Genomic DNA, 60948 nt, shown 5'->3' with positions numbered 1-60948 from the left:
TGTTTTATTACATTAAACAGAAATCTCTGGCTAAACCTTCAGTTTATTGTAGAGTATCAGATACTCAGCTGAAAAGATTATTTACAGCTCGCCCAAGTTGTGTCCCTACATTTGACATTAGAATGGAGAATGTAAGCAGCACGATTGACCTGGACACAAGCAACATCTCACAGGCCGAGGTCGATAATATATCACCTTGGTCAACTCCTGTGATAAATGTTGACATTAGCTTAAAGCAGTTTCCTAAAGCCGTGGTCACACTATGCGACTTCCAGCCGCGCGGCAACTGCAACCGCGACGGCTGTTCCCGTTAACTAGTAATCCCCCTCGAAAACCGGCGCGACTGCAACCACAACTAGAAACAAGAAAGTTTGTTCTACTGGCGACGGTTGCAAACGCGCATCCAATCAGCAAACGCCTTTGAGCCACGTCATGCGGTGGCAACATTGAAAATAGTTCATCATGGCGGATAACAAGAATATGGATGACACGTGTATAGAATCCAGGTTGATCGAACTCATCCAGTCTCACGAATGCCTGTGGGACTTTAATTCTTCATTTTATCGAAGAAAAGATAAAAAAGCGCAGGCATGGCGTGAGATTAGTGAAAGTCTCGGCGTTGATCGTAAGTACCATTTTTAGATTTCTGGATATAGAATGTTGATTGTTTTTAGTTTGGTAACGACAATATTGATTTAAATATAGCTAAAGTACTAAGTAAAAAATTCCACCATCTCCGAACGTCGTTTCTGAGGATTAAAAAAAAAGTAGATGACAGCAGGCGAAGTGGATGTGGAGAACACGAAATATATAAACCAACGTGGGAACATTGGTCGTCTATGAGTTTTCTTTTAAATTCATACAAGAAAACGATGTCACCGCTGTCGTCATACGATGTAATTATATAAGTTATATATATTTTATATATTAAAGTAGGTAAAAATTAATTAAATATAGCCTATTTCTATTTATAGTTAAATCAAACACAATCCACTTCTGGCTGCATACCTGATGAGGCAGAAGAAGCAAATATAGATGTGCATGATGATAATGAAATGTTAAATGAAAGTATTTCATTGTCACCATGTACATTTGATGCACAGCCACCTAAGAAGAAAAAAAAGATGGCAGAAAAGGAGAAAGAAAATTTTTACAAATGTGCAATGAATGTAAGTTATTTAAAAATGTATAATTTATTTATTTATAGTTTACAGCTCAGAGTGAACAACTAAACAACTCAAAATTATTGAGTAAGTGTTCACTTTAGTAACTGATACTATAAATATTACACAAATACAAAGATTATTATTAAATAATATGACTGAAAACCTGATCTGCCTTTTCATTTAAGATTGTCTATTAAATATTTTTTCAGGCTCTCTGTAATGAACCAAAGAAGGATGTGTTCGATGAATTTGGCAATCTTGTAGCTGCCAAACTAAGAACACTTCCCCAGAAAAATGCCTTAGATTTACAGATGAAAATATTTTCACTTATTGTAGAAGAAGAAAAAAATATTATGAATAATAATTAATTAATAAATATCTTTCACTTATTGTATCAAAGTTGTATTTCTTAACTCAAAATAGTGTATCATTTATAATGACATAATCATAATAATTCCAAACTTTTTAAATATTTTTACATTTCACATTTATTATAAATAATTTTATAAACAAATTTCATCTCATTGCCATTCTACTTGGCCTACAGTATTAAAATATGTCTTGAATTCATCACGGATTGCTTTTGCCACTGTTGTTGATGGATTTAAATTACGACTGCTTTCCAAGGGTGTAAACTGTTGATGTTGCTCTCCAAAGTTGTCACTGGTAGCAACTGTGAGATAAGATTTTATTTTTCTTTCCCGTAACATGTTGTGAAGAACACAACATGTTAGGATGATTTTTGCAGCCTTATCCGGGGATAATAAAATCACTGTAGAGAAGACTCGCCAAACAGAAGTGAGGATGCCAAATGCATTTTCGACAACTCTCCTTGCTCTTGATAATCTAACAATAATTTCAATTTGAATTAAATTAAACAGTTTTCATTAGTTATACACTAATAATAATAATAAACTGTCTTAAATAATTAATATTAAATAGCTCTTTTACCTATAATTAAAGATGGATTTCTCAGCTGTCAACTGTTTCATTGGGTAAGGCCTCATTACTCGTGAAGACATACCAATTCCTTCATCCGTAACAAATACATATGGAATTGGCTGTCCTCCACTTTGAAGAGGACTATCTGGTGGAAAGTTTAACTTTCCATCATCAATGGCTTTCTTCAGATTTGATGCATTCCAAATCGAAGAATCACTTTGTCTCCCATTAGTGCCTGCATCCACATATGTAAATGAAAGATCTGCTCGCACTATTGCCATCATAACCACACTATAAAATCCTTATTTGGAAAAAATAGAGTTTTAGCAAACAGAATAACTGAGTACAACCTTAAATAATTGACTAATAACAAAAATACTACCTTTGTAATTATAATAAGCAGATCCAGATTGCTTAGGACATATGATTTGTACATGTTTTCCATCTATTGCACCAAGGCAATGAGGAAATTGCCACATTTCATCAAATTCCCTAGCAATATCTTCCCATTCACATACTGTAGATGGTACCTTAGAAAAATAAACAATTTTAAATTGATGTAGCCAATATAATAATAAAGTTAAAAATCAAAATAATATGAATTTCTTTAAGAGCATTTGAAATAAATTTTTTCTGCACAATTTTTTTTCAAATTAACATTATTGAGATATACCTTGTGTTGTATATTTGTCAAACATATCTTGATAGTAACATTAAATGTATTAAAACTGAATTAATACAAAAGTTAAATGCTATATTTGATATAAATCAAATCTGAATTTATGAAAGTTATTGTTAGATTTATTTGATTACATTTAATAATATACAATTGAATAAAATAAATGCTTACATAAAAGAAAAAAATATATCAATTAAAAATGAATTAAATCATTCAAGCTTTCTTCTGAACAACACTTACCCTCAAATATTCACTTTTATAAGATTGATAAATGGCATCCAAAACTTCTGGGATAATGACTGATATTGTATTATGGGCCACTCTAAATTGGTATGCCAAACTACGAAACGTTTCTCCTAAATTATATATGAACCATTTTAATCGTAAGATTGCATAAAATATAAATTAAATACAAAATATATTCTTACCGGTAGCTAAATAACGAAGTGTCAACGAAAGACGTTCTCCGGGTGAAATAGAACCTCGAAGATGTGTATCTTCTTTAGCTATTACGGGGGTTATCTTCCTTAAAATACTTTGGAAAGTATTTGTATCCATACGGATATATCCCCTATAACCTTCGGCATCCGAAAGCCTTAATTCGTTCATCAGCTGGTGGAAGCACGATTGTTCAGCCCGTTTATTTTCATTTCGCCAAGTTTTAACCCAGCATGAGCGTTTTTTCTTATTTTTTTCTTCGTGTATTCTCGCGAGCTGTAACAAAATTATCGCCTTTTTTCTCTTATTCATTTCAGAAAAGGAACTGCTTGCCATTTTAATAATAAAAGTGGCTAAAATTCCGTAAATATTCTGAAGTAGAAAGTAAAATGTCGGTAAACTCACGAAAGTAGACAAAAACAAGCTACTGTAATTTTATTGGTTTATTATAGGGTCACGTGTTTCGAGTTGCAACTGCAACGAACAATGTGTGACCACGAGAAGACGCGCGCGACTCGCGCTTGTTGCGGTTGCGGTCGCCTGCGCGGCTGGAAGTCGCATAGTGTGACCACGGCTTAAGGAATCCACCCCGGACTACATCTATAGGCAGCACTTTGCAGAAATTTAACACCACGACAGGAATTTAATTCCTATTTATACTGATGGATCGAAATCGGTTGACTACGTTGGTTCAGCCTTTGTCTGCCAGAATGAGATCGTGGCAGAACAAATTGCACCGAATTCTTCGATCTTTACTGCAGAGTTGCAGGCTATTTACCTAGCCTTAAAATATGTAATTAGGAAAGGTCATCGTCGCTGTGTTATTTACACTGACTCAGTTAGTGCACTTCAGGCTTTGATCTCACATGAACCTAGTTCTCACTCTATAGTGATTAAAATTCGCAAACTGTTTTGCCATCTTTTTGCGAGTAATATTCTTGTAAAATTTCGTTGGGTCCCAGGCCATGTAGGTATAAGAGGGAATGAAGAAGCTGATGCAGCTGCAAAGTCAGCAAGTCCTTCTCAGCATACAATGTTTATTGAAGGAGGTGACTTGAAGCTGGTCGTTAAAAAACGACTAGCAGAGAGATGGCAAAATGTGTGGAACGAACAAGTCCACAATAAACTTTACGAGATCAAACCTATAATAGAAAATTGGACACACAACAAACGGTATGATAGGAGATCTGAAGTCATTCTTACTCGCCTGAGGATTGGACATACTCGGCTTACTCATCAATACCTTTTGAAGGGTGATGACCAGCCAGTATGCCAGTATTGCATTTGTACTTTAAGTGTTAAACACATACTTTGCAACTGTGTTGCTTTTGACCAGAGTCGCAGACAGCATTTCGGAAATGCAAATTTGAGAGAGATTTTGGGCCAGAGGCCAAATCTTGATAAGATACTGAACTTTTTGAAAGTTATAAATATCAATAAAGAGATTTGAGTTAACCAATTTATTTATTTATTTATTTATTATATACTTATATTTGTTTCGTTCTGTTTATTTGTACTTGTTTGTTTTTGTGTTATATTAATATTTTTTGATATATATATTTAGCTTTGTTTTATTTTACTATTTGGCATGGCGCAGCATAGCCTATATGGCTCTTGTGCCAAAAAACTCAAACCAACCAACCAACCAACCCTGTCGCCAAAGAGAGTCGGGGGGTCAGTTTTCTGCTTCCTCAACCGCGACCTTTTGTTCTTGGAAGTCACATGGTTGCTGACATTTGTAGGCATTTCTCCCAAATGTGGCGTGGTAGTAACATATATTGCAGCTAGGGGCTCGTTGACTGTTTGATCTCTTTCTTGATCTGGATTGAGTGTTTTTTTGTCTCGCATGTGGATATATTCGCTCATTAAGTGCAGCCACCTGCAGTGACAGTTCCGATATTTGCTTTTGCAGGGTTTCCAAGGGAGGAAGTGGCTCCCTACAGCGTGTGCTTCCCGATGCTACAGGGGCAAGCTGTGCTGTCGTTGGTCCAGGGCTGAGTTCCCAAATCTGGTCGGCCATAGCGGTTAATTTTGATAGTTCATCACTACTAACCGACAGGATGCTTCTCATGTTGATCGGTAGGCACTAAAGCCACAGTGTCTTCAAATTATTCTCGCTGATTTTTTCGTTGGCCAGATTGCGCGTTTCACAGAGTAGTAGTGAGGGTTTACGGTCGCCGAGTTCCATTTCTGTCAGTAGTTTCTTAAACCTGGTACTCACATGCGGAAACGGTTGCTGTTCCGTTGTCTTTTTGTGTCGCGTGTACTCACATGCGGAAATTACCCTGCAATTGAAACACGCCATCTGCCAGCCGTAAATATAAACAAGCTACTACAGTAGGTACGCATGTGCCAGTAGTCGAAAATGGCGTCTACCTGGATTGGTTTGTTATATCAATTAAAAACTTTTTAAGTTTGCCTTTGATCTTATCACAAATTAAAAAAACCTCAAAAACGAACAATTTAGATAGGAAAAATATTCTAAATCGTCGAAAGTTAGCTTTCGTCACCGAATTTCGATTATGCCATTTCCAAACTTTACGCAGTAAGTATGTCTATTTGGCATTAATATTTAAATCAGATAGTAATATAGCGTATAAATGAAATATATTAGCGTATTAGTGTACAAATAAAGCTTTTTAGCTCGGTGACCGCCATAGTTCAAATGCTATCGTCCCACGTGATCTTTATGGCGACATTGCTAAACGGCCTTCCTATCGGTCTAATTTTTGCCATTCCGCTTTCCACGACGGCAAAAGTTGAGAATTTTCAACTTCGTATTCCGTCGGGTTCGACGGCAAAAGTGATGTCATTTTGTTCCGTCGTCCGTTGCTGCATGTGAGTACCAGGCTTTAGTGCACTGGGTCTCACTGTCCGCGAAAGCGGAGATCAATCGTTCTTTGATAAGTTCGTATTTTCCTGACGAAGGCGGATTGAGTAAAATGTCCGAAACTTGCGTGAGAATTTCCGCGTCGATGTAACTAACGACAGTATCGAATTTCGTTTGATCCGACAATATTCCGTCGTTTCGAAATTGGGCCTCTATCTGAAGGAACCAAATATGGGAATCTGGCTTCCAAAATGGCGGCACCTTGACGGCAACACGCGCTAGGCACGTCAGACCTATGTTCGGGATTTGGCCTAACGGTTCTCTCCTCCATTTTCGTCTTCGAGTTTTTTTTTGAATCACGTTCGGGTCACCAGTTTAGCGGCGGGGCTAAAATCCGTCGGCGCGTTTCGGTAGAATTGGTTCGAGTTTGATCCTACCTTGGATGATGATCGCTTTGATCTCGACAGCGCGTCCTTTGCTCGTCTGTGAGGATTAATGGAGACACTGATCCTCGCGAAGTATCTTACTTTATTCGTCACGTTTGCTAGAAGAAACTGCCTTCTAAATATAAAATGTTTATTTCATTATTATCCTTTTTTTTAACTCTTTCCGCCCTGTGGGCACTAAGAGGGCCTCTTTTAGTAGGCCCATTATAGGTTCTGCCAGGCCCACAATGGGGCGACCGGGTGGTGAGGGATGGGGCCCGACATATCCGAACGGACCACCCCCGAAAAATTCCTGGGGCTTATTCGACCCGCTCGGATTCGATCCCGGGTTCCCCAGAGTGGTAAGCTGCCACCTTGACCGCTCGGCCATTATATACAGTAGTAACATTCACAATTAAGAGGTATTTACAGTAGGTTAGGTCGGCACGGAACAAAAAGAAAACGTCTCTTCTTGACAACATCCAAGAGCCAAGTTCGGTCAGCGCGCCAAAATCGCGGTGGTGCCCTCTGCCCTACAAAAGCAACCAGATTATTGATGCGAACCTTTAAAGGACGCAAAATTTCAAGCTACGCTTTATTCATACTTCACCAAAATATTAAATTAAATAGTGATATATGATATAGGTATCGATTCTTATCCCTTATCCCTCGCACATCACACTATTATATTATTTAACTCTTGTTTTGCTTTGTTCCTTACCTAAATGATTTGAACTTAACGTCATTTAAAATTTAGTTAAGATAATTATTTTAAAATGTTAACATTTTAAAACATTAAATTTCGGTATTTTATAATTGTTTTTTGTAAATGAATTATAGTAGAGAATTTTTAAATTAAAAATAAAATAAAAAAGGCTGTGTTTTTAGAAGGATTACATATTGCATATTATTAATAAATGTGGTGATTTCTTGTAACCGTGAACGAATCAAAAGGCGAGATAAGATTAACGAAAACGTTCATTAGCTTACATATATTCGACTTGGATTTTACACAGAAGACATCTGCTATCGTGAACAATTGACGAAATAAAAGTATACATTTATCAGATAATAAACAATTTACTTTTTGTATACCAGCAAAATTCGATTTTACGCCAAACTAGTTTTGCCTAGGCCAAACTAGTTTGGCATAAGCGTGTCAGGCCAAACCAGTTTAGAATTATTATTCAAGTATATTAATGGTAATTTAAATTCATCATAAAACACAAATAAGTTCATTTTTAATTTTAGTTTGATTTTAAAAGTTATTTGTATTGTTTCGTTTGAATTTTTGAAAGTATTTTCGAAAGTTAATTACCTTTAAAAGTGCATGGCTTAATAATAATAATAATAAAAATACAAACTGCTACGTATTGATTAGCTTATTTTTATTTTATAGTTTTGTACAAGTGTTGTCACTTCTAATCAATACCGTGTAGTGCTCCGTCACTATTTTGTATATGTACTGTACATATTTTTTTTCTTTATTTTTCTCGCGTGTATCGGGATCGGCCCTGCTTGGGAGCCATACATTGTCGCGTTTTTTTTTTTGTGTAAAATACATTGTCGCGTTATTTTTGTGTTAAACCTTCCGTTGTCGCGTACCTTCGTTTTTGGCAACCTCACGTGACTGGCCAAAAGCCCCGGATGGCGAAATGTTATAAAAAGGTGTGTCGAGCATGCGGGAGTACTTTTTGCTTCCTGGGACTTGGCCAAGGTAAGAGGAAACACGCCAGCGGACAGATATAGGAGTGAGAAGCTCGGGCATAGAAGGTAAGCGGGGAAGAACGGATAGTGGCTGGACTGAGGTCGTGAGAAAATCCGTGTGCATTCACAAAGCGAGCCTACCGATAGCGTAATCAAGGTAGCTGTGAGAATTACGATAAGGAGGACAACCTATTAGTGTGTGTAGTACGCCGATCTGCTGTGAGGTCTTTGTTCTGTACGAATGAGATTCAACGTATTTAGTCCGTCCAGCATGTACGCATCATTGTTACATATTGTATATATACAGTTAGAATAAGCGGGTTTTTATTTATTTTGAAATTAATATACTGGTGATTTTGAATGTTATACGTTTTTTTGTTTATATTTATAAAATTTAGTATTTCCTTCTTAGTATTCACGTGTTATTTCTTGTACGGCCCTTACTTTCCCTCACCAATTGTGAGACCGATCTTTACCGGTACCATACTCACTACAACCGTTTTTGCTTAATGTTACCCTAAGTATCGAAGATGGCGGCTCGTCTTCGATTCCAGCGATCAGAAGACGGAACAGTGGGGACGCACGTTCTAACCTCCCTTTTCGTCTTCGAGTTTTTTTTTTTGAATCATGTTCGGGTCACCAGTTTAGCGGCGGGGCTAAAATCCATCGGCGCGTTTCGGTAGAATTGGTTCGAGTTTGGTCCTACTTTGGACGATGATCGCTTCGATCTCGACGGTGCGTCCTTTGCTTTTTAGTGCACTGGGTCTCACTCTAGCTCTATCCTATTCTAATAATTTGTTTGCTAATAATTATGGCAATTTATTAGAATAGGTTACGTTAGGTTAGAACGTGCGTCCCCACTGTTCCCTGTCTTCTGATCGCTGGAATCGGAGACAAGCCGCCACCTTCGATACCTACGGTAACATTAACCTTGCTTTTTATAATTAAGTAGACTATGTTTGAATAAATATTGTTCATCTAATTGATTGCTTTTTAATTTTATTTTAACCATTACTATACTTGAATAATAATTCTAAATTAGTTTGGCCTGACCAGTGGCACAGCATAGTGGGGGCGGCAGGGGCGGCCCGCCCCGGGCGGCACTTTTAGGGGGCGGCAAAATTTCACAATAAATACACAATACCCAATACACCTGTAAAATACACAATAATGATGATTGTTCTTTGCCGAAAAGTTCTTTAGAATTACTGTATATTTTAGTCTTTTGAATTGAGATACCGAAATAAGGGGACGGCGAAATTTTTCTCCGCCCCAAGCGGCTGACACCTACGCTACGCCATTGGGCCTGACACGCTTACGCCAAACTAGTTTGGCCTAGGCAAAACTAGTTTGGCGTAAAATCGGGTTTTGCCGGTAACATATGTACAACTGACAAGATTATGTTTCAAATTATAAACAGGCAGTGTTTCGATGGTCGGACATAAAAAACAAATGAACGGATAGTGCCTAACTAAAGCGCGGTTTACAATAACGAATATGATTAACCTTAACATTTCTCTTAATCATATTACAGCGTAACTTTTCGATTATTATTCGATTCAAAGGCTTTGTTAGTATGTCAGCAAGCTGGTCGACGCTTTCAACGCTTTCAATATGTTGCAGTTCAACAGTCGTGCCAATATGCTGCTGAATAAATTTTCTCTGAATCTCAATATGCTTTTTACCCTTGGTTATCTTTCCTTGGTGAGCGTTTTTAAGCATGTGAATCGCCGATTGATTGTCGACAAGTAACAGGGTGGGTTCATCATTCTTTAATGATCTCGGTCCAATTCCTATTCTTCGCACCCAGCAGATATTGTTGATAGATGAAACTGCTGCACGGTACTCGGCTTAAGCGGTTAGTTCACCACGAGACGCTGCTTTCTTGAATACCATACAATTGGACCTCCTCTCATAATAAGAACCCCACTCATAGAATGTAGACAATTGGCGTGTCCTCCGTAATCCGCATCTGTATATGCCAGGGGTGGGCAAGCAAGAGTTCAGTGGGAGTCGAAATGTAGGTTTTGCAAAATGCATGGGAGCTGCAGTTCTGTATTGTCGTGGCAGATAGTATGGTAAGGCGCCCGATTTTATTATATAATATAAATATAATACAAAACAAATATTGAATTTTTTTAATAAACATATTTTCACAAAATTATAAAAATAAAATTGTAAAAATAATAATAAAAAACAGAAATTAACACTTTCAGCAAGAGCCGCATGTAACTCAAAAAGAGCCGCATTTGCCCATGTCTGGTATATGCTATCAATTTTGGATCTCGGTTAAAAAATATTCCAAAATGTGTAGTTCTTCTTAAATACTGAAAAATTCTTTTGATCATCGTCCAGTGACTTGTCATGGGTCGATTACTGAAACTACTCAGATAATTGATGGTGTAACATATCTCGCGTTGCGTCTCAACCGGCAGAATTTTCTGCCCAGTTAGCGTTAACGGTTTAGAAAAATAATTTATTGAGAATTATACATCTTAGACATATAAGAAAACAATCGTGAAAATTGCATGTCTTTATTTTGTATGGTAAAAAATACTTGGGATTTTATTTTTAAATAAATTTGTCATTTTCGATTTTTTAAGTAAACATACTGCATTGTTCATGTCAAGGTCACGTTAGTATAGAGGTAAATGTTCTTTTTTCTGTCTATTTCTTTAATTTTTTTCGCTAATTTTTGTGATATTACAAATTTATTTAGTTTATTACATATTTCCATTGTACTTTTCATGATTTTTAATGATAATTTATTTTTTTAACGTAAATGCAATGTATAAAAATCACTTTTGTTGATTTTTTTACTGTTTTGTTAGTTTTTGTACTAATTTAAGGTGTTCTATGTTTGTTATTGACAGCTTTCTGTTATTTTTCACATTTTTATTCAACTTTGTTAAAAAACAATAAGCGATTTACTGCATTAGGTACGGTTTTCGAATTGTCTCAGATACAACGCATATGCATTCTCTAGTGAACTCCTGTGTGTTATATAAATATTTGCCACCAGGACAGCACGTGACTAATTTGCACTCGGTGTCTATATACATGTACAAGTGTAAATAGCGATGTGGCGCACAATCACACGATAAGGCGTATGGGGGTGTTGCTATTTCGCTCCTGAACACATTTACAAAAATAAATAAATAAATTCCACATAGGAACTGAAAAAAGCTAAAAAAAAGCAAGTTTGCTTAAGAAAAAACTAAAAAAGAGACGAGCTATGAAAAAAAGCTAAAAAAGAGAAAAAGAGAGAGTCACTTTAAGCCCTGCAATAACAAGTAACTTCTCAACATCAATTCTACATTTGGTTAATCTTATATATTAATACATATTAAACAGATTTTGTCTAAAATTAATCATACAATAATAGTTATGGGGTAATGCTGCATACGACCAAAATCACCACTTAGCAATACTTTTATTAAAGTGGCAATAAAAATATATTACTGGCAGAATAAACCTAGCCTGTTTATTTCAACATTCGGCACGAAATTTAATCACGAAGCACTCTTCAGGAAAAACAGTAGAATGTCAAGCTCCTGTGCAATACGAGTCCCTTGCACCACACACCTAGTGATTTCGTGACATCATGTGTACGAAGGTAGGAAGTGATGTTGAGAACTGAAGGCAGTTTCATACCATCCAGTGTTTGCAGATTGAGGATTTTTTATCAACTGGCAGAAATTTGGGATGACTTTTTAATTTTTCAGTAGACTAAAACAAACATTTTTACGTGACAGAACACGTGGGATATTGTTTAAACATTATGATCAAATGTGCTATTTTGAATTTTTCAAAAATGATTCCTATCTTCTAAGTGAGAGCTTCATGTGCTACTTTTGCTTTTCATACTCCAAACTGATAAGGCTACCAGTACCTGCATTAATTATTACATAAAACTGGTGGTGATAAATAATTTGAAGTGGTGAAAGAAAATTTAAAACTGGCAAAATGATTTTTTTTTAACTCTTTCCGCCCTGTGGGCACTAAGAGGGCCTCTTTTAGTAGGCCCATTATGGGTTCGGCCAGGCCCACAATGAGGCGGCCGGGTGGTGAGGGACGGGGCCCGACATATCCGAACGGACCACCCCCCGAAAAATTCCTGGGGATTTTTCGACCCGCTCGGATTCGATCCCGGGTCCCCCAGAGCGGTAGGCTGCCACCTTGACCGCTCGGCCATCCGGCCGCATGGCAAAATGGTTGGCAATTTTTAAAAATTTTTCAAAACAACCCCTAAAACTATAAACTTTTGATTACTTCATTTAGAAAAGATTATCAACTTATTAATAGTCATTTTATAGTTCTAAACAATTTGATCATAAGATAATATGAAAATTTTATAACCTACACGCCATCAATGCTGTAAGATATCGGGTTAGATAAAGGCTATATTATTATTTTAATTATTTCATAATTTGGTAGTAGAATGAAGCGTTAGGTGCCATCTCTTATTAACTTTAATAATTATAATTTTTTAATTAAATAATTTTAAATAATTTAGAAATATTGGAAGAAAAATCGGAAGAAAAAAGTACCAAATTATTTCATAATTAAAATAATATTATAGCCTTTATCTAGCCCGATATCTTACGGCATTGATAGAGTGTATGTTAGAATGTATCGGGTATTAATGTTATTGTTTATTTAAAAATATTATAAATGTTATGTATATAATGTGAATAAATTTCAACAAACATATGCGAAGACCCGAAGATAACGAGATTCGATTTAAATTCTTTATTTTATTTGCCAACCGATTTTTGAAAGTTAGGGTTAAATCAAACACGGAAACAAAGAATGGAAAAACACCCGACAAATTTTCTCGTAAAAATTAATCATAAGCCTTCCTTCCCACGGTAATACTTCCTTGTAGAAGATGAGTTAACCGTTGAAAAATAATTATATCATGTAATTCACCATTGGTCAAAAAGGACTTCCACCCTTGACGTGCATCGTGAAATCTCGAACCCGAGATCCCGAAATAAAAGGAAAACGAACGATGACGCAAGATAGAAAAAAGTTTCGACAACTGTCAAGTGTGTGTGCCGTGGATTATCGTCTCCCGCCGTTGAAGCCGTCCATCCCATCCATCCGAATCCTTCGATTTGAACTTCAGTCATTTTGACTCTTGTATTCAAGCGAACTCTTGTTCTTCGGACTTTGTCAAAAATCTCAGGATTACTAAGGTATTTATCCTACTCACGATGTTTTGCAAACTCTCTCTCTCCAGTCGATCGAGACGCGATTTAATAATTCGATTCGATAATATAAATAATACTTCCAATTATGTTAATTGATGTATTTCATATCAACCCCAAAATAAACGGGTATTTTTATTTAACTATAGAAGAGTGTGTGTTTCTTCCTCCATTATCATCATCCGGCATCCCACGATTCCGAAAATAACGCGTATCTATCCGCGAGAAATTTGATAGATTGGTGTCAAGATCCTACGATCCTCATCCGTAAATAAACATTGACCGCTCGATCCCTAGTCATCCTTTCGACAAACGAGGTCGGACCTCAAGGTCTTGTGCCGTTAAGAGGTAGAGAAGGTAAGAATCATCTTCCATCTCCTACCCTCAGTTAACCTCACACATATATACAGCAGAATTCAATTATTCAAGGTAATACAGACTAAAAGTACCTCAGATAATCAAAAGTTCTGATAACACAGAATACTTGCTAATAACTAAATAAACTGGATTTGCATTCAATAATATGTACAGTATACTATTTTTTAAATTAGATTTATTTTTTGAGCTTAATAACTTTCAAATTATATAATAAAACATTTAAAATTTTATTTACAACTGTACTGATTAAAGCAAATGTAAATCTATGATTACAATTAAAATTTCTTTAATATTTTGATAAAATTCATATTGTTATTAGAAGTTACCAGAGCAAACTTTTTTAAACTTCTAAAGTTTTTAAAATACCTGGTCAAGATCTATGAAGCAAGGTGTACTATATTACTTTCTCTAGTCTTTGCTAACAAGTACTTTTTACATTTTACAGAATTTGGTTAATCAGAAGTGTACTGTATACATACATACGTTATATTATATACAGGATGGGCCAACGAAAACGAAACGGCAGAGTGTTCGTGTTCGTCCAAGCAAATCGCTCGGACAGGTCGATTTTATTCTCGAGGGGACATCTTATGCAATAAAGTTTTTGCGAATCTGAATATTAACTAAAACAAACATTTTTTTCGGAGTAAATGTTTGTTTAGTTAATACAAAATAAATGAGTTTTTAAAATTTTTTGTTGTCTGTTGTATTCAGAATCGCAAAAACTTTATTGCATAAGATGCCCCCTCGAGAATAAAATCGACCTGTCCGAACGATTTGCTTGGACGAACACGAACACTGCCGTTTCGTTTTCGTTGGCCCACCCTGTATACATAACTACAGTAACAATAAATCAGAAATAATTTACTTGGATAAACTGAGAGAGAAAAATGAAAAAATAAAGATTTCTGTCTTTTCTTTATGGTAGAAAATCAAAAATACAATCAATCAATAAAAACACAAATTGTTATTTTTAGAATAAATGTTAATCTTATATTTAATCAGTTTATCTAAGAAAAAATTGTTATTGCTATTACAGTTCTACATTTGTAGTCTGCAAATACTAATTTGCAAATTAGCATTTCCAAAATGTACTGTACATTTACCTGAAGTGAAATGTTCATTGCAAACACGTTTATTATCCGTCACAGAGGAATCGGTAAAGTTTTGCCTGTTAATTCTGGCAAGCCATTCCGTTCGCCTTTGCCGGGAAAAGTCTTCCGTTTGTTCTCTTGATGGTGAATTACCGTCGGAATTCGGAAAAACGACCAATTTTTATGTTTTCCGAGGTTGGAATCGCAACCAAATACTACGCAATGGACCGTAATAATTTAAACTTAAACTTTAAAAAATATGAGTTAGATGGTGATATCGAGGTCCACAACCAAACCAACAGCAGCCAATATGGCGCGCGCTTGTTGAGTCGAGTCGTGTGACGTCACGTGCACTCTATCTATACTAGAGAATGTTAGAAAAAATTCCACTTGTAACGACTTATAACCTTGTTTTAACGTCATATTTGAAGCACTCCCAAATTTACAAAATTAGCTTACAAATTTTATTTAACATAGAAGATACTACGTGTTCAGTCATAAAGTCAAAGTTCACTTCTTAAAATGACTGTGGATGGTACTCTCCCCACCTGACTTCGGTGGAGTGAGGTGCCTGTTTTGCCTGTTTGTAGAAGAGGGTCGCCATTTTGTATTTTATTTTGACTCGGTTCTCGGTCCCTGACTACCTACGCTAAGTCTGGATTTTTTTATGCGCAAATGATTTGGGCACCTAATACTCTGTGCCAAATATCAACTCTTGACAGGTACTCCTTCATACCTCTAAGCTGGTAACAAAAACGGCAGTATGATTTTATAGACAAGACATAGTCTTGTCAATAACGTTCCATCATTCTTGAAGTAAGATTTAACACTGTTTAAAATAAAATGGAGAAATTATATTTCTAAACGAAACAAACATGTGATTATAATAATATAAAATAATATTTAATATATTTTAGTACAACTCTACTGCAGTTTACTTCAATTGTCACAGTGTGATTCGTTTTTAAAAGAAGTGATGCTCAATAACGGATTGCATTCATATTCATCTACAGTGGCGTGCCGTGACATTTGATGACAGGGAAGCTGTGTTTCTGTAAGAAGCCGACTTCCAGGGGCAATCAGTTAATTGCGCGTCAGTGATGGTCTAGGGCAGTGGTTCTTAACCTTTTTATACTCGCCGCCCACCAAATATTTCATAATTTTTTGTGACCCCCATTTTTTAATAATAATTTATATTTGATAATTTGATAATTTATCTATAATAAATTGATTTTTTTATTATTGCTTTATTTTTTATATAATAAATGTAAATCATAACTTTATTATTTCATTATCTATTTAAATAACATTCAAACTTCACAATTAAACATGAAAACTCATTAATTTTTAACAGAAAATAAAATAAGAAACATGTCGATAAATCGATCCAATGTCGATGCTAAAACTAAACTAAAACGCCCACTTGTTGTAAGAATTTTGCATATCTTTTGCAAAAATATTTAAATTTTCAAAGCCTACTATTTTTCCTAATTATTTTTAAAATTCCAAGCATTAATAGTTTCTTAGAATTGCTTTGGAATAAAAGAAGTAAATACTGCGGTGTAAGTAGCATATTTACATTTATTTCTTCTGTACTAACAAAGTTGTATGTAGGAAGAAATACAAAATAAATAAATAAAACTAAATAGGAAAACTTTATCTTTCTTATTTCACTTTTCAATACGATATTCGGATTATACATCAATTTTCTTTTTATTATATTCTGAAGGAAATTTTGCATAATTTGGCGGCCCCGGCAAACTTCTTATGGACCCCCAGGGGCCGCGGCCCCCTGTTAAGAATCACTGGTCTAGGGTCCATTCGTATTCATTTGTTCGATAAGCCAGTAAAAACTGTAGACTTCTCTAAATGTATTTTTAATATCACAATTACATTCTGAATCGCTAGCCACGATATAAGGGCTAAAATTAAAAATAAATTATAAAAACTTACTCGGTGAAATAAAATGTGCGATGGATATACATACCTGGTACAATGTATTGTTCAATTGTATTAATATACTTTTAAAGAAAATTATAATTAAAATATAGCTTTGTAAAGAAACGTACATAAAAATAACATAAAATATTCTTTACTTTTTAAATCTTAAAACAATCCACTTAGTCAAATATCTTGATACGAGTAGCTAATGGATGGAACTAGTGACGGTTCAGGTAGGTGTGTAGTGAGTGTGTGCGTGCCAAATCCCGAGGGTGCCGATACCGGTCAATGTCAAATGCCTCTTTTGTCGCATCACTAGTATATCTCAAAGGACGCCACAGGGCTGTTGTAAATTTTAAACGTTTCTCACCGTAGCTGTAAAAATCTAACTATGTTAAACTTAATAGTCATTCGTTTTCTAACTAATTCGTTTTAATACCAGGTGTACACGGAAACTCAGTTTCCCACTGTACTGAGCGAGTGATTGGTTCTGTTAAGCTTTTGTTGAAGTAAAATTCTGGCTCTTTCAACAGGGTTTTATTTATGTCCCCATTCCCTAATCTCTTAATTATTTAGTCACTTCTTAAGTAGAAATAAGTCGAAACCAGTTACTTTGTACCCGAATATCTGTAGTCTTGGGAAAACAGTGGAAAGAAAATTTTTATGACAACGGATATATAAATCATAAATTTAAAGAAAATAAATTCTAGAGCTTTTTTTTTGTACCATTGTATGTGCTGTACGTCTCATTCATTAAATTTGGTTGTAAATGATGCTGCCAAAGTAACAGTTAATTTTTAACACTGTACTAGAATTGTACACGTTTTTTCTCCATCCCCTTACAGATGGGACATACTAAATCGTAATATCACCGGTTTAACATTGAAATCCGTAAGTAATATAAGATGGGAGAGCGGAATAAACGCAGAATAAATATATCAAATATTTTAATGGAGTTTTTTTAAACTGCTGTCAACTATACGGAACTATCATAAAAACGTGCCAGTAAACTCCTATCGGTTGGGTTGTTATAAATCTAGTCTAGGGTGGGCAACCCTTTTTATAACACGGGCCAGAATAAATTTTACGTTTTTTTCCGCGCCGTAGTAGTTAATTGACGCCTTCTTGTGACTCGTAATTTTTTTAGTCTGCAAATATGAAATAAATAAATAAAAAGTTAATTACTACATTTATTTCTCTTATCGTTTTCGAAAATTACAAAGAATTGGAAAAATAACTATTAATTAGTTATTTTTCCAATTTAATAATCTATTAAAGATCTCGCGGGCCGGATAGAAACTTTTCGCCAGCCGTAGCTGGCCCGCGGGTTGCCCGCCGTTGATCTAGTCTGCTCGTGATTCACATAATCGGGCGAGGGTGGCCGAATATCTAGCAGGCGGCTAACAGCCCACAACCGCTCTGGGATATAAAGTCGCGTACTCTTTACGCGTGTGTCGCTTCTACCAGCTAAACCGTGACGTTTGTGCTATGTAAAGCGCATGCGCCAATGCCTATAATCTGGCTGCTTGGAAGTTGACAGGCAGGCGGATAACAGCCCACAACCGCTCCAGGATATAAAGCTGTACTCTTTACAAGTGTGTCGCTTCTACCAGCTAAACCGGGTGAGGTTGGTGCACTGTAAACCGCATGTGCTAATGCCTATATAATCTGGCTGATTGGAGACTGACCCGGTTTCGACATTCCTTTCGCCACCGAATTATTCGAATATACAATAGCAATCTTATCGTTTTTTTTCACATGTAGTATAGAAATTTGTAAAAGATACATAATGCAGTTATAATAAAATATTAATTTTAATTAATTCAAAGTACGTTAAAATATGAAAATTTATATTTTATAAAATTCAAGGGAAGGTCATTGGAAGGTGGAATCGGCGCTTCCATCGCTTCCACCAATCGTTCCTTCAGTCTGTGCTATAATTGATAATATTGTGTTGTGTCGTTTGTCAAAATTGTATGTATGTTCTCGCAGACGTACTGCCAGGTTTCTTCTAGTCACACCCACATAATTTTTTTCGATTCCTAACTGTTGATTTTCAAATGGAATTTTATATATCCCAGCTTTACCTTCCTTTTTTACGCTGTCTTTATCGTTCCGTAGCAAGCTACAGATATTAGGTGCTCTTTTATAGATCATTCTCGATTTTTATAAAAAAAGAGCATTTGATACAACGTTGACAAACGATACAACACAATATTATCAATTATAGCACAGACTGAAGGAACGATTGCAAAATGGAAAGAGGCTAAAGTCATTTAAACTTTGCACTCTCCATTCATTGCGTTGGAGATGGAAAAGTGGAAATTTATAAAAGTAAAATGAAAAACCGTTGCCTAAATGCTATGGATGCTAATGCGCTTCCAACAGCGTAGAAATATATAATAGAAAAAAGAATGGCATTTAAAAACACTTAAATCATTTCTTTCTACTTAGCTTTGTTTTCTATATTTTATTTGTTTATTTATTTATTTAATATACACACTTCTTTCAATTTATTTTGAAGTTAAATTACTTTTTTGAATTTTAAATATGTAAAATATTCGAAAACGGAACGTTCCATTTTGAAACATTTATAATATTAAACCTGACGATGGCCTATATTAAATAGAATTAAAAGTGTTCACCCTAACAAACTACTTTATACCCATAGCAGCCGCCATTATGTAGTTCGCGCTAATACCGCTAGGTGTCAGATCTATCGTTGGCACAAGCGAATAAGCTGTTGCTGCATTATGGGCCTGAAAAAAACCTTAATGAACACAGAACAGGGTAATTTTCAGGAAAGTTTCAATGGCCTATATAATTTCGTTGATTTATGCAGGTGCGTGAATGCAGACAAGGTCATCAATAATAGATAAATATAAAACGTAATCTTTTATAAATGTTTATTCATAAGCTATATTTTGCTAAATATTGAAAGGAATTTGAATAAAGCGATTTTTACATTTTAAATAAAAATGTCTGAAATTTAAATTACAATTAACGACTTTTAAGAGAAATTTTGAAATATTAAACAAGAAAGTATTTTCTTGTAATTGTCTGAAAACAATATAGACGCATTTTCCTGGAAGTCGTGGCTTTCACAAAAACCTGTCCAGACATCATGCGATCAAAATTAATTCAATACGTTGTCAAGGACGAATTTTAATTTAATTTATACACCAGGAAAACGAGTTTGACACTACTCCTATATAACCATAAATCATAGTATTATCATTAGCACAATTTATATTTGAATTTATATTCCGAAAGAAAATTTCCGTACATTCGTACTTGCAGCTTTTATCTGTGTAAAAATACGTAAGCCTATTTCGAAACGATGTCTTACTTAAGCATAACTGCAATAAAAATAATTTAGCTCAAAGAGCATCTCTGTCCTGATCAAATAAAGTACAGTTTAAAAGGAAATGATCACTTCCTGGGCAGAAGTGCTGTCGCAGCGACAGGCATCAGTGTTCTTCAGACGGAAGCGGTTCAGATAGGCGTTGACGTTGCTATGCCCAGTGAGGAGCTGGGTGATGGCAAAAGACGGAGAGAAGTGCTTCCACTGCAGGCGACGAAAAATATTCGGAATGTAGTTAAAAGTCATCCTTCCGGTATCACCATTTTCCCACTCACGCAGCCATTCTTGAAGGGCCAACTGTCGGCTATATTGTTTGATTGTAGAGAAAAGAATTTTGTCATAACTAGAGGGAAGAGTGGAAGAGGCAGCCGATTTCGCCAGACAGTCTGCAGCCTTATTTCCAGCAACACCAGAGTGTCCACGGATCCAATGGAAGGAGATGTTATGCTTGTAGGTATTGAAGGAGAAATGCTTGTGAATCTTGAGGACGTTGTCGCCTCTTTGGCTAAGGCTGGAGATGGAGTGATTTGCAGTATAATGGAGTCCGAGTAAATGGCGATGAACTTGCTAGAGGGGAACCAGTCAGCATAAACATGATCTAGGGCCTTAGCAATGGCAAAGATCTCAGCTTGTGGTACAGAGCAATGGGGGCCCAACTTGTAGGCAGATCGATGGGTGTTGCCATTCCGATTGTTGTAAAAGACGAAAGCTGCTCCCACATTGGTGTTATTCTTGCTACCGTCTGTGTAGATGGAGAGATCACTATTGTCGTTTGAAGTCTGTGCGTTGTTATTGACAGTAGAGAAGTCCTGAAGCATGTTTTGATGAGTGTCTTTAAGTTTAATATCAAAAGTCAGAATATTTTCTTTTAGCTGAGTTGGTAGATCTGTAATAATGTTACCGGTTTATGTCGCTGCTAACAGGAGACTTGTTTGAGAATAGGTTATTGGCTTTCCAGATCCTGGAAGTCATTCTGGCCTTGATGTGAACTAGAAGAAGGCCAGCAATCACCAGAAGAGCGGCTGTTGGGGCAGTCCGATAGGCCCTGCAGATTCAGAGGGCTGCCACCCTTTGAGCTTTCAGGAGCTTCTTTTGAATTGGACCTTAGTCGTAGCTTCTGCCCAGATGGGAAACGCATAGAGAAGAATAGGCTCGATGGCCCCTAAATAAATATTTTTGGCCGCATTGTATCCAATGCCCCACGTGTTCCTGGCAATGCTGATAAGAGCATTTGAGGTCTTTGTGGCCTTGGCAACTACCATGTCGACGTGGCTGGTCCATTGGAGCTTCTGATCGAACTTGACGCCAAGGTAGGTAAGCTCCGTAACTCGGGAGATGCGAATACCATTTATCTCAATACGAGGTGTCCTCTGGAGTGGGGTGTTCTTCGAGGAAATAATCTAGGTGCACTTAGAATGATTTATAGAAAGATTAGCTTTAGTACTCCAACTAGAGATTTTAGTCAGCAGTTCATTGCATAGTTTAGGAAGCCTATCACAGTTTTTATCAGAGACCACAACCACAGTGTCATCAGCATATGCCTGGAGAAAATAATTGTTATCTGTGCTGTTGTTAATACTGGACAAGAGATCATTAAAAACGATTATCCAAAGGCCAGGCCCGGCAACAGAGCCCTGTGGGCAGCCCTTAGTCACCTGGTGGATGAAGTTGGTGCTGTTGGTAAAAATTCCGGTAGTAGGAAGTAAAACCCAGACTCTACTCCCGGTTATCCTCACAATTGTATTTGACAGTCTTAATGGTTATGCAATACATGTAGAAATAACAGTGTAAAGCACTTAAATTTTTTTAGTATCTTAGGAAACCGACTATAATTACGGTCGGTAAAACTTCCGTTAACCTAACGGGTACTTTACGCGGATTCGAGATTAGTTTGCCAGGCCTGGGCTTTTAAGCGTGCACCGAAAAATTAGTAATAACAACGATAAATATCAAGTCAAATCAAAAGTTCAAATATATTTAATTAGCAACTAGAACGTACTACGTACAAATATCAATAATTCCAAACAAAATTTATTAACGAAAATCAACAAGTCAACCCGACAATAAACTTAGCTTAACTTAATAGTAATTCCCCTTTGAAATTCGACAAATCAAATACTTAGCAACTATGAACAAAATCTCTTACTAATTAAACGTCTATCCGTCACCTCACTATACGAAGAAACTATTTCCTCAATCCTTTCGATATCGTCAAATCGTCAATCGAACTCCTCTTTAGCACCTTGGATCGTCCAATTATCAATCTGGACTTCTATCAGAAAATACTTCGCTTTCGAATTAACCTCGCTCTCACAGTCGCCTCGATTTGGAAATCACCTCTCCTTCTTCGGTTAACGTACGGGTTTTATACTGTGAGGTGACGTCACACTTGAGCTGGGTTACTCCTCTTATTTACATACTTAGTTGCTAACATTAACTTTGTTCTGGCAGCTTTAAGTTTCCGACAAAGCTTATAAACCGTTTACAAAATATTTATCATAATTTTCTGGGATGTTTAAGACGGTTTATCAAGTATTTCTCTACTAGTGATTGTGGGGACTCCCCCCCATTTTTTTTCTGCGGACTGTTACTTCCGCCGGGCAGCGCAAGTGCGCAAGATGTTTCCTATGGCGCTTATTTCTCCGTGAGTTGTTTTTTCTTCATTTTTCATTACTAACAAGAGAGTGGTGGGGAACCTTCGTCCTAAATAAACATAAACCCAAACAAAAAGATAATAAAACGGAAATAATAATAAAATAAAAATAAGGTTCGGACTCAGTCCTTACAATACAGTAGATTAAAATTTTCAAGTAGATTAAAGGCTTCAAGTTGGAGAATAAGAAACACAAGGCTTTGATAAAATTCTGTTTTATTTACAGTAAACAAAGATCAGTTATCTGTTTACGCACAACACGCATTTCGAGCATTATACTGCTCGCCAGTTGTTTTTAAATTACAAATCGATTTTAAGCTGTGTGCATCAATGATTACATTTTAATTTTGTCAAAGTCCGTTAACTCTGAGCGATATAAGTCGTTTCCTCTTAGTTACTTAACATTTCATTGTAATCAGAAAATTTCCTAAATACTTAGATTTTGTTTCGTTAGTTAAAAATAGGTGTTATTTTCATCCATGTCTAAGATACGGCTGTTTGAAAGTTGTCATACAGTTATGTAAAATTCAATAATGTTGGATACACGTGTAAGTAAGGTTTAAAATTATCCCGCGAATCTCAGTACACTTCATTACAATAGAAAATCGTTAATCCGAACCCCGGTAATCCGAACGATTTTCAGTCGGACTGTGTCGTGCCGAATCGAACGTTTTTGATACTAGATTTACTTCTAAAGTATAATTTTCATGTTTTTATATTCTTCAATATATTTATTTTGTTTGTACCAAATAAAGGAATAATTTTTAACGATACAATAGCATTGATTATTATTATAAAAATTTTCGTTAGACTTAAAATCGACGAAAATTCAACACGAAGGGACACGCAACGGAAGAAAATTTGAACATCGGACAGGTTAATATATTTATTCGTACATAATCGGTTATCCGAACAAATCACTAATCTGAACAACTCCAGTCCCCAATTGATTCGGATTAACGACTCTACTGTACTTGTGTCTGAAGACAAAACTTTGTTTTTCCAGTCACGCGGACGTGATCGCATATATATTGACAAAATTTGAATCTCTGGCGGTGTCTGTAGAATAGCATGTTGAACACGTTAAAAGCCACATAAATGTCAAAAAACTAACGTTGACTACATGTTAGGAATCAGCCGAGGCTTATACTATCTTCAGATGAACAGTAAGATTTCCATTGTAATCAGTGGCGTAGCTTGGGTGTCAGCCGCCCGGAGCGGAAGAAATTTTCACCGCCCCCTTATTTAGGTATCTCAATATAAAAGACTAAAATATACAGTAATTCTAAAGAACTTTTCAGCAAGAACAATCACCATTATTGTGTATTGTACAGGTTCAAATTTTTACAAGATATTATTATTATTTATTGTGAAATTTTCTGCTCCCTAAAAATGCCGCCCGGGCGGGCCGCCCCTGCCGCCCCCACTACGCTACGCCACTGATTGTAATCAAATTGTTATCGATTATAACTGATTTTCAGCGCTGAAAACAGGCATTACTGGTCATATGAGTTCTCAGCGCCGAAAGACACGTTTTTTCGCCACCTGTCCGTATTCTATCATTTTAATACAACGACTAACGCCCAGTACAGAAGTTGTCGCCAATTCACAAACGACTTAAGAAGAGTCGCTCTCAAGGACAAAAATTTAGAGATATGGCTGCGAACAAAATTAAATTGAAAAATTTTTCTTATTACTTTCATTGAATTTTCTGTTGTTATTATTAAGTATTTTTTCCTATTTTTTACGAGCAAAGTATTCGGTCTTTAGAAAACTCTAACAGGAAGTCATTTGATCTTGTCCTTGCAAACTAGACTTTTGCGTATTTTACATCCAAATTGCCAACCGTTTATCGATGTTTTTTCATACGAGTTTGTCATATTGAAATGTTCGAAAGTAGAATTGCGTCATTCATATTCTCCGTATAAAGACAGCAACTTACGGGAGAAAACACTTGCAACTGATAACAGGTAAATATTTTTGCTTAATTTCACATTCCGCAAAAATTTAAGTTAATTTCGTTTAAAAAATGAGATTTAATTTATTTTTTTAAGTTGGTCAATAATTTTCGATCTTCCCACAAATCACAATCAAATAATGAAGATTGACTGCGTACGAAGAACAATATCGGTCATTTTTCGAAAATTAGGAAGATTCATCGGTCTTCATCCGTACTACTTTATCCTCTTACCTGTTTTAATAACAGCAACGTTCTCAGCTTTCCTCTTAAACATAAACACTATCGAAAAGTTAACTAAATTGGCATTTGCAGATTCGGGAAGAGCGTTTAATATTAAGAAATTTATAGACAAAACATTTCCTTTCAATACATCCGAATTTTTTGATCTGTCGAGTTTTACAGCCGTTCCAAAATGCGTGTCCGTGATGTTTACAAAGAAAGATGGCGGAAACATGCTACAAAAAGATGCGCTGCTAGAAATTAGTCGGGCGGATGAATTAATTAAGAATATAACAATCAATGAGGCTGGAAGAAAAATTGGATATTCGGATCTCTGTGGACGTGTGGGCCAGAAATGCTTTGAAAATCTTGTCATCGAAATCTTACCGGAAATTGATAGTATAGTGCAGAGGAAGAAGAAATTGAGGTATCCTTACGATATAGATCCACTCACGTACTCTTATAAAATATATTCTCTCAACTTTGGGGGTGTCATCGAAGATGAGAACGGTATTGTTCAAACAGTAAATGTTATCAGATTATTGTATTTTACCGACGAAAGCGACGAGAATAAACTGAATTTCATAGAAAAATGGCGAACGGCAGTTTATAATCGTGTAAAAGAGTATCGTTTTGAACATCTTCTGTGTTTCGTTGATGAAAACTGGTTGATTGAAGAGCGAAATTTGCAATTGGTTGAAAATTTAACACCTATGATCGGAGCACTGGTTGGATTTATTTCTGTGTTTACTATTATAACGTATATGAGCAACAATTGGGCCAAAAGTAAGCCAGTTCTTGGTATGGCAAGTGTGGTATCGGCTGGACTGGCCGTGGTCACTTCTTTCGGTTTCATGTCTGTTCTAGGTACAGAAAATTCTATTTGGAACATCAGCATTCCTTTTTTAGTTCTGGGTAAGTTGTTATTCGTAATGTTATCTTATTTCGTTCATGCATTACGATTCGGTTTTGTGAAAATTCTGTCGTTGCAGTGACCGAAATAGACGACGCTTTCGTATTGTTGGCGTGTTGGAGAACATCGAACCCCAAGCATGGAGTACCGAAACGCATGGAAGAAACGTTCGCCGAAGCCGGAGTTTCCATAACAATAACATCGTTGACCAATCTGTTTTCCTACTGTATAGGAATGATGGCATTTATTCCTCTTGTGAGAATGTTCTGTTATTATTCTGCGACGTGCATAGTGTTTACCTTTTTATATCAGGTGACGTTCTTCGGTGGATGCATGGCGTTATCGGGATACAAAGAAGAGAAACAACAGCAATCACTTCGTCTTAATTTCGGTAAGTTCCTTCCTTTTATTTTTGCTTTGAATTTACCGTCACTTAGAAATTTGGTCTAAATATTACACATATGGCTAATATATAGGCCGAATTTCTTAATGTTTGATGAAATCTGAATTCTTTTTCTGAATACCCATCCGTACACGGTTGATTTTTAATTATTTATAAATTATCATATTTATGGAAATAAAGTTTTGTTTTTGACAGTCGATATGGTAAGTATGAAAATGGTTTCAAACCTTTAAAAACCTCCTGAGGTTCTTTATTTTTTATTGGTACAACGTAGCAATACTTAGTAAATACATCGACTCAGTTAGTAAATATTTTACTCTATTATAAATCTAGAAAATTGTTTTAATATAATTAAATCAGCCTGCCATAAATCATTAAAATAAAATCTTTTAGTTTTTCTTCGCAAATATTTAATTCTTTTAGATTTACGCAGCGTATATAAGTTTTTTAGGACATAAAAGGTTCAATGATATCATCAGATTAATTGACTTAGTAACTTGACTTTACTATCATTGGGTAAATTATTACTCTCCAGTAATTGTTCGATATTAGAACCAATTCTAATTTCAGGCTTTTTGATAATTCCGAAAAAACTAAAGCCATCTGTTTGGCCATTATATTTTTTTTGCTATTGACTTACCAATTAAATTACCTGCCATAGACAATAACGGACCTAACAGAAGCCGAAAAAGCGCACCACCCGATCAATTTACTAAAATTCTTCTTTTAGTATTTAAAGCAGGAGTGTCTAACTTGCAGCACAATAAACGTGTAAACAATACCGACAAATTTTATTATTATTTATTAATTTATTTATTTCAATGGCATGAACTCAAAAAGGAAGTTTCACAAAGCAATAATCTTTTATACATATTTTATTTTTGTGTAGAAATGAAATACAGTCAACCCTGTTTTTATGCAATGGATAGCGACCGCATTAAAAAAAACGCATTAAAAAAATCTCACGAAACTTCACGAATGGCTGTAAATAATAGTTTTCGCAACACAATTAAAAAAATAATTTTTTTATGCGGTCAACAGGGACCGCATAAAAAAAGTCTTACATAGAAAATAACTCAAAACCGTACAAAATAAAATTTATTGACAACAGATGTCAGCACTCGACTGCATCGTCTCGTCTATCGTCTGTTTTACATATTTTTGTCCAGGTGGTGTTTTGTTGACTTAAAAAGTAAATTATTTCATTTTTCGCATATTCATGCAATAATATTACTATAATAAGTGCATTTATGCTGTAATAAGTTTATTTAGCTATAATAAGTCGACGTGAGACATGACAAATGGCACGAGGCTAGTCGCCAACTATACCGCACAAATAAAAATCGAAGAAAAAAAACCGCATAAAAACAGGTTTGACTGTATAATATACTCGTACTTGTAACCCAAAACTCCGTGACTTCTTCGAATGTGGCCCGGAGAAACGAAAAGATTGGACACCCTGATATAAAGGAATACGTTTCCATATAATTTCCTAATAACATTTTTATATTTTCTTAATTTACGAACCGATAATTTATGGACGTCAACCGGTTTGTTTCCCCTTAACAAATTTCCATATATTTCACATATAACTTCGATTTGATCAGGAGAAGCCTTTTTCAGTATTGCTCTTCTCCGTGACCGCGAAGTCTTTGCCCAAAGCGCTAACATGTAATAATTTCTCTTCGTGTTCTTCGATTTATCGGTAAGTATATCCAAAACATGCCTTGTTTATCAGGAAAGCACAAATCTCTGACAGATAATTTCTTATCTGTTTTAGGAGGAAAATCCAATAACAAGTAACCAAATTCATTTTCTGACCCGTTTTTATATGCAACCGTGAAAAAATTAAATTTTCTTGCAAAAGCTTGACGACCCAAACAATTCACTCGACTCTCATCACGATTAATTGTAAAGAAAATCAAATAATGAGCACTTGAACGGTTTCGCAATCAGACAAGTACTTGTTATTTAAAATTCACAAATCAATCAACTTTAGGAAATTTACAAAATTTATATTATTTCTTTTCCGGACTTATCTCCCTGAATATTAATATATTTCTTCTATTCTTATCTGTATAAAATTCTTTCATGTCTTCTGCATATCGTTCGAACGAATTCTATAATCCGTTACTTGCATCGTTAATTCTTTCATTTCAACATTTATAAAACTATGGTTTTTTTCTTGTCCAAATTTATTCGACTTTAAAATAACGCAAGATAACTGGGAAATTATCGGGGATATCGAAAAAATAAATTATTTGTTTCGCAGTAATACAAGCATTCAGAGACTTGTACAAACAAAGAGAAACTGGATAACACTTATACTCGTCTTAATTAAACACGAAAGCCTACATCTCCACGATTATAGCATTTTGATCTCAGCTTCTAAATAAATTCTAACATTTTTTACCAACTTAAAGTAAGATAGTTTTTTACGCGATTGACAATTGAACATGGCTGCCTTGTTTAACCAACAGATAAAGTAAATAGAACACTTGTGGAGTATATTTGAAAAAAATACAGATCGACTTGGTTGCTATGTAGCTTTCTAGAACGAACAATAATTTTAGACCAAATTTTCAAACCTACGAATTTTAATTGTAGTAAATAAAAAAATACATGCAGAAAAATTACTAAATTACACGCAGGAAGGTTCTGAAGTACGCAATGTTGTGAACGAGGTGGTGGATACATGTCAAAAGACAGAGATTTTAGCTCGTAACTATATTTCTCGAGTTACCTTACTATGAAAAATTGTAAAGCATTTTTCTTGTACTCGTTCGCACCATTCGGATATCTTTTTATGCTGTAAAAAACCGACACGATATAAACGTTCTGTAACCTGACATTCGAGTCGTGGGAAAGGCACTCTTACGTTTTTCAGTTTAAATCGAATGTGAATTACTTTCAAATGGAGAAATATGTAACGAATACGACAGTAATTAAATTCTTTCAGAAATTGGATAACAAAAATTGCACATGGGTTTCTTTCTAAACATCTTCTTACTGCATAATAAAGATAAAACAATTTTTTTTCTATACATCTTTCTGACATGCTTCCAACAAATGTCCGAGATGCTCTCATTTCTATGCTTTCTTTGTTTTTATCATTTACTTACTTATAATTTAACATTTTATTATTTTTGCGGTAAATGTTATAATCTAAAAGTTTAATTAAAAACGTACGAAGTGAATTATCTCAATACAATTTAATTATTATGCCTTTGTGTCCTTTATGTTAATTTAAACTTCTGTCGTCTACTGGTACGTTATCAATTAGCAGGACATAATTTCTGCATCCATAAATCCAGTATAAGTGTTACAGATCAAATAATATTGTTTATTTAAATTACCTGTACACATACATTTTAACATTGTGTTTCCGACCTGGCTGTCTCTCATCAGCAGGCATTTAAAAGACATTTTCTACAATTAAGTTAAAAATAAATTTTTGTTACAATCATAAACATAAAATTCTTACAAATTCTGGGTTTTTAAACACACCCACAATTCCGAGCATATTTAAAGTCAATATTAACTGAATAATTCCATACGAATTCCTGTTTTTTAACCATAAATAATCAAATTAATAAGTTTATTTGGTTTAAAACTTACTTCATTGATTGTTCTCTTTTACTTAAACTACACCCCGACTTTTGTCTTTTTCTTTGTATGATGTTGGTTCATATGGAGATTATAGCCCTATATAGCTTTTTTCTCCGACGAGTGTCGTGATGATCGGTATGCGACCGAAGAGCCGGCCGTTTATCTCACGGCCTTAACGTATCGCGCGGGAAACCGTGACTTCTGGGAGGACTTTTATGGGGAACTGGCCTCCTATTCAGTCGTTATTGGCTAGGAGAAAACCCGGAAAACTCCTAGCAGCCAGCCTGTCCGAGTCGCGGCGCGAACCCACGACCGAACTTCCTGGTGTTTAGGGTCCGGAAACCACTCGCCCACTGGTGGGGCTACACCCCAATCCGTTCCTATCCATCCTTTTATTCGTCACTCTCTCTCTTTCCTCGATAATGCCTCTCCATGATTGGTGTATCTCCCTTCCGGTATTGTTATTTATTCTATCCGGTTGTTTAATTATATTGATGTGTTTATATAATTGTTTTTTATAATTTTCTTTTTTTCCTTTATTTTCACAGTGTTTAATTCAATTTCGCTACCTTCTGAGTTACAGTGTTCAGCCACTGCTGAATTTGCATATTTTCCCTTAATTGCTCGAATATGTTCACTTAATCTTATTTTTAATTTTCGTATTGTTTCTCCAATATATGTTTTCTTCGGGTTACAATTACAATTTAATGAATACAACACACCTACAAATTCTACCTAATTCTACTTCTTACTACATTTTCATTCTTTGAAATAACTCTGAAACATACCTTAATTTAACAAATTTTTTTCTCTTTATCCATTAATTTTAATTGTTTAGCATTTTCTAATTTTTCTATCCATTTATTCAGTAAGTGTTTTGGATAATTATTTAAAATACACATTTTAATTATTTCTTCTTTTTTCTGTTTCCTTTTCGCTTGTTCTTTGTCTTTTTTTATTTACACACATATTAATTATGTTCTATTTCATATTAACCGATGTGAGAAATTTATAATTAATTATTTTGGAAATTTGTATAGGTTTAACGTTGTTTTATAAATTACTCTATCATTTTTTCTTTCAATTGTTATTTCTAGATAGTTCATGCTGTTCTTTTTATCTCTTTCTAATTCAAATTTAAAATTCTCTTTTATCATGTTTTATTGTATTATTGTCGGGAAATTTTATGTTTATTTATGATTTTCTACAATTAATTTTAAAATATTTGTTACAATGTGTTTTAAATGCCTGCTGATGAGGGACAGACATGTAGGAAACACAATATTAAAATGTATATGTACAGGTGAATTAAATAAACAATATTATTTCTCATCTGCAAGACTTAATTTCTGCATCCATAAATGCAGTATTATAAGTCCTGTAAATTGATAAAGTACCGGTAGACAACATAAGTGTAAACATCTCAATACAAATTTGTATGTAATATATATATATAATTAACGTTTATTTTTAGAAAATATCGAAGAAGTTACCACTGATGAGAATTCTTCTGATGAGCCAACAATGGCATATTTCAGAGATAACTTAGGCAAAATTCTATCTTTAAATGTAATCAAGATTATAGTTATTATAATTTACTTTCTGAATTTATCACTTGGAATATGGGGAGCATTAACAATAAAGCATGGTTTAGACGTCACAACCTTATATCCCGAAGAATCGCCGATAACGAAGTCTATCAAAATATATTATAATAGTTTTAGCCGTTACTCCTTCCCTTACCAAGTAGTTATTAATACTACATTAGATTATTCGGACGTAAATGTACAACAATCCATAGACAAACTACTAAACAAATTCGAATGTCTCCCATATATTGCAGATTCCCGAGTTACTTTATCTTGGTTAAAGTATTACAAAGAATTCCAAAATCACCCATTAGCAAAATATTCGTTAGGTGGTTACAACATGTCTGTCAAAGAAGATTTCTTGGATGGACTTCGCAATGTTTTCCTTAAATTTAAAGCGGCACACCAATTCTCCAATCATATCGTCTTCAATCAGAATGGAACCGATATTTTGAGCAGCAGATTTCTTATTTTTGTCAATGATACGTTAAGTCCAGCAGCCGAAGCAGAGATTTTTAGCAGTTTGTGGAAAATTGCTGACGAATTTCACTTTCCTGTTCTGATTCACTCGGCATTGGCTCCTCTAAACGAACAAGGAATCATCATTAAACATACAGTTCGAGATTTATTTTGGATGACGTCTGTTTTAATAATGTTATTGTTTTTGCTGTTTATACCGAACATTGTTTCTGCCGCTCTTGTTGCAATATCGGTTGCATCCACCATTGTAGAAACTCTAGGTTATATGTCCCTGTGGGGTGTCAACGTGGACATTTTATCTATGATGAGTCTGATATTGTGTGTGGGTTTCTGCGTGAATTACCCGGCTCATATTTGTTATGCTTATGTTTGTTCTTCGTTGGAATCTCCAAGTGAAAAGATGAAGGATAGTCTCTATCGTATTGGCTACCCGATATGTCAAGGATCTTTGTCTTCCATTTTAGGGATTTTGTTCGTATATAGAAATATGTACGCGTTCATTACATTTGTGAAGATTGTGTTTCTTATTGCTTTAGAAACTGCATTTCATGCACTGATTTTCATTCCGGTTGTTCTTTCGCTGGTATTTTCTATTTTCTCTAAATTTAATGTTAAACAACAAGATCACGTGGAAAACAAAATTTTCTTGTGAAAAATGATATTCACTACTTTAATTTGTAATGAGAGTTATACCAACTTCAGTGATAAGAATATTATACGAAAGAGTTATACAAAATTTAAGCTTTATGGAATTTATAGGAATTATAAATATAAAACATTGTAACACCTGTTGCTACACATGCAGGTTTATGTGTTTGCAGAAAAGTTAAACGAATGTTTGCTAGATTTTTATTTATTTGTGACAGTTATTTCATATATACTAGATTTTAGGTCAATGTTTATTAATATAATTTGTTTCTGTCTACTGTCGCTTTTAAATATGTAAAACCTTACAGTGTAACCTCGCTTAACGAGCAACCCACACAACGAGCACGACAAATCGTGAAATTCTGCCTCGCTTAACGAGCAATGCTTCGCATAACGAGTGATGAGGAGAGAAAACTCCCGAATTGTGTGCATGCGGCATGCTCCATCAGTCTGTGTTTAGCGCTCGTCCCGCTAGCATCTTAGTGTCGCTTGCGATCACATATTTTTCCAAACTTGTGTTCACACATATTACTTATAACATTTAAATCTCAACTATCATAGCTTGTTATATAATAAACGCACCAAACGATATGCCAAATTCTTGGCTCATTAAATTTGATGACCGATTTCAAATTGAATTTTAGAAACGTCTGAATTAAAAATTAACTATTTATAATTATTAAATTTAATGCGAGATGGAAACAAAACTGCCTACGTCTAGTCAAATTAATTAATTTCAAATATTTAATTATAGCCTTTACATAACCCAAAAATTTGGCATATCGTTTGGGGTGTTTATCAAACATATCAGCTGTGCTTTTTTCTGCAAATCGAATTCTTATTCTAGGATGGTTCATTCCGCGCTAGAAAAAAAATGATGATGATTCCCGCTGCTTAACAGTGTATATTGTACAATTTTTTTGAGTAAACGTTATACATAAAACATTTGAGCATTTTTTCTGCGTGGAACGCATTGTCGTATTTTACATTAATTTCTATGAGAAAAATTGTTTTGCTTAACGAGTGTTTCTCATTACGAGTAAGACTCTGGAACGAATTATGCTCGTTAAACGAGGTTCCACTATATTTGTATAAGTGTGCATTTAGATAACTATTGTAGTATATTTACATAATTACAATGATTTGCACCGTATTTATTCGGAATTATCTATAGAAATAAAATTATTATTTTACAGCAGATAATAGGACTTAGCTTAAAGAACTCGGCTTTACTGTACTATTTTAGATGCGGTTTTTTTTGCGTTTTGCAAAGAATCGAACATATTTTCAGACCCATCTAAAAATTCTTTAATCTGTCTCGGAAGCGAGGAGACATAATTCTTGCATCTGATGAAAACGGGCACGGGGGAGAGGAACAGGATTAAGGATTAACACTTCCATCAACAATGGAAGTGTTAAGTAACAATGGAAGTGTCAACAATGGAAATATCAACAATGGAAGTGTTAAGAGAAAGCGACGTGCAAGACGCAGATGCAGTTTTTTCGTTTTTGCGGGAAATCGAACATATTTTTAGACCCATCTAAAAATTTTCTAATTAGTCTGGAAACAGGGGTTTCAATTCTTGCATTCTGTGAAAACGGATAAGGTTGCTATAACGGAATAATCTTAATATTCGCTAAAACGGTTAGGAGTTGAAAGTTGAAATTTGGTGCACAGTTAGGGTGCCAGATTTAAGTATCAAAGTGTTAAGTAACAATAGAGAACAAGAGAAAGTGACGTGAAAGATTTACGGGCGCTGGAAAAAAAAAGAAAAAGAAAGAGTAATATGTTAGAACATATTCGATTTTCAAATTTAAACAGATTAGTTCGGTTTTTCTCGACCTTTCTTCTTTGGAACATTCGATGAAAATCGAACGATATAATCAGAACACGTCGTGAAAATCGAACAATATTAGAACGTTCGATTTTCAAATTCGACCTTCTTTTAGAAAAACTTAGTTCGTTTATGAAATTATTCTTTTTCTTTTGTGACTATAACGTAATAATCTTAATCTTCGCTATCGTTACTTTTGCCCGAGCAATGCCAGGACCTACCTGCTAGTATTATAATAAGTATTATAATAATGTATAGGAAAGAATTTACGTAAATGTAAATATATACGTAAAGTAGCAGCACTGTCGATTCGATAGTTCCACAACAAAGAACTCTTAAAATAACAATTTAAAATTAAGATTAAAATAATTTATGATAATTGTAACATACTAATACTTTATATATAATAAAGAATTAATAGTATACTGTTAAACAGTACATTAATTACACTAAAAATTAAATTAAATTAGATAAAATTGCGATTGTTTTACAAGTCATTAAAAACAGAAAAATGTTTATGTGATATTACCAATAGTTTGAAAAATTTTAAATTGTATAATTTTTGGCAATAATTTGAGAAAAAGTAAAAATAAATTTTATTTCAATAAAAACAATTGTTTTTCAACACGAAATTTAAAAAGCCCAGAAGTTATTCAACAGCAGTATTTTATTTTTATTTTAAGAAATGTTATTTTAATTTATTTAAAAAAGTAAATTTTACAGTATGTTTTTAATTATAATAAATAAAATTGGTGCCTTCTGTCATGAGATTTTGTTAAAAACTATATGACAAGTGTCACAAAAAATTGTAAATTCTAGTAACAAATAACATCATTACATCTGAACTCTCTCCAGATATGACACTTGACAACCCTTTACTTCTTTACTTCTTGATTGTTATCCCTCGAACTTTAATATATTCAATGTCCTTATTCACACGTTACGGTGCCAAAATTTCGTTTCTTAATTCTATTTATTGATAGTTTTTCAAGTAACCTGTTGGAAAAGCTGGAAAATTTTGAATATATACAGTAAAAGCACCCATTTGTTGATATAAAAGGTAGAGCAATGATGGCCTTTGATATTGTGACAGCTGCAGTTTCGTTTTCATTCGAACATCAGAGTCAACATTATCTTGCCAAGATCTCGATGCGGAAAAGGTCGACATTGCTAAGGCTCATTAGATTTGCTTTCTATCGAAGTATGGTAATTACGCCTCTCTATTCGAGATTTGTGATGAAATTTCAATTTATTTCATTCGTTATTAGCATATACAACTTTTTATAAAACCCATCACTAAACTCAAAGTTACTTTTTAACCATTTTGTAATACAAGTAGTATGAATTCGATGCAAACTAAAGTATAAAATTTAATTCATATAAATTTTAATGTAAATTAATAATACAAACTGGGTTATAAAAATAAAAAGGATTACACTCTACTCTGAAGTGAAGTCAAAAATTGTTCCTTATCAGCATCAAAATAATTCGTTTGTACTGTGAAATAACTATTGTAGAGATTAAAAATCGTCTCCCTCCACCAATAAAATTTAATTTGTATAGAACTTAATGTAAAGTAATGATAAAATCGAATTATTTAAAAAGAAAATTATACTAGCGCTCTCTGTCATAGAGTTTGTACCCTGAACTAACTGTTTTAAACCTGTTGCTTTTTCTTTGTGTGTTGGTAGACAGGCACTGGATTCGAAAGCTGAGAATTATTCTTTTGTCACAAATAAACGGTTTCTTATAACCGTAGAGTCTGTCTCAGTGCCGATCGCCCACATACGACCCTTCGCGACCAGCTCGACACCTCTTGACATAGTCGGCCCCCAGTCGGAAACCTCACACTTTCTGGTCCACGTATGTGAATGTGGTAACATCGAATTCCACTTCTGACACCAGTGTGAGGTTTCCGACTGGGGCCGACTATGTCAAGAGGGTCGAGCGGTCGCGAAGGGTCGTATGTGGGCGATCGGCACTGAGACAGACTCTACGGTTACAAGAAACCGTTTATTTGACACGAAAGAAGCTTACAAGATTTCCGCGATCTTGGAAGTTCTAGGTCGGCAGCAGCCTCTGGGTCTTCCTCTCCTTTCGAATATAGTCTCATATTGAAGGAGTGTCCCTAGGTCGCGAATGGTCAGTTCCCTCGACGACTCCGCGACTCCAGGACGATGCGGTCGACTTCCGTTGATGGAAAGATGTCGATCCGAGGTCGGGAGACAGAGACGAAGATGGGCACCAGACACACACAGAACAATAGATCCGTCACTTGGAACTTTCGGGGAAGAAGCCCCGCGTCCTTGAATTCTCAGGTTTTATCTGTTTTCCTCCGATTCCACTTTCTGATTGGTCTCTCCTCGTCACATGGTGACAATTCGAAACCTTTCGAGGGGCGCGGGAGAGGTCAAAATCGAAGTTTAATTCGATTCTCATTCGGAGATAGACGATCTACGTTTCTCCATTGTTTCTATTGTTTAAAAGTTCGCGTCGTTTTCATTAAGAAAAACTATTTCTAACTTCTATTTTTTTTCTAAAAGAATAATTTTTTCCAAAAAAATAAATGATTTTAACGCGAATTTCAGTGAGGTTCAGACCTATCCAGAGCCTCACAATTATACGAAAGAGTTATACAAAATTTAAGCTTTATGGAATTTATAGGAATTATAAATATAAAACATTGTAACACCTGTTGCTACACATGCAGGTTTATGTGTTTGCAGAAAAGTTAAACGAATGTTTGCTAGATTTTTATTTATTTGTGACAGTTATTTCATATATACTAGATTTTAGGTCAATGTTTATTAATATAATTTGTTTCTGTCTACTGTCGCTTTTAAATATGTAAAACCTTACAGTGTAACCTCGCTTAACGAGCAACCCACACAACGAGCACGACAAATCGTGAAATTCTGCCTCGCTTAACGAGCAATGCTTCGCATAACGAGTGATGAGGAGAGAAAACTCCCGAATTGTGTGCATGCGGCATGCTCCATCAGTCTGTGTTTAGCGCTCGTCCCGCTAGCATCTTAGTGTCGCTTGCGATCACATATTTTTCCAAACTTGTGTTCACACATATTACTTATAACATTTAAATCTCAACTATCATAGCTTGTTATATAATAAACGCACCAAACGATATGCCAAATTCTTGGCTCATTAAATTTGATGACCGATTTCAAATTGAATTTTAGAAACGTCTGAATTAAAAATTAACTATTTATAATTATTAAATTTAATGCGAGATGGAAACAAAACTGCCTACGTCTAGTCAAATTAATTAATTTCAAATATTTAATTATAGCCTTTACATAACCCAAAAATTTGGCATATCGTTTGGGGTGTTTATCAAACATATCAGCTGTGCTTTTTTCTGCAAATCGAATTCTTATTCTAGGATGGTTCATTCCGCGCTAGAAAAAAAATGATGATGATTCCCGCTGCTTAACAGTGTATATTGTACAATTTTTTTGAGTAAACGTTATACATAAAACATTTGAGCATTTTTTCTGCGTGGAACGCATTGTCGTATTTTACATTAATTTCTATGAGAAAAATTGTTTTGCTTAACGAGTGTTTCTCATTACGAGTAAGACTCTGGAACGAATTATGCTCGTTAAACGAGGTTCCACTATATTTGTATAAGTGTGCATTTAGATAACTATTGTAGTATATTTACATAATTACAATGATTTGCACCGTATTTATTCGGAATTATCTATAGAAATAAAATTATTATTTTACAGCAGATAATAGGACTTAGCTTAAAGAACTCGGCTTTACTGTACTATTTTAGATGCGGTTTTTTTTGCGTTTTGCAAAGAATCGAACATATTTTCAGACCCATCTAAAAATTCTTTAATCTGTCTCGGAAGCGAGGAGACATAATTCTTGCATCCGATGAAAACGGGTATGATCGGCTATATAACTATAAAGGTTATCTTACATAAGAGTTTATCACACTGAATGACCAATGTAACACATTTTAAAAATTCTTTATTCCTCTACTGTACACAATCATTGTAAAATATTTAGAAGACAAAATTTATACATTAATAATGAAAAAGGTTTTATTTTAATCATATACATAAACCTTCCAAGGGAAATATGCAGTATTATGGAGGAAAATATTGATTGTTATTGGAAAATATGTTATTGTAGTCTGCAGATTATTATCGGCACAGTACAAAAACATTTTTTTAGGCTATATGAATTTTAAATAAACATTAAAATACATTTACTTCACTTCCAAGGATAAAGTTAAATTTTATTTATATACCAGATAAACGTGCCTGACGCCACCATTCTCTTATGTTCATGCAGAAAGTCTAGTATTATTAGTAATTTTTGAAGTTATTTGTATACGAATAAAACGAATAATTTCGTTGAAAATGGAATTCGTATAATAACGAATTTATCTCTTTGTAATTTTTATATCGAATGTTCATTTATTTTTATTTTCCATTAGAATTACATCTTTACCTGTAAACGTGTTTGCTTAAACACTAAAATCGTAATAACGTCACACTACTTTCAAAAATATTAGAATTTAAATTGACAACGAAATACAAAATAAATTGCTTTTCACTCAAGTATGTGTATCAGGAAATTTTAATGTTCAATTAATATTCACAATTAGTTACATCACGTCATTATGTTTCCATTGTACGTATTAGATTCTAGTCGATATGTAGAAGACAAAACATTTATTATATGTACAAGATTCGAAGTTAATCAAACAAAGATGCTTCAAATCACATAAGTATTCGAAATTCCTTTGAACAGTTGTATGGAATTCGATGTACCATAATGGCGATGGGTCAAATAAAGTTGGACTTTGTAGGCCTAGACACGTGAAAAAAAAACAGAAAATTCCTTGCAACCGATGACAAAATCCACAATTTCAGCTGTTGGTGATCTTACGCACTCTGTGTTTAGTGAGTTAATATATCTTTCATTACAGTTATACTTTAGTAAAACACAGTTCGAAAATAAGTCGAAATATAGTTAAAAAACGAAACGAAAAAACAAATTACGAATGAATAAAATAAATTCGTACTACAGTAATTTTTTCATTTACAAGAATTTTATAAAACAATTGTTCATTTTGATAATAATAATTTTAGATTATTGTACGATTATAAAATCGTACAAGAGTAGTGTCAGATTTATTTTCCTTGTTTATATGTAAAAGTAAAATTTATCCTTGAGAATAAAATAAATTTATTTTGATCACACAATGTCTCCACATAGCAGCTTTTATTCGAAAGCCACGATTTCCGGGAAAATAGGTATGCTGTCTGCAAGTAATTAATACAAACAATTTACTTCTTATTGCAAACTTCCTCTAGAGATTTTAGAACTGTAATTTATATTTTAGATTTATTTATTTAAATTGTAAAAATTGCTTCATTCAAATTACTTTCAGTGCTTATCAAAGTATAATTTATATTTGATAATTATGAAATAAAATTCGATAGTATTTATACGTTAAAATCTATCGAAAGATTACGTTTTATATTTATCTGTGATTTATGAGTTTGTTAGTATTCACGTCCCTGCATAAATCAACGAAATTCTGTAGGCGCATTCAACATTTCCAATAAATTTATCTTTTTTTGTGTGCACTAAGACAGTCTTTCATCAAGCCTATATTGGAGCGGCAGACAATTGTAAAATGGATCTATGCAACTCGACCTACTTCCTAAATACGTCTAGTATTTTCGATTCTGGTCATCCATAGCAGAGCTCAAATTCTGCCTGATTATTTTAGATTCTTTTATATTCATAACGGTAATTTATATAATATAAAACGTTATTTAAGTAAAATTATCTTGAATACCACGAATACTATATATATCATCTGCTCTGCTATGAGTGACCCAGAAAGAACAATTTTAGATCAGAAAATATGAGAAATTTTCAGGCAGGGAATCGCATTGAATAGGTCCGTTTTACAGTACTTGTATCATTATGGGCTTGACAAAACACCCTCATAGTGAACACAGAACAAAAGTTTCAATGCAACTATAGAATTTCATTGATTTATGCAGGGACGTGAATGCAGACAAACTCATGAATAATACATCAATACATAACGCAATCCTCGATTGCGCACACCACTTTTCTTAATTAATTAAAAACGAATCACACTGCGACAATTGACGGAAAGTAAAGCTCGTCGTTGGATCGAACAGACTCTCCTTGTGAGTTATATTGTACTAAAATATATTAAACGTTACTCTCTTTCGTACATTACATTCTTCATTTTCATGTCTGTGCTCGTTTAGAAATATGTTTTATTCATTTTATTTTAAGTAGAGATAATTTCTACGCGAATAACGATGGAACGTTATATATTGCAGCTCTATAGGTTAGTGCTCCTTCATCGTTTATGTATATAAAGAAGAAGAATTTAAGTAAATGACTAAGTATGTTAATCCTTTTGCGACCGGGGTACCAATCTATCGTATGCCTAAATGTTAAGCAAAAAGGCCAGGGTACCCTGATAAAAATCGATTTTTATAAAATTTATCAACAACAGATGTTAGCACTTGACGACAGCGTCTTGTTCATTGTCTGTTTCACATATTTTTGTTCAGGTGGTGTTTTGTTGACTTAAAAAATAAATTATTTTATTTTTCGCATATTCATGAAATAATATTGCTATAATAAGTTCATTTATGCTATAATAAATTTATTTAGCTATAATAAGTCAACGTGAGACATGACAAAAAGCATGAGACTAGTTGCTGACTATACCGCACAAATAAAAAATCGCATTAAAAAACTCGCACAAAAAAGACCGCATAAAAACAGGTTTGACTGTACAGTACTTGAAATATTTTAAAATTATTTGGAATACATAAAAATATTTGAAGTACGAGTATACTAAACATCCAGAAGCCTGATACATAGATACTCAATCAAATGATCGCATTAAGCTATCAGGCTATAAATCTGCTATTATTAATGATTAAATACTAAATAATTTGGTATTTAATCATTAATAATAGATTTTTAGCCCAATTGTTTAAGACGACCATTTGGTTGAGTATTCAAAGTACTTAAAAATGTTTGAAATTCCTAAAAATATATTTGCTATCCACAAAAGTAGCAAATATGTTAATTTTGAAATTTTGTAACAATTAGAACAATTCAAAAAATTTGATTATCTGAAGACTTTTCATGAAAACTTTTATCTTTTTCTTTATTATTTAACAACTTCAAAAATTAAAAGTGTAGGTTTATTGCATTTTTATATTTCACATGTTAATAGCATAAAGATAAATAAAGAGCTTGTAAAATTGGATATAGCTCAAAAAATACAAGGACAAAGAAACAATCTCCACGTATAAGTTCTTTTACTAAGTGCTTTTTTATTCAAATCAATAATAAAGTTATTTATTTTATACATATTGTTTATTGCTAGGTTACCTAGCCTAGCTTTGTAATTTAGGTCTTGGTTTGTATGAATTACTTCAATGATTTGATATTTTTCACAATTCTAATGCAGCACAGTCAGAATGAATAAAAAGTTCTAAGTAATGGAAAGTTCCTGGATTTACACCAATAACAATATTCTTTAGAAAAATCTGAGAATTCATCTCTCATGTTTTGTTTGCTAAATTATAATAAAAATACCATAAATGTTAAATATCTACTATAACTTCATTACAGTGATAAAAATGATTATAAATGTTAACACTTTAAAATTATGGTGTTATAACTTCAAAATCAGTATGTTTTAGATTCAGAAGTAATACTTTTTATTATATTTGGTCTTTTATTTATCAATTTTGTCCAGATAAAAATACGACATATAACATAGTTAATATATTTTTCTGATCAATGCTATGAAAGAATACTTCATTAAAGATTTTATGTGATTATTAACTTGTACTCTGAATAAGCTTACATATATTTACAGCTAATTATTGTAATTATTCTAGGCATAAAATAGCCTCTTGGAACATAGGTTTTATATTTATGAACTTCCAATTATATTTTCATTGCTTCAGATACAATTTTTAAAAAAGAGATCCAATTTTACTTAAGAATTAATTCAGGAGCTTGGTTTCCTTCATACTTAAGACAATATTTAAGATGAAAACAAGATACTTCTTTTTTGATTAGTTTTACATTTACTGTGAGTAGAATTTATTAAAATATTTGGATGCATAATTCTATTCTTACAGATATAACAGGATGAGATCTAAATACATAAAAATGAAAAAGACAATCTGTATATAACATTACATTAATCAAATAAATTTTAGTTTTTTGTATAAATTGTATAAATAAAGAAGTATCCAATGGAAATTTTTAAATAATATCAATCTAATATTTCGCTTAATGTAACTCTAAATTTGATTCTGTTAAAAAATATCTTAATTAATAAAATATCTATATGTTCCACAAAAATAATATTTTCAGTTGGAACTTTCTTCATAAAAATACACAGCGCCATCTTTCGTTTAAAATAAATAATTTATAAATATCCATAGTCATTTTTATTTTATATATGTGCCGCCATCTATCGCATATATTTTGAATTATTTAAACTTATATCGAAAAATCGTAAATAAAGTATAATTATTATTATAGAGCCAATTCTATCTTTAAAGTATTTATATTAAAAACAACATATGCATCGAAAATAATATAAATAAAAAGTTTTTGATATACTTTAATACAAACATATCATAAATTATTCCCTTGTTAAAAAATGAATCATTTGAAACATTTATAAAAGAATATAAAAGCTTTATAAACGAAATAAGACAGTACCCCAGTCACGTGACACCACACTTCCGCTACGTCACCCTAGTCTGACGTCACCGTTTACATATCCGGTTTAAAAGGACAAAGGAAAATCCAAACAAATGAATATAACTTTAAAACTAAAACTTAATAATACTCTAAAATGAGAACATATTAATTAAAATATATATTGATATATAAATGCATATATATATAAATGGCATATATATATAATGCATATATATATAAATGCAATCTCTATATATATAAAATTCTCGTGTCACAATTTTTGTTACCGTACTCCTCCGAAACGGCTTTACCGATTTTTACCAAATTTTATATGCATACTCAGTAAGTCTGAGAATCGGCTACTATCTATTTTTCATACCCCTACACCATTTCCCCCTTTCAAAAATATATTTATATATGGATTACGGCTTTTATGTCCAACAGATGGCGCTAACTTTCGACGAACTAAGTTTGCTTTTCTGTGAGAATGGACTGAAGCAGATCATTTTCTATCTATCTATATAAATAAAATATAACGTTCGTTTGTTCCTACCGATTCCTTTGAAATTTTGACACAACGTTGCATTCGAATACGCACGTGTTTTTATATAATATATATGTCGAAATTCCCCCAGTGGAAGGAGATGGACGGGATTAAGGCTTACCGTGAAGAACTCGGCTTCTATTATACTATTTTACATGCGGTTTTTTGTGTTTTTAATTGCGTTTTAATAGGTTACGTCAACAGAATATACACTAAAAAGGGATTTTTCGATATTCCCCAGCGGGAAAAGTGACGGGATTAAGGCTTACTGTGAAGAACTCGGCTTTTATTATACTATTTTAGATGCGTTTTTGATTGCGTTTTAATAGGGTACGTCAAGAGAATGTACACTAAGAAGGGATTTTTCGAAATTCCCCCCACGGGAGAAGTGTTATACATTTATAATATATACATTTTGAGCCACAACAACGCGTGGCCGGGTCAGCTAGTATATATATATATAAATGAATCTAATAAGAGTAAATCTTTTAAAAAAGTTGTAATATTCCTAAAATTCATCGATTTTTATATTATTAATATCTACCGATTTATTAAACAAACTAATTGTATATTCTAACAAACCGAATGTATATGAAAGAACATACCTACATGTAGAATATACGAACATGTTAAAAACGTACTTAAAATGGCAGCACTATCGATTCGATAGTTGGATAAAAAAGAACTGTTGGAATATTTACTAAAATTAAAATTAACATAATTTACGATAAATGTAATAACTAATACTTTAATGTAATATAGAATTAATAGTATACTATCAAATAGTACATTAACCAAACTAAAAATTTAAATACATTAGATAAAATTGCAATTACTTTACAGATCATTAACATAAACAAGAATATACGAGTTTTTTGTAGAAATAATACAAAATATAAGTAAATAAATAATACATCTAATAAAAGTACACATACTTCCATATCAGAATTATCTGTTTTCATATTTTTAATACAAACAGTTGATTTTATACGAATGTTTAAAATAATACAAGGAAATTTTTCCCAATGACCTTGGAATTGGCCAAAACCTACCGCCTTCTCGTGTTTCGGCACTCCGCGAGAGCAAGAGGGTTTTAACCAAGGGCGTCGCCAGCCAATGGGCCGGGGGGGCAAGATGACATAAATTGATAGAGGATATAAATTGTATGTAGGTAAAATAAAAACGATTCATAAATTTTAAGAAGCTTGAGAAGATTATTTTAATTAAAACATAATCTTCTTGGGTTTTTCGCGCGGGAATTATAAATCGAGCAATAAATGACTTAGCATTTAAATAATTTTTTTCGCATGTCTAGGGAGGGGCAACTGCCCCTCTGCCCCCCTCTGGTGACGCCCTTGGTTTTAACGTCATATTTGAAGCACTCCCAAATTTAGAAAATTAGCTTACAAATTTTATTTAACATAGAAGATACTACGTGTTCAGTCATAAAGTCAGAGTTCACTTCTTAAAATGACTGTGGATGGTACTCTCCCCACCTGACTCCGTGGAGTGAGGTGCCTGTTTTGCCTGTTTGTATAAGAGGGTCGCCATTTTGTATTTTATTTTGACTCGGTTCTTGGTCCCGTCACTACCTACGCTACGAGTCTGGATTTTTTATGCGCAAATGATTTGGGCACCTAATACTCTGTGCCAAATATCAACTCTTGACACGTACTTCTTCATACCTCTAAGCTGGTAACAAAAACGGCAGTATGATTTTATAGACAAGACATAGTCTTGTCAATAACGTTCCATCATTCTTGAAGTAAGATTTAACACTGTTTAAAATAAAATGGAGAAAATATATTTCTAAACGAAACAAAACATGCGATTATAATAATATAAGGTAATATTTAATATATTTTAGTACAACCCTACTGCAGTTTACTTCAATTGTCACAGTGTGACTCGTTTTTAAAAGAAGTGATGCTCAATAACGGATTGCATTTATATTCATCTATTTTTCATGGTCTTGTCCGCAAACACGCACCTGCATAATCAATGAAATCCTATAGACGCGTTAAAACTTTTTTCAAAAATTCTCTGTTCTGTGTGCATTAAGAGGGTCTTTCATCAAACCAATAATTATGCGACAAATCTATTACAGACCCATAGTATTTATGGTATTCCTGATATTTTACATAATTCTACATAGGTAGCGTTCTAAATTATGTAAATTATTGTTATAATTATTTTTCAAAAGGTAAAATTATTGGCAAATTTTTCGCTCTGCTATGGGTAATTCGAGATAGAATCCCATTGTTCGATACCAAAAATTTATAGGAAGTGCACCGTATTGGATAAGTACGTTTTACAATAAACTGTTGCTCATTATGGGCCTGATAAAAAAAACCCCCTTAATAAACACAGAACAGGGTAATTTTCAGGAAAGTTTCAATGCGTTTATACAATTTCGTTGATTTATGCAGGTGCGTGAATGCAGACAAGGTCATCAATAATAGATAAATATAAAACGTAATCTTTTATAAATGTTTATTCATAAGCTATATTTTGCTAAATATTGAAAGGAATTTGAATAAAGCGATTTTTACATTTTAAATAAAAATGTCTGAAATTTAAATTACAATTAACGACTTTTAAGAGAAATTTTGAAATATTAAACAAGAAAGTATTTTCTTGTAATTGTCTGAAAACAATATAGACGCATTTTCCTGGAAGTCGTGGCTTTCACAAAAACCTGTCCAGACATCATGCGATCAAAATTAATTCAATACGTTGTCAAGGACGAATTTTAATTTAATTTATACACCAGGAAAACGAGTTTGACACTACTCCTATATAACCATAAATCATAGTATTATCATTAGCACAATTTATATTTGAATTTATATTCCGAAAGAAAATTTCCGTACATTCGTACTTGCAACTTTTATCTGTGTAAAAATACGTAAACCTATTTCGAAACGATGTCTTACTTAAGCATAGCTGCAATAAAAATAATTTAGCTCAAAGAGCATCTCTGTCCTGATCAAATAAAGTACAGTTTAAAAGGAAATGATCACTTCCTGGGCAGAAGTGCTGTTGCAGCGACAGGCATCAGTGTTCTTCAGACGGAAGCGGTTCAGATAGGCGTTGACGTTGCTATGCCCAGTGAGGAGCTGAGTGATGGCAAAAGACGGAGAGAAGTGCTTCCACTGCAGGCGACGAAAAATATTCGGAATGTAGTTAAAAGTCATCCTTCCGGTATCACCATTTTCCCACTCACGCAGCCATTCTTGAAGGGCCAACTGTCGGCTATATTGTTTGATTGTAGAGAAAAGAATTTTGTCATAACTAGAGGGAAGAGTGGAAGAGGCAGCCGATTTCGCCAGACAGTCTGCAGCCTTATTTCCAGCAACACCAGAGTGTCCACGGATCCAATGGAAGGAGATGTTATGCTTGTAGGTATTGAAGGAGAAATGCTTGTGAATCTTGAGGACGTTGTCGCCTCTTTGGCTAAGGCTGGAGATGGAGTGATTTGCAGTATAATGGAGTCCGAGTAAATGGCGATGAACTTGCTAGAGGGGAACCAGTCAGCATAAACATGATCTAGGGCCTTAGCAATGGCAAAGATCTCAGCTTGTGGTACAGAGCAATGGGGGCCCAACTTGTAGGCAGATCGATGAGTGTTGCCATTCCGATTGTTGTAAAAGACGAAAGCTGCTCCCACATTGGTGTTATTCTTGCTACCGTCTGTGTAGATGGAGAGATCATTATTGTCGTTTGAAGTCTGTGCATTGTTATTGACATTAGGAAAGTCCTGAAGCATGTTTTGATAAGTGTCCTTATGTTCAATACCAAAAGTCAGAATATCTTCTTTTAGCTGAGTTGGTAGATCTGTAATAATGTTACCGTTTATGTCGCTGCTAACAGGGGACTTGTTTGAGAATAGGTTATTGGCTTTCCAGATCCTGGAAGTCATTCTGGCCTTGATGTGAACTAGAAGAAGGCCAGCAATCACCAGAAGAGCGGCTGTTGGGGCAGTCCGATAGGCCCTGCAGATTCAGAGGGCTGCCACCCTTTGAGCTTTCAGGAGCTTCTTTTGAATTGGACCTTAGTCGTAGCTTCTGCCCAGATGGGAAACGCATAGAGAAGAATAGGCTCGATGGCCCCTAAATAAATATTTTTGGCCGCATTGTATCCAATGCCCCACGTGTTTCTGGCAATGCTGATAAGAGCATTTGAGGTCTTTGTGGCCTTGGCAACTACCACGTCGACGTGGCTGGTCCATTGGAGCTTCTGATCGAACTTGACGCCAAGGTAGGTAAGCTCCGTAACTCGGGAGATGCGAATACCATTGATCTCAATACGAGGTGTCCTCTGGAGTGGGGTGTTCTTCGAGGAAATAATCTAGGTGCACTTAGAATGATTTATAGAAAGATTAGCTTTAGTACTCAAACTAGAGATTTTAGTCAGCAGTTCATTGCATAGTTTAGGAAGCCTATCACAGTTTTTATCAGAGACCACAACCACAGTGTCATCAGCATATGCCTGGAGAAAATAATTGTTATCTGTGCTGTTGTTAATACTGGACAAGAGATCATTAAAAACGATTATCCAAAGGCCAGGCCCGGCAACAGAGCCCTGTGGGCAGCCCTTAGTCACCTGGTGGATGAAGTTGGTGCTGTTGGTAAAAATTCCGGTAGTAGGAAGTAAAACCCAGACTCTACTCCCGGTTATCCTCACAATTGTATTTGACAGTCTTAATGGTTATGCAATACATGTAGAAATAACAGTAAATTAAAATTTTCAAGTAGATTAAAGGCTTCAAGTTGGAGAATAAGAAACACAAGGCTTTGATAAAATTCTGTTTTATTTACAATAAACAAGGCTCAGTTATCTGTTTACCCACAACACGCATTTCGAGCATTATATTGCTCGCCAGTCGTTTTTAAATTACAAAATGATTTTAAGTAACAATTTAAGCTGTGTGCATCAATGATTACATTTTAATTTTGTCAAAGTCCGTTAACTCTGAGCGATATAAGTGGTTTCCTCTTAGTTACTAAACATTTCATTGTAATCAGAAAATTTCTTAAATAATTAGATTTGTTTCGTTAGTTAAAAATAGGTGTTATTTTCATCCATGTCTAAGATACGGCTGCTTGAAAGTTGTCTATGTAAAATTCAATGATGTTGGATACACGTGTAAGTAAGGTTTAAAATTATCCCCCGGATCTCAGTACACTTCATTACAGTAGAGAGTCGTTAATCCGAACCACGGTAATCCGAATCGCCGGTTATTCGAACGATTTTCAGTCGGACTGTGTCGTGCCGAATCGAACGTTTTTGATACTAGATTTACTTCTAAAGTATAATTTTCATGTTTTTATATTCTTCAATATATTTATTTTGTTTGTACCAAATAAAGGAATAATTTTTAACGATACAATAGCATTGATTATTATTATAAAAATTTTCGTTAGACTTAAAATCGACGAAAATTCAACACGAAGGGACACGCAACGGAAGAAAATTTGAACATCGGACAGGTTAATATATTTATTCGTACATAATCGGTTATCCGAACAAATCACTAATCTGAACAACTCCAGTCCCCAATTGATTCGGATTAACGACTCTACTGTACTTGTGTCTGAAGACAAAACTTTGTTTTTCCAGTCACGCGGACGTGATCGCATATATATTGACAAAATTTGAATCTCTGGCGGTGGCTGTAGAATAGCATGTTGAACACGTTAAAAGCCACATAAATGTCAAAAAACTAACGTTGACTACATGTTAGGAATCAGCCGAGGCTTATACTATCTTCAGATGAACAGTAAGATTTCCATTGTAATCAGTGGCGTAGCTTGGGTGTCAGCCGCCCGGAGCGGAAGAAATTTTCACCGCCCCCTTATTTAGGTATCTCAATATAAAAGACTAAAATATACAGTAATTCTAAAGAACTTTTCAGCAAGAACAATCACCATTATTGTGTATTGTACAGGTTCAAATTTTTACAAGATATTATTATTATTTATTGTGAAATTTTCTGCTCCCTAAAAATGCCGCCCGGGCGGGCCGCCCCTGCCGCCCCCACTACGCTACGCCACTGATTGTAATCAAATTGTTATCGATTATAACTGATTTTCAGCGCTGAAAACAGGCATTACTGGTCATATGAGTTCTCAGCGCCGAAAGACACGTTTTTTCGCCACCTGTCCGTATTCTATCATTTTAATACAACGACTAACGCCCAGTACAGAAGTTGTCGCCAATTCACAAACGACTTAAGAAGAGTCGCTCTCAAGGACAAAAATTTAGAGATATGGCTGCGAACAAAATTAAATTGAAAAATTTTTCTTATTACTTTCATTGAATTTTCTGTTGTTATTATTAAGTATTTTTTCCTATTTTTTACCAGCAAAGTATTCGGTCTTTAGAAAACTCTAACAGGAAGTCATTTGATCTTGTCCTTGCAAACTAGACTTTTGCGTATTTTACATCCAAATTGCCAACCGTTTATCGATGTTTTTTCATACGAGTTTGTCATATTGAAATGTTCGAAAGTAGAATTGCGTCATTCATATTCTCCGTATAAAGACAGCAACTTACGGGAGAAAACACTTGCAACTGATAACAGGTAAATATTTTTGCTTAATTTCACATTCCGCAAAAATTTAAGTTAATTTCGTTTAAAAAATGAGATTTAATTTATTTTTTTAAGTTGGTCAATAATTTTCGATCTTCCCACAAATCACAATCAAATAATGAAGATTGACTGCGTACGAAGAACAATATCGGTCATTTTTCGAAAATTAGGAAGATTCATCGGTCTTCATCCGTACTACTTTATCCTCTTACCTGTTTTAATAACAGCAACGTTCTCAGCTTTCCTCTTAAACATAAACACTATCGAAAAGTTAACTAAATTGGCATTTGCAGATTCGGGAAGAGCGTTTAATATTAAGAAATTTATAGACAAAACATTTCCTTTCAATACATCCGAATTTTTTGATCTGTCGAGTTTTACAGCCGTTCCAAAATGCGTGTCCGTGATGTTTACAAAGAAAGATGGCGGAAACATGCTACAAAAAGATGCGCTGCTAGAAATTAGTCGGGCGGATGAATTAATTAAGAATATAACAATCAATGAGGCTGGAAGAAAAATTGGATATTCGGATCTCTGTGGACGTGTGGGCCAGAAATGCTTTGAAAATCTTGTCATCGAAATCTTACCGGAAATTGATAGTATAGTGCAGAGGAAGAAGAAATTGAGGTATCCTTACGATATAGATCCACTCACGTACTCTTATAAAATATATTCTCTCAACTTTGGGGGTGTCATCGAAGATGAGAACGGTATTGTTCAAACAGTAAATGTTATCAGATTATTGTATTTTACCGACGAAAGCGACGAGAATAAACTGAATTTCATAGAAAAATGGCGAACGGCAGTTTATAATCGTGTAAAAGAGTATCGTTTTGAACATCTTCTGTGTTTCGTTGATGAAAACTGGTTGATTGAAGAGCGAAATTTGCAATTGGTTGAAAATTTAACACCTATGATCGGAGCACTGGTTGGATTTATTTCTGTGTTTACTATTATAACGTATATGAGCAACAATTGGGCCAAAAGTAAGCCAGTTCTTGGTATGGCAAGTGTGGTATCGGCTGGACTGGCCGTGGTCACTTCTTTCGGTTTCATGTCTGTTCTAGGTACAGAAAATTCTATTTGGAACATCAGCATTCCTTTTTTAGTTCTGGGTAAGTTGTTATTCGTAATGTTATCTTATTTCGTTCATGCATTACGATTCGGTTTTGTGAAAATTCTGTCGTTGCAGTGACCGAAATAGACGACGCTTTCGTATTGTTGGCGTGTTGGAGAACATCGAACCCCAAGCATGGAGTACCGAAACGCATGGAAGAAACGTTCGCCGAAGCCGGAGTTTCCATAACAATAACATCGTTGACCAATCTGTTTTCCTACTGTATAGGAATGATGGCATTTATTCCTCTTGTGAGAATGTTCTGTTATTATTCTGCGACGTGCATAGTGTTTACCTTTTTATATCAGGTGACGTTCTTCGGTGGATGCATGGCGTTATCGGGATACAAAGAAGAGAAACAACAGCAATCACTTCGTCTTAATTTCGGTAAGTTCCTTCCTTTTATTTTTGCTTTGAATTTACCGTCACTTAGAAATTTGGTCTAAATATTACACATATGGCTAATATATAGGCCGAATTTCTTAATGTTTGATGAAATCTGAATTCTTTTTCTGAATACCCATCCGTACACGGTTGATTTTTAATTATTTATAAATTATCATATTTATGGAAATAAAGTTTTGTTTTTGACAGTCGATATGGTAAGTATGAAAATGGTTTCAAACCTTTAAAAACCTCCTGAGGTTCTTTATTTTTTATTGGTACAACGTAGCAATACTTAGTAAATACATCGACTCAGTTAGTAAATATTTTACTCTATTATAAATCTAGAAAATTGTTTTAATATAATTAAATCAGCCTGCCATAAATCATTAAAATAAAATCTTTTAGTTTTTCTTCGCAAATATTTAATTCTTTTAGATTTACGCAGCGTATATAAGTTTTTTAGGACATAAAAGGTTCAATGATATCATCAGATTAATTGACTTAGTAACTTGACTTTACTATCATTGGGTAAATTATTACTCTCCAGTAATTGTTCGATATTAGAACCAATTCTAATTTCAGGCTTTTTGATAATTCCGAAAAAACTAAAGCCATCTGTTTGGCCATTATATTTTTTTTGCTATTGACTTACCAATTAAATTACCTGCCATAGACAATAACGGACCTAACAGAAGCCGAAAAAGCGCACCACCCGATCAATTTACTAAAATTCTTCTTTTAGTATTTAAAGCAGGAGTGTCTAACTTGCAGCACAATAAACGTGTAAACAATACCGACAAATTTTATTATTATTTATTAATTTATTTATTTCAATGGCATGAACTCAAAAAGGAAGTTTCACAAAGCAATAATCTTTTATACATATTTTATTTTTGTGTAGAAATGAAATACAGTCAACCCTGTTTTTATGCAATGGATAGCGACCGCATTAAAAAAAACGCATTAAAAAAATCTCACGAAACTTCACGAATGGCTGTAAATAATAGTTTTCGCAACACAATTAAAAAAATAATTTTTTTATGCGGTCAACAGGGACCGCATAAAAAAAGTCTTACATAGAAAATAACTCAAAACCGTACAAAATAAAATTTATTGACAACAGATGTCAGCACTCGACTGCATCGTCTCGTCTATCGTCTGTTTTACATATTTTTGTCCAGGTGGTGTTTTGTTGACTTAAAAAGTAAATTATTTCATTTTTCGCATATTCATGCAATAATATTACTATAATAAGTGCATTTATGCTGTAATAAGTTTATTTAGCTATAATAAGTCGACGTGAGACATGACAAATGGCACGAGGCTAGTCGCCAACTATACCGCACAAATAAAAATCGAAGAAAAAAAACCGCATAAAAACAGGTTTGACTGTATAATATACTCGTACTTGTAACCCAAAACTCCGTGACTTCTTCGAATGTGGCCCGGAGAAACGAAAAGATTGGACACCCTGATATAAAGGAATACGTTTCCATATAATTTCCTAATAACATTTTTATATTTTCTTAATTTACGAACCGATAATTTATGGACGTCAACCGGTTTGTTTCCCCTTAACAAATTTCCATATATTTCACATATAACTTCGATTTGATCAGGAGAAGCCTTTTTCAGTATTGCTCTTCTCCGTGACCGCGAAGTCTTTGCCCAAAGCGCTAACATGTAATAATTTCTCTTCGTGTTCTTCGATTTATCGGTAAGTATATCCAAAACATGCCTTGTTTATCAGGAAAGCACAAATCTCTGACAGATAATTTCTTATCTGTTTTAGGAGGAAAATCCAATAACAAGTAACCAAATTCATTTTCTGACCCGTTTTTATATGCAACCGTGAAAAAATTAAATTTTCTTGCAAAAGCTTGACGACCCAAACAATTCACTCGACTCTCATCACGATTAATTGTAAAGAAAATCAAATAATGAGCACTTGAACGGTTTCGCAATCAGACAAGTACTTGTTATTTAAAATTCACAAATCAATCAACTTTAGGAAATTTACAAAATTTATATTATTTCTTTTCCGGACTTATCTCCCTGAATATTAATATATTTCTTCTATTCTTATCTGTATAAAATTCTTTCATGTCTTCTGCATATCGTTCGAACGAATTCTATAATCCGTTACTTGCATCGTTAATTCTTTCATTTCAACATTTATAAAACTATGGTTTTTTTCTTGTCCAAATTTATTCGACTTTAAAATAACGCAAGATAACTGGGAAATTATCGGGGATATCGAAAAAATAAATTATTTGTTTCGCAGTAATACAAGCATTCAGAGACTTGTACAAACAAAGAGAAACTGGATAACACTTATACTCGTCTTAATTAAACACGAAAGCCTACATCTCCACGATTATAGCATTTTGATCTCAGCTTCTAAATAAATTCTAACATTTTTTACCAACTTAAAGTAAGATAGTTTTTTACGCGATTGACAATTGAACATGGCTGCCTTGTTTAACCAACAGATAAAGTAAATAGAACACTTGTGGAGTATATTTGAAAAAAATACAGATCGACTTGGTTGCTATGTAGCTTTCTAGAACGAACAATAATTTTAGACCAAATTTTCAAACCTACGAATTTTAATTGTAGTAAATAAAAAAATACATGCAGAAAAATTACTAAATTACACGCAGGAAGGTTCTGAAGTACGCAATGTTGTGAACGAGGTGGTGGATACATGTCAAAAGACAGAGATTTTAGCTCGTAACTATATTTCTCGAGTTACCTTACTATGAAAAATTGTAAAGCATTTTTCTTGTACTCGTTCGCACCATTCGGATATCTTTTTATGCTGTAAAAAACCGACACGATATAAACGTTCTGTAACCTGACATTCGAGTCGTGGGAAAGGCACTCTTACGTTTTTCAGTTTAAATCGAATGTGAATTACTTTCAAATGGAGAAATATGTAACGAATACGACAGTAATTAAATTCTTTCAGAAATTGGATAACAAAAATTGCACATGGGTTTCTTTCTAAACATCTTCTTACTGCATAATAAAGATAAAACAATTTTTTTTCTATACATCTTTCTGACATGCTTCCAACAAATGTCCGAGATGCTCTCATTTCTATGCTTTCTTTGTTTTTATCATTTACTTACTTATAATTTAACATTTTATTATTTTTGCGGTAAATGTTATAATCTAAAAGTTTAATTAAAAACGTACGAAGTGAATTATCTCAATACAATTTAATTATTATGCCTTTGTGTCCTTTATGTTAATTTAAACTTCTGTCGTCTACTGGTACGTTATCAATTAGCAGGACATAATTTCTGCATCCATAAATCCAGTATAAGTGTTACAGATCAAATAATATTGTTTATTTAAATTACCTGTACACATACATTTTAACATTGTGTTTCCGACCTGGCTGTCTCTCATCAGCAGGCATTTAAAAGACATTTTCTACAATTAAGTTAAAAATAAATTTTTGTTACAATCATAAACATAAAATTCTTACAAATTCTGGGTTTTTAAACACACCCACAATTCCGAGCATATTTAAAGTCAATATTAACTGAATAATTCCATACGAATTCCTGTTTTTTAACCATAAATAATCAAATTAATAAGTTTATTTGGTTTAAAACTTACTTCATTGATTGTTCTCTTTTACTTAAACTACACCCCGACTTTTGTCTTTTTCTTTGTATGATGTTGGTTCATATGGAGATTATAGCCCTATATAGCTTTTTTCTCCGACGAGTGTCGTGATGATCGGTATGCGACCGAAGAGCCGGCCGTTTATCTCACGGCCTTAACGTATCGCGCGGGAAACCGTGACTTCTGGGAGGACTTTTATGGGGAACTGGCCTCCTATTCAGTCGTTATTGGCTAGGAGAAAACCCGGAAAACTCCTAGCAGCCAGCCTGTCCGAGTCGCGGCGCGAACCCACGACCGAACTTCCTGGTGTTTAGGGTCCGGAAACCACTCGCCCACTGGTGGGGCTACACCCCAATCCGTTCTTATCCATCCTTTTATTCGTCACTCTCTCTCTTTCCTCGATAATGCCTCTCCATGATTGGTGTATCTCCCTTCCGGTATTGTTATTTATTCTATCCGGTTGTTTAATTATATTGATGTGTTTATATAATTGTTTTTTATAATTTTCTTTTTTTCCTTTATTTTCACAGTGTTTAATTCAATTTCGCTACCTTCTGAGTTACAGTGTTCAGCCACTGCTGAATTTGCATATTTTCCCTTAATTGCTCGAATATGTTCACTTAATCTTATTTTTAATTTTCGTATTGTTTCTCCAATATATGTTTTCTTCGGGTTACAATTACAATTTAATGAATACAACACACCTACAAATTCTACCTAATTCTACTTCTTACTACATTTTCATTCTTTGAAATAACTCTGAAACATACCTTAATTTAACAAATTTTTTTCTCTTTATCCATTAATTTTAATTGTTTAGCATTTTCTAATTTTTCTATCCATTTATTCAGTAAGTGTTTTGGATAATTATTTAAAATACACATTTTAATTATTTCTTCTTTTTTCTGTTTCCTTTTCGCTTGTTCTTTGTCTTTTTTTATTTACACACATATTAATTATGTTCTATTTCATATTAACCGATGTGAGAAATTTATAATTAATTATTTTGGAAATTTGTATAGGTTTAACGTTGTTTTATAAATTACTCTATCATTTTTTCTTTCAATTGTTATTTCTAGATAGTTCATGCTGTTCTTTTTATCTCTTTCTAATTCAAATTTAAAATTCTCTTTTATCATGTTTTATTGTATTATTGTCGGGAAATTTTATGTTTATTTATGATTTTCTACAATTAATTTTAAAATATTTGTTACAATGTGTTTTAAATGCCTGCTGATGAGGGACAGACATGTAGGAAACACAATATTAAAATGTATATGTACAGGTGAATTAAATAAACAATATTATTTCTCATCTGTAAGACTTAATTTCTGCATCCATAAATGCAGTATTATAAGTCCTGTAAATTGATAAAGTACCGGTAGACAACATAAGTGTAAACATCTCAATACAAATTTGTATGTAATATATATATATAATTAACGTTTATTTTTAGAAAATATCGAAGAAGTTACCACTGATGAGAATTCTTCTGATGAGCCAACAATGGCATATTTCAGAGATAACTTAGGCAAAATTCTATCTTTAAATGTAATCAAGATTATAGTTATTATAATTTACTTTCTGAATTTATCACTTGGAATATGGGGAGCATTAACAATAAAGCATGGTTTAGACGTCACAACCTTATATCCCGAAGAATCGCCGATAACGAAGTCTATCAAAATATATTATAATAGTTTTAGCCGTTACTCCTTCCCTTACCAAGTAGTTATTAATACTACATTAGATTATTCGGACGTAAATGTACAACAATCCATAGACAAACTACTAAACAAATTCGAATGTCTCCCATATATTGCAGATTCCCGAGTTACTTTATCTTGGTTAAAGTATTACAAAGAATTCCAAAATCACCCATTAGCAAAATATTCGTTAGGTGGTTACAACATGTCTGTCAAAGAAGATTTCTTGGATGGACTTCGCAATGTTTTCCTTAAATTTAAAGCGGCACACCAATTCTCCAATCATATCGTCTTCAATCAGAATGGAACCGATATTTTGAGCAGCAGATTTCTTATTTTTGTCAATGATACGTTAAGTCCAGCAGCCGAAGCAGAGATTTTTAGCAGTTTGTGGAAAATTGCTGACGAATTTCACTTTCCTGTTCTGATTCACTCGGCATTGGCTCCTCTAAACGAACAAGGAATCATCATTAAACATACAGTTCGAGATTTATTTTGGATGACGTCTGTTTTAATAATGTTATTGTTTTTGCTGTTTATACCGAACATTGTTTCTGCCGCTCTTGTTGCAATATCGGTTGCATCCACCATTGTAGAAACTCTAGGTTATATGTCCCTGTGGGGTGTCAACGTGGACATTTTATCTATGATGAGTCTGATATTGTGTGTGGGTTTCTGCGTGAATTACCCGGCTCATATTTGTTATGCTTATGTTTGTTCTTCGTTGGAATCTCCAAGTGAAAAGATGAAGGATAGTCTCTATCGTATTGGCTACCCGATATGTCAAGGATCTTTGTCTTCCATTTTAGGGATTTTGTTCGTATATAGAAATATGTACGCGTTCATTACATTTGTGAAGATTGTGTTTCTTATTGCTTTAGAAACTGCATTTCATGCACTGATTTTCATTCCGGTTGTTCTTTCGCTGGTATTTTCTATTTTCTCTAAATTTAATGTTAAACAACAAGATCACGTGGAAAACAAAATTTTCTTGTGAAAAATGATATTCACTACTTTAATTTGTAATGAGAGTTATACCAACTTCAGTGATAAGAAAATTATGTGAGGCTTTGGAAAGGTCCGAACCTCACTGAAATTCGCGTTAAAATCATTTATTTTTTGGAAAAAATTATTCTTTTAGAAAAAAAATAGAAGTTAGAAATAGTTTTTCTTAATGAAAACGACGCGAACTTTTAAACAATAGAACAATGGAGAAACGTAGATCGTCTATCTCCGAATGAGAATCGAATTAAACTTCGATTTTGACCTCTTCCCGCGCCCCCGAAAGGTTTCGAATTGTCACCATGTGACGAGGAGAGACCAATCAGAAAGTGGAATCGGAGGAAAACAGATAAAACCTGAGAATTCAAGGACGCGGGGCTTCTTCTCCCGAAAGTTCCAAGTGACGGATCTATTGTTGTGTGTGTGTCTGGTGCCCATCTTCGTCTCCGTCTCCCGACCTCGGATCGACATCTTTCCATCAAAGGAAGTCGATCGCATCGTCCTGGAGTCGCGGAGTCGTCGAGGGAACTGCGATATAAATCTACATTAAGCGATATAAATCTACATTATTTCATCTCTAATTTCTCTCTTTTCTATTTTTCTTTTAATTATCATAAAGGCAGATAAGAGTTTAAGCTTGCATGTGTAGTACTTAACCCTCAATATACCAATATTTTTATAATGTAAGCGCGTTCCAACTCATGAAAGAGCTTTACTCTCAGCCATATGATTGATTAATTATACTGTCCTCAGGTCACTCTGATCTTATACTCGGTACGTTGTTGATTTTTTTTCAGACAGTGCTTTTTTTTCCGAATATAAGTAGTGTTCTTATTATAATTATAGTTTATTTGTGAAAATATTCACAACGAAAAACGACATTTTGACTTTTGTCATGTTATGAACCACACTGTTACAGTTAAAGTTTAAAAAATGCTTCAAAGAAGTAATAAAGAGCAAATAATTGTTTTTGGTTTGGGTTGGTCATTTAAAGATGAAATACCACCAAGTGTTGAAATGGTAACACACCTTGTGTTAGTGAATCAAAAAAATATAAAAAGAAAATTAAATCGTTCGTTTCGAGCAGTAGGCCCAACACTTTTCTCCATTTCTGTACAACTATAATATTTTGATTCCTTGGTGTAGAATAGGTACACGATATTTTTTTGGGGGGGGCAGGTAAATTCATAAAATTCGCTTATTTAAGTTATAAATCAACTGGCGGTGGAAGTGGCCAAATATCTCTAGCACACTTTATGTAAATTTTAACGAGAGGGAAATATTTTACGCTTTTTTACCCGAAAAGACTAAGTCGGGAAAAGGGGCGTAGGTTCTACCGGCAGGGTTCTTACAGGCCTCTAAAACTATTTCCGTAATTCGAAAAATAGACTCACCCCGCAACTTCTTATGTTCCAGGTACAAATATCTCAAAGACGAAGTACACCATACAACTTCGGGGTTCCGTTTCCGCTTACCCACTCCATAAGTCACTGATATGGACGGATGGGTTTACTAGAGTAGCCTTAGGATTAAATTCCTAAGACCACCGATCCTCAAAGACAGACGCTTACTATACGTAAAATCTCCGTTTTTTCGTAAACTAATAAACATAATACGTTGGATACCGGTAAATTTCCGTCTACTAAGCCATGCTGTGGTAAACGACTTAATCACTTAGAGATATACATACATTTAGGCTTATAACTGGTAAATTAAATGACGGAGGAACACGTACTTTTGACGAGTCAATGGTATTACGGACACACGAAATAGAAAGAGCCGATAATTTCGTTTCGTTTGGCTTCTTTTTCCGTAGAACCCACCCCCGTTTGGGCCCGGAAGACCGCACCTAATATTAGTACCGTATTTCATATAATAAAATCAAAGAACTAAATTTATTAAAAATACTTTAATTAATTAATGGAAATAGAAATGACAGAATTAATAAAGACGCGGTGGAAACCGTTCATAAGTTAATTATCTTGACGATTTCCAGACGAACAGAGTTTGTCGTCTTCCCGTAAAACAAGAGAGAAAAATTAAACTCGCGTCTCTCTGGAAATTATAATTTGTACGAAATATCTGCTCCTGCCGACCAGTGAGAGTCCTTGCATCAAAAAACGACGGGTCTCCTCGTCCTTTCACCAGTTTTACAGACGGACAAAGGGGAAGAGAATTTGACACGTCACCGTGGCCATCAGTCAAAGAGTTTCAATTTTCGGTTTTCAGAGACAAATAACTGTTCAGGGTAAACTGAGGAATGAGATCTCCATCGTCGCCTTCTTCTTCTTCTTCCGTTCGCGTCGTTGGATTCTCCTCTTTCGCCGAAAATATTTCCCTTTCGTTTCCTTCGCCGGTTATTTCGTTACTTTCCGAATCTGAATCGTCCGAGTCTAACTTAAACTGGCCGACGGGCAACACTTTACTAAAAATAAATAACCGGCGCATTAAATACTTATGTTTATTATTATTATTATCGTTATCGTTAAGCCTCACCCACCTTTTCGTCTCCACCGTACACCCTCTACCCAAACCTAAATTCATTTTTATCATTCCGTCTGCGATATTATTTCCTAACTTTTTCTCTCTCTTGTTCTTCTGAAAGAAAAAAAGAGCTTAATTTCAATTTAATCGAATCAGTTAAAATTATCTTTTATAATTACAAAATTAAATAAACAAATAACTGTACATCATACT

At 34.1% G+C, this 60948-nt stretch overlaps 5 protein-coding genes across 5 annotated transcripts in view; 3 read left to right on the top strand and 2 right to left on the bottom strand.

Annotated features, from left to right (window-relative positions):
* Positions 1-342: 342 nt before the first annotated feature.
* LOC136984462 (transcription factor Adf-1-like) lies at positions 343-1565 on the top strand. The gene is made up of 4 exons (XM_067281452.1): positions 343-625; positions 706-896; positions 975-1169; positions 1376-1565. The coding sequence occupies exons 1-4, from the start codon at positions 463-465 to the stop codon at positions 1532-1534; spliced, it is 708 nt and encodes a 235-aa protein (XP_067137553.1). The 5' UTR covers positions 343-462; the 3' UTR covers positions 1535-1565.
* Positions 1566-1628: 63 nt separating this feature from the next.
* LOC136984446 (uncharacterized) lies at positions 1629-3759 on the bottom strand. The gene is made up of 5 exons (XM_067281433.1): positions 3216-3759; positions 3028-3143; positions 2491-2638; positions 2118-2409; positions 1629-2012 (listed from the first exon to the last, which is right to left on the bottom strand). Exons 1-5 carry the CDS (start codon positions 3559-3561, stop codon positions 1688-1690), a joined length of 1227 nt encoding a protein of 408 aa, XP_067137534.1. The 5' UTR covers positions 3562-3759; the 3' UTR covers positions 1629-1687.
* Positions 3760-24896: 21137 nt separating this feature from the next.
* LOC136984447 (patched domain-containing protein 3-like) lies at positions 24897-32674 on the top strand. The gene is made up of 3 exons (XM_067281434.1): positions 24897-25924; positions 26002-26313; positions 31409-32674. Exons 1-3 carry the CDS (start codon positions 24928-24930, stop codon positions 32653-32655), a joined length of 2556 nt encoding a protein of 851 aa, XP_067137535.1. The 5' UTR covers positions 24897-24927; the 3' UTR covers positions 32656-32674.
* A 17813-nt stretch (positions 32675-50487) lies between these two features.
* LOC136984499 (patched domain-containing protein 3-like) lies at positions 50488-59028 on the top strand. The gene is made up of 3 exons (XM_067281499.1): positions 50488-51515; positions 51593-51904; positions 57000-59028. The coding sequence occupies exons 1-3, from the start codon at positions 50519-50521 to the stop codon at positions 58244-58246; spliced, it is 2556 nt and encodes an 851-aa protein (XP_067137600.1). The 5' UTR covers positions 50488-50518; the 3' UTR covers positions 58247-59028.
* Positions 59029-60141: 1113 nt separating this feature from the next.
* Positions 60142-60948, bottom strand: part of LOC136984486 (constitutive coactivator of PPAR-gamma-like protein 2) — a gene marked incomplete at its 5' end in the record, with an annotated part of 7376 nt that continues 6569 nt past the window's right edge. Inside the window, 2 exons of the mRNA XM_067281485.1 lie at positions 60142-60676; positions 60752-60849. Of these exons, the coding sequence (XP_067137586.1) occupies positions 60463-60676; positions 60752-60849 (312 nt within the window). The remainder of the gene's footprint in view (positions 60677-60751; positions 60850-60948) is intronic.

Source organism: Centruroides vittatus, unplaced genomic scaffold (genome assembly GCF_030686945.1).
Source record: "Centruroides vittatus isolate TY-2023 unplaced genomic scaffold, ASM3068694v2 contig_920, whole genome shotgun sequence".
Taxonomy (NCBI): Eukaryota; Metazoa; Arthropoda; class Arachnida; order Scorpiones; family Buthidae; genus Centruroides; species Centruroides vittatus.
Note: the sequence above shows the minus strand (reverse complement) of the source record. Positions and strands in the feature narration are given on the sequence as shown.

Coding starts and splice junctions, on each gene's coding strand:
- LOC136984462 (XM_067281452.1), top strand. CDS start 463: ATGGCGGATAACAAGAATATGGATGACACGTGTATAGAATCCAGGTTG. Junction 626..705: donor TGAAAGTCTCGGCGTTGATC/GTAAGTACCATT, acceptor ATTTAAATATAG/CTAAAGTACTAAGTAAAAAA. Junction 897..974: donor CACCGCTGTCGTCATACGAT/GTAATTATATAA, acceptor TTCTATTTATAG/TTAAATCAAACACAATCCAC.
- LOC136984446 (XM_067281433.1), bottom strand. CDS start 3,561: ATGGCAAGCAGTTCCTTTTCTGAAATGAATAAGAGAAAAAAGGCGATA. Junction 3,144..3,215: donor ACTTCGTTATTTAGCTACCG/GTAAGAATATAT, acceptor TATATAATTTAG/GAGAAACGTTTCGTAGTTTG. Junction 2,639..3,027: donor ATAAAAGTGAATATTTGAGG/GTAAGTGTTGTT, acceptor TATTTTTCTAAG/GTACCATCTACAGTATGTGA.
- LOC136984447 (XM_067281434.1), top strand. CDS start 24,928: ATGAAGATTGACTGCGTACGAAGAACAATATCGGTCATTTTTCGAAAA. Junction 25,925..26,001: donor CATTCCTTTTTTAGTTCTGG/GTAAGTTGTTAT, acceptor CTGTCGTTGCAG/TGACCGAAATAGACGACGCT. Junction 26,314..31,408: donor ATCACTTCGTCTTAATTTCG/GTAAGTTCCTTC, acceptor GTTTATTTTTAG/AAAATATCGAAGAAGTTACC.
- LOC136984499 (XM_067281499.1), top strand. CDS start 50,519: ATGAAGATTGACTGCGTACGAAGAACAATATCGGTCATTTTTCGAAAA. Junction 51,516..51,592: donor CATTCCTTTTTTAGTTCTGG/GTAAGTTGTTAT, acceptor CTGTCGTTGCAG/TGACCGAAATAGACGACGCT. Junction 51,905..56,999: donor ATCACTTCGTCTTAATTTCG/GTAAGTTCCTTC, acceptor GTTTATTTTTAG/AAAATATCGAAGAAGTTACC.